The sequence below is a fragment of the Diceros bicornis genome, chromosome 3 (genome assembly GCF_020826845.1).
Source record: "Diceros bicornis minor isolate mBicDic1 chromosome 3, mDicBic1.mat.cur, whole genome shotgun sequence".
NCBI lineage: Eukaryota > Metazoa > Chordata > Mammalia > Perissodactyla > Rhinocerotidae > Diceros > Diceros bicornis.
In genome coordinates this window covers 50,264,917-50,337,005 of record NC_080742.1, presented here as the reverse complement: position 1 = coordinate 50,337,005, position 72,089 = coordinate 50,264,917, and the positions used below count along the sequence as shown (strand labels likewise).

The 72,089-nt window shown below is 39.7% G+C and overlaps 2 protein-coding genes across 2 annotated transcripts; both read left to right on the top strand.

Moving 5' to 3' along the window:
- The first annotated feature begins 12,752 nt into the window (after nt 1-12,752).
- On the top strand, nt 12,753-16,356 carry NPVF (neuropeptide VF precursor). The gene is made up of 3 exons (XM_058527353.1): nt 12,753-12,890; nt 14,367-14,770; nt 16,305-16,356. Exons 1-3 carry the CDS (start codon nt 12,753-12,755, stop codon nt 16,354-16,356), a joined length of 594 nt encoding a protein of 197 aa, XP_058383336.1.
- An 11,960-nt stretch (nt 16,357-28,316) lies between these two features.
- SPMIP4 (sperm microtubule inner protein 4) lies at nt 28,317-71,742 on the top strand. Its single transcript, XM_058527342.1, has 10 exons — nt 28,317-28,733; nt 29,376-29,533; nt 39,319-39,495; nt 47,857-47,928; nt 50,206-50,235; nt 54,658-54,839; nt 58,193-58,281; nt 66,661-66,835; nt 67,129-67,220; nt 70,692-71,742. The coding sequence occupies exons 2-10, from the start codon at nt 29,400-29,402 to the stop codon at nt 71,511-71,513; spliced, it is 1,773 nt and encodes a 590-aa protein (XP_058383325.1). The 5' UTR covers nt 28,317-28,733; nt 29,376-29,399; the 3' UTR covers nt 71,514-71,742.
- The last annotated feature ends 347 nt before the right edge of the window (nt 71,743-72,089 follow it).

Genomic DNA, 72,089 nt, shown 5'->3' with positions numbered 1-72,089 from the left:
AAGGTAAAAAGGTCTATAAATTCCATTTTTTTCCCTTAGCAGTTAAAAAAAGAAAAATTCTGAGTTATGGACTGATTGTGAGTACAGATAAGAAAAATGTCTCTGTTGTGACTGGGTGCTAGAATTTTTCATATATACTGCTCATGTCTATACAAGGGGGACAAGAGACTGAATAACTGTCAATCTTGTGTTTTTGGCAGACGAAATGATTAACCATTTCACATCAGAGTCAATCTTAATACAATCAACTGTATGGAAATTAGTCACTATAATGGAAAAAGTACTTAACTCAAAAGGGTTCATTCATTAATCACATATCAACACACCAGAAAGATAATTTTTCTGCTTAAGTTCCCAGGCTCTCCTTATTCATTCATTCCTTCAGCAGATATTTGTGGAACTCTTACCATGAGCCAGGCACTCTGCAGCGCACTGGGAATAAAAACACACTCCTTAAAATAAGAGAGATTGTAGATTAGAAGGGGGAAAAGTAAAAAATAAATTAGCTCATGATCTAAACATTAAGAGAAGTTTGCCACACACACACAAAATGTTATGGAGGAAGGGGACAAAAGGGAACAATTACATATCTATTCTAGGGTGAGAAGAGAAATCTTCACAGAGGAAGTGACACCTGAGCCAGGACTTAAGGGATGAACTGGAGTTCATTGCAAAGTTTCCAATGAAAATCAGAGCGTGAAAATAGAAGAGGCCAAGTTTATGAATACCTCCCCTAGGTCAGCATTTCTGAGTCTGTTTATAGATCTTATTTGAAAAAAAAGGATTCCATCATCAAAAGAAATTTTACGAAATGCTGGATTCTACAACATTAAACACTTTTCTTTACAACAGGACTTCTCAGAACCTTTACACTTCCAAAATTTTATGCCAACCAAATACACGAAATGATACACCCAAGTGTTAACAGTGGTTACTCCATGGGCGTAGAACTGGAGAGGAGTGAAGCTGATGTGCATTATTAATCTAGAAGAGAGGCATAGTATGCAGTGATTCTCAAGCTTAAGGAAAGCCCCCTTTTCTTTATAGAACTTGAGGGTCTACTTGTCTGTGTACATACTTTATGTCTGCATTCATGATCTGTACTCATGGATTTATTTTCATGTGTGTTTTTAGACTAAGACAAGAAAAGGTGATTATATGGTCCACTAATGAATGTTTGAATTCTTGTTGGAAAAAGCAGCAAAGTCTTAACATTTAATATTACTGCTATCAACACTGCAATCATTCTCATTCCAAAAAGGCTGTCATCGTCTTAGAGGATCCTGAAGAGGCTATGCTACCATTTTGTTTGGTGTCAGTGTTACAAGAAGACTAGAAAACTTAGAGTAAGATGACTGAACAATACACATGCATATGGCTGGTAATTGTGTACTAGAGAACTAAACCAAATAGCAACCTAGAAATCACCTTTCTTTGCATAATGATCTGCAAACAGATTAATAATCAGATCTTCCCTTTACATTCACTGCATGTATATGAAATAGTGTGTGTTAAATTATGCTTTTTCTATTTGTAAAAAAAAAAAAGTACAATTTAAGTATATTTTAAGGAGCACTAAATATTAATAAAAAGGGGGGAAATGCAGATGGTCTAGATAACATAGTGAAAGATGAATGACTCAGTGGGTCACTATTCCTGTGAACAGAACTTGAGAAGCTGCAGATAAAGAAAGACTTCAGGTCTCTGATACAACACTATTTAAAGCCTGTACTACCTATATAATAGGCTGGAAAAGGACTGATTCAATTGATGAAGGGAGATTTAGATCTATGACTTACATTATCATGATGAATCATATATTAATATCAAAGTTCTATCCATCATATTGGAAATTTCCCCGGAAAGTTTTTAACATTTCCCTGGTGGCTGCCTTAATATGTAAATCACTGCCATCCTGAGATGCCAGTGCAGAATCTCTGCTTATAACTTTTTCTACATTACATTTTCTTTCCATTTTCTTTCTGTGCAAATTGAGTCCTTTCTAGTTTTAGAAAAAAGAAAGTCGCCCGCTCTTTGGATTACTTGAGTTTATTTCGCTCTCACAGACGCCCTCGTTCAGCTGTTCTGTATTGTTTCCTAGTCCCCTTTTGTTCGCTGATAGTAAAATTAGCAGCAGTAAGGGGTCTGCTCTGCAGGCTTAGGAAACTTGGCTCAAGCTGTTACTACAAGCAATTAAATGCTGGCCAGCTTAAATTCTGTAGCCTGTAAAATGTTGGATACTGTAGCTCGGATTCTTTGGTCGGTGGCCACAGTCTGCAAATGTCACATTTCACCAAAATCACTTCAGCAACTGTTGTTCAAAGGCCCGTCCAAAGAGAGGGGGTGATGCAATCCAATCATGTGGGGGAGGAGTTAGAGTCTCTCCGTACCAATTTACCATGTATTAAGAACAATGCTGCCCCAGGTTTTCAGGAGTGACAAAAATCTGGTGATCTCCTTGACCCTAATTACAAGATGCCCCAAATTCAACTACTTTTGAGATTTGGGGTAGAGGTGAGAGAAAAGAATAACAGGCCAAGAATCTAGGTTCACTAGGCCTGGTTCTCTCTTCTGTGCCAGAAAGAAAACCTAGAAGACAAAAGTTCATCTTCTACCAGCCTTCCAATTATGTATGCTCTCCTCCCTCCCAGCCTGCATCCCACTTCCTCTTCCTCCCACCCCATAATTACCTCTGGAAGAGAGTAAGAATAGAAGCAGCAGCAGCAGCAACCAGTAATGGACATTCTGGAGGGACTTTCTGGGCTGATGACTCAGCCAGCCCTGCCAAGCAATTGCTCAACTTTTTCTCCAAATGAACTGTTCAAAACCTTTGACTGGGCCACTGAACAGAGAGCACATGGACACTGAGTGGCTGTCCTTCACCCTGTGGCTTAAATTTTTTCCAGAATGTGGCCAACCTACATCACCCTCCCCCTCTCGAACTCTTTTCACAATTTACCCCTCAGAAGGCTTCCTGGAGCGGGGCATGTGTCCTCTGCTCAGGCTCTATCCTGAGGGAGAGGGGTCAGAATAACCTAGAGCATCCTGAACTCCCTTCACTAGTGTGTAGTTAGAGGAGAGGAGTGTGGAACCAAATGGCCCAGCCTCTTAGACGGAGAGCACCTACTGCTAGCAGTGGAAGGGAGAAATTACCTGGCAGATTTTTCATTTAAAAAACTTTATAAATTTTTAAATCTTGCTCTTTCAAAATGAGCCATAAATGGGTCAAATGATACAGAATAGTAAAATGGATGTGATATGAATTCTTTATAATTATGGAAATGGCAGCCTCCTTATTGGTTGCATGAGTCACGTAACATCTAATTCTCTGTCTTGGGTTATTAATAATGGATACACAGTTATCAAATTGTTTTAATGAACACTTCTAAAATACTTTCTGTCACTGAAAGCAAATATTTTATTGTAGACAGATATGCTTGCAGGACTGAACTAGGATATCCCATTATTACCAACTCCAATTTAGTGTAAATACTGTCAAAAAATTGACAGAGAACGATGAAGCTAATTACCAAAAGAATAGAAGCTTATATGTGGAATTATACACAAGAGTCTTATTTTTACTATCTCTAAAATAAATACTCCTCACTGATCTCTACACAGTTCATTATATAAGGAAACAGAATTTTGGAGTGTTTCCAAGGAAGACTACCCAAGTGTCAGGCAGAGAATGGCAAATCTGCCAACTTAATGGAAAAATAAACTTTCTTGCTCAAAAAACCATGAACCACTCTACTCCGGGTCATAGAACTCACTCGACCTTGGTAAACTCAGTGGGAAGAAATGAGGCAAGTCAGTATCACCACAACAAAATAAAGGGCGTGAAACATTTAGGAAAGAGGCCCAAGTTAAAGAGAGTTTAGGACCATTTAGGGACCAAACCACCTGGTCTTAAAATTCTCAGGACAGTGCTTCATATCTGGCGCTGAGCATAACGTTGGAAAAAGGAGCGCCTCCAAATGCCAAAGAGAAACACCTGAGCCAGGGCTCTCACCTGCCAGGGGAGAAAGGGAATCTTACAGGCTCTTGAAGTTGGCACTGCTTTTGATGGATATATGGAGAAATAGCTAGGAATTGTGCCCTCAGCTGCCCCTGGGGAAGGAAGATCTAGAATTTTTGTTTTGTTTTGTTTTGTTTTTACCATCAAAGCCCCACATGAGCCACAAAAAATATCTCACAAGAACACCTGCTTTCAAAAACAAAGACCCAGATGGCAGAGATGAAAGCATTGTCTACTGGAATCACCGGAGTAGGATCAAGACCTCCTCAGCACCTTTAGAGAGAAACAGAGAAAAGCCCACACCAACACAGAATGCTTGTCACCCTCTGACTGCAACTCAGAACTTAGTTTTTCAGCAGCTTGGGAAGTAGTTTTTCTCTGCACAGGGAACTGGATTCAGGGAGAGAAGAGTTCGGGTTCTCCCTTACACTCTATCCATCCAGCTGTATTGGACACCTTTTTTATTGTCGTCCCAGTAGCGCCACCCATCCCCAATTCTTCCACAGGTTTGCAATAGGATCCTCTATGTTATGCAATGTGACCCATCCTTGACCAAAGAGGATTCGCTCCCGATGGGGCACCTTATCTAGACTGGGCCAATCAGAATCCTTCCCTGGTATTTTGAATCTGGAACTGAGATAAGGCAGTTTCTCATGGGGTGGCTGAAACTGAGGATATGTTAACTCAGAAGGTATTAATAAGTGGATTGAGAAGCAGAAAGATCAAAACAGCAGTAAGAGGGGATAATGAAACCAATGCACTAAGAGAAGAAATGAGAATCCAGGAGAAAGTTCCGATGGTGATTTGAGCCCTAGGCTCCAGATGTTCTATAGGCCCCAATCTCATTTATAAGACATCCCAGTTTCCTCATAATAAATTCTCCATTTTGCTTAAACACATTAGAAATTTCAGTAATGGCAACCAAGGAGATCTGAATAATACATCAGGTAAAGGAGAACCAGTTTGCTGCTGTGCCATTATGAAAGCGTCAACTACAAAACATTTACAAGAATAGGAAACTGCTCTAGAGGCAGGGAGGTCCAAAGTGAGCCCACAGTGATTTCTCTTCTATTCCACCTCTCACCATGTTCTGCTTAGCCCATGTATCAGGAGCTGCTCAGGATTCTGGAACAACTTCTCCCTGGATATTTTTATCCAAGTTATATCAGGTTAAGATATACATTAAGGGAAGTTTTGAAGTGGTAAATTTAAACAAATAAATCAGCCTAAAGAATATGGAAACATAGGAAAGGCTATTCCACTGCTCTTGACCTAGAGTTTGGAGGATAGGGCATGGACAGAGGTGGTGTTCACTGGAAGATCCACATTAATATCCTAGTTGGATGCTTCTAGATCATGGATCATTGGTTACTCCTATCAATTAATCAGAGAGGGCTCTACCAGAGCCCATCAGCCAAAGCCCACCATTATAAAACTCCTCTGGGTCATTCAAGCCCTTGTTTATAATAGGCTATTGTCCCTAGAGATGGTATGCCTACTTGTCTGTCTAAATAGCTGTTCTAAAACCTTTACCAGCTTTGTCTATTTTCTTTATTATAGGTTCTCAAAGGTGAAATATCTGATTTCTTAAACTTACCTGGTACAAAACCCAGTATCAAGTTAAATCCATTATGTATTTAAAGGGTTACATTAACATTTATTTAGTTCATTTAACCTCAATAAGTACAGAATTTTCTGTCTAGATCTCATCTTTTAGAATCAAGAGATTGCCAAAAATCTTCTCCTTTAATTAAATTTACACCCAAAGTCACTGTAGGTTTAAAAGTATGTTTTTACGTTCTCCTCCAAAAACAACTATTTGACTGAGCGTTTTTTTGTTTGCTTGCTTGGAATTGGTTGAGTTTTATTCGTCAAGGAATTGGTTGAGTTTAACCAGCAGAACTGTCGTGCTGTAATTCCTGGCTGTCATGGACACACCCCTTTGGGGATCCAAGAAAACCAGTATCAAAGGGAAATGTAAACCCCTCCTCAGTGATGAAGTCCAGCCACTGTGATCCAAATGATCCAGGGGCCCACCAGTATGAGGTACCCAAATGAGTTCAGACCTAGAGCGGAGAGGCAGGTGGTATGGCCAAAGCCAAAGGACTGGTAACAGAAAAGAATAAAGTCCAAGTGCCAGCGTGTTAATGCAAGGGTGGGGAGAGCTAGGCCAGCCTCTGCTCAGAATCACGGGAACTGCATGGCTGCTGTGGACCTTTTCAGAAGCTCCTACCAAGAGCACTCAGGAGCACAGAAACCGCATGACCCCCAATCAAAAAGAAAAAAACAAACAGCAACCCATTCATATGCATATTGCAATTAGCCCCTTATCATCTCTTTTCATCAGAGATGAAAGAGCCTCTAGGAAGATCCATATTAGTGATGATGCTAATTTTTTTTATTTTTATCATTTCTATAGTAAAAATATAAATATATGAATATTTTATTTTTTTATTTATATTTATTATTTTTATTTTTCATTTTTATTAGTTACCCATCTGCCCTTATTCCTGTTTGAGACCGGAAAACAGTTGTCCTTATAAACATCCTCCAAAACCCACATCAGTGTAGCTATAAGCAACAGAATTCCTCCCCAGCGACGATGTGGCCAGACTAGCGAAAAAAGCCGAAGAATTAAGCCACATCCATCCTAAGCTATTGAAATTCTCAAATTTTCTTTTTATTAAAGCAAATTATTATTTGAAGAGAACATTCCACATTTTAGAGCAGAATCCTTCAAAACAAAGGTAAAAATAAAAACAAGATATTAAACAAACATGCACTTTGTAAGAAACTAAATTATTCTGTTCAGGTTGGAATAAAAAGTGGCTGCTTGCTTATTTTAAAAATATCAAAAGCAAGACTGGCCCAAAAAAAGAGGAAAAAAAATCCCAGTAAAGGTCTTGATTTCCATTACCTATATTTGTATAAAAGCTATGTGTTGTTTTAACTAAACATCTGGTCTTTGTCCCTCATGTAGAGAATTTTGAGTTTTCTTAACACTTTGGCAAGAGGTACCACAACCCCCTGCCAGGCCAGTAAAAATCACACATTTTGCCTGCAAGGAAAAAAATGTTAATAAAATGAAACATTAAAAAGTGCAAAAGCTCGAACTGGAATGCTATGCTGTAGGGAGGCTGCTGCCTAATCAGCCTTGCACAATTGCTTTAAAAATTTTTTAAAACATTACCACTCCATATCATTTGAAAGATCTAATACTGATACTGAAAGTTTGTTCGATATGTTGTTCTAAAACACGTCCTTTAGACATAGGGACCTTGCCATTTAATCAATCTTCTAGAATAAATCATATGAATTAATTTTTATAAATATTTAATGTTTATTCTTGCATTGTACAAATTGATTCTTTAAGTTACTTCAACTAGAATTGAATTTCAACAGCTTTTACTACGTGGAGGAATAATCTTTGTCCTACGTTCACGCCGGCACCTTCCAAGGCTCTGGCATTATAATCTGTCACAATAAAAAGCAGAGAAGTAAATACAATCCTGCTATCAAAATATGACAAGCTCATTATAACAAATCACTCATAAATCTTGAAACAAAGGCACAACCACACATTTTCAAAAACAGTAATTTTATGCAATTTACATAGGATGATTTTATTTGGAACCAAAGCAGGTATTTCTTTCTCTTTGCACACATAATGCTGAAATGAATTATACAATCATACCACCACCCACCTCTAAAGAGGGCCTGAAATTAGTTAACAAACGGTTGCAAAATACTTTGCAAACATGAAATGCAAAATAAGACTACCGTGCACATAAATTCTTCTGCATAGCACAACAATTGGATTACGCTTACATGGAAAGAAAGAAAGAAACAGCGTAAAAAGGCAAATGTCCTGGAAGTAAACTGCTGGGCTGACGGTGAGAAGAAGGGTTCTATAATTAAGTTCCTCTGGATATTAAAATTCACCACCTCTTTGGTAGACCTCACCATTGCCTCATGGGGCATGGATCACTGTATGGAGTGAGCTGGCTCTTCTACATAAACATTTAAATAAAAACTTGCAGCCCATGGCACAAAAACAACCTCTTGTTTAAAATTATTTTACTAGAGGTGCAGATAAACCAGAGCCTTACAAAGTCCTAAACCCAACTCAAGTCAGCTCAGTTCCTGATTGCTGGAAATAATTTGTCACCCAGGCTAACTGCCTGCTAGAGGTTAGGGTGCATCTAGTGGGCATGGAAAAACAATAAGCAATCAGAGAACCCTTTTCTATCCTCAGCTAGCGGAGCCAGTAGGCCTATGAAGTCTGCCTGGTGGGAGACCCTGAAGCATCATCAGGGAGCCCTCTTCGGGGCTGTGTAGGCCCTTTTCACACCATTTTCACACCCATAAACATGACAAAATCCATCAGAACATATTCAACTTATCAAGCTGCATGTTGCACTATAACAGAATAAACCTAAACTCACATTTAACCTACTTATACCTGACTGTCCCTGTACGGGTCTAGGAAAGCCTTAGATGTGAATCCTCAACAAGAAAATGTTAAGATGTTATGATTTCAGGATAAGCCACAAACTTAAGCTCTAATAATGTATAAGTCTCAGTAAAGAGAACACTCTGGTCAACAGCCAAAACTGAGAAAAATAATGAAGCAACTTCAGTTTTAACTCCTATTCCCAATACTAATGAAAAATTTATTCATTCGTTTAGAAATAAAATTTCCTAAGCATGTGTGAGACACAAAATGGAAATACCACTATGATCTACACAAGCAAGGTCCTGTCCTCACAGAGTTTACAGAGCAGCCGCGGCGGAAACAAAGAAACGGGACAAGTCTGAAAAGAGCCGTGATTAGGCAAGAACAAAGAGCCGTTTACTGGAGCTAGATGTCAGGAGAGAATTTTCACATCACGTGATGCCTCAGCTGAGACCCAAACAGTGAATATATGTAAGAAGGAGAGAGAGGAGCAGATAAATATTCCATGCATGGGAAAATCACTGGCAGAGGCCTGGAGGCAAGAGAAAGCTCATCCATTTGGAAGAACAGAAAGAAGTTCCTCATAAAGCAGAGAGTTGGTGGGGAGTGGCTGGAGATAACTCTGGAGAAGTAAGCAGGGAACAGTGGAGCCACTCTCCTGAAGAGTGGGTTATCTAAGTGATTCCAAGGGAAACGGGTAAGGAAGAAATCATACATATATTGTATTTTATAAAAATTCTTCTGATGGCACTGTGGAGGGAGAATTGGAGAAGATTAAGAAAAAAATCTAGGCAAGAGAAGATGGTGAACTGAGTAACAGCAATGGAGATGGAGAGAAGTGAACAGATGTAAGAGCTATTTAGAAGTTAGGAGAGACCAGACTCAATTGGGCAGACTAGCATAGTAAGTGTTCAGACTGCTTGCACTCAAATCCTGGCTCTGGCACCTATGGGGAAAGTTACTAATCTTTCTGCACCTTAGTTTCCCTTTCTGTAGAGTGGGAACAATAATAGTACCTGCTCATTGGATTATGATGAAAGAAAACAAGTAAATTCACAAAGTATAGAACAGTTCCTGGCATATGATAAGTGGTCAAAAAATATTGGTTATTAATATTGGTGCAATAACTCAAAACTAGAAACAACACAATTGTTCATTAACTGTGGAATGGGATGTGGAAGAAAGGAGGAAGAAAGGATCTCAAGGATCTCACAAAGGATTTTGGCTTGGATACATGGGTGGATGATAGTAACTGCGCCACTTACCTATTTATTGCCTCTCAGCCCCAAATCCACCCTTCATTGCATGCTCTGAGATAATGGAGATGGACCCAGTAAGCATTTCTCCTTTGCAGCTGGCACAGTTTTAAGCTTTGTCAGTAGAAGGCACTGGAGGGATCCTACAGGAGGAAGGGACTTCTCTTCCTGGTTCAAGTGTGCTTCCATTTGCTTCTTTGTGCTTCTATGCATGGCTGCCAGCGGTACACGTGAAGGTCGTCCCAGTAGTGCTCACCACCATCAAATTTTAGTGGCAGATTCCCAGTGAGTCTCAGAGATACCCTAGAAGTTGCCTTCCAAGCATTGGCCCATCTGCACCACAAAAGAGTGTCTCCCCCTCGTGATTATGGACAGGCTCTGGCTGGGGTAACTCAGCAAGCTCTCTGCCATCCATACCTTCTCCAATACACCCTGAATTCCAGTCAGTTTGTCCTTTCCTTGGATACTTTCCCTTGGCTCTAGTGTATTCTTTACGCTTTTATAGTTAATCTCCTGTTATAATTAATAATTCTTTATATTAATCATTTCTTATTCAAATTACTGTGTTTTCTGTCTTCTGTTTGGACCCTGTCCTATTCATTGAAGTGGGAAACAGAGGAAGAGAGACAGGTATTGAATAGATAAATTCCATTTTGGACATACTGAACTTGAGATGCTTGTGGGACATCCCAACAGTACTGTCTGGTAGGAAGCTGAGTATCTGGGAGGTCGAAAGCTCAAGAGAAATGTCCAGGCTGGAGAGATAAGCTTAGAAGGGAGTAGCCTTAAGATCTCTAAAATCTTAGTAAACGAAGCGCGTGTGAATGCCCACAAGTTAGGGAGATAGATTTTGTGTGTGTGCGCTCATATGTCTCATCAAGAATCCCTAAGAGGGGATCTTAGGGATTAATGACAATTTTAGTACAGAGTGTAAGGTTCATTAACAATTTTCAATTGACTCAGAAGTGCACAGTTGTAATAAATAGTTGCAGAAGTAAGATCTGGATACATTTCAGCTGGACATTTGAATTGTCTTCAACTACCAACAAAAAAAAACGTGCAGCACATTTCATCAAACGATTTATGGTGATTTCATACTGCGTATGTTAGGTAATGTTGTTTTATATCTGGTAACATTTTCAAAGCTAACTGAAGATATGGTTGAAAAGAGCCAACCCCTATATTAATAAGATTAGAACACCAAGTACACTCCAAACTGGGAAGTTTAAACTTGGAGGCAAGGGAGTAATTAGTCATATCTGCTACTCTGGTTGCTGACTACAATCCGAAAAACTCTAATCAATGTGCCAAAACCCCAAGTAGCAGCACTGAAAACTGGTGAACTCCTGAAGTTTGAAACAACTAGATACAAGCATATTTCAAAACAGACCCAGGCTGATCCCTTCCACTTTTTCCAGGGTGTGAACTTGGCCAACATAACTTACTCCTTGCTTCACTCATTCAAAAGTTTGGATCTACTAACCACAAAAAAAGGAAGTTCCCTCAGCAGTTTGCAAAGGAACAATTTGGAAGAGAAATGTATTAAATCCTCAGGGAAATTAAACCCAAATAATCCAATAACAGCATTACAAAATTACCACTGGACTATAAATTGAATTAATTACCTTCTACTTTGGGGATTCTTGGCTACCACAGGCCAAAACAAATGAGACCAATGATGTCAACTGCCTCAAGGGAGGCCACGGGCAAGTGTGCTCTTGGGGTACCCAAAAACAATTGTTTTTCAACCTTCAGATTTCTTCTGGAGATCTTTAACATGGAGAAAAGTCTTCACTTCTGCCCATCTCATACCTCAAATTATGGCAGGTTGGTGAGAGAGCTACAGGTAGTATAATTCTTGACACAAAAGTGCCATTTTATGACTTGCTCTATTGTAAATTCACCTCTAAGTGTATGTGTCTAGAAGCAGCTAGTGTTGGAAGTCAATCAACATAAAGTCCTCTTCTCCTGAGAGAGTTGAATGGACAGGTAGGAACAAGTAATTATTTCTCTAGAACCTAGGCAGTCTAGCGATAAGGCACTTTAAGAACACCAGTCAGCTGCTCCAAAAGACTCGCTTTGGCATTTCAGTAAATAAGCATTTATTTTTGTAAATTCTTTTCTTATGCCATGATGTCAGTATGCCTGTAGCAATTCACGATTACCTAAATAATATGGGCCAAGGGAGCAACAAAATTAGCATGTGTGTGATTTACCAATCCTCTGCTAGGGTTCTTAAGGGCTTTCAGGAGGAAGGTAGGATGCCGCATCGTCATAGAAATAAAATCCCGGTGATTTATACAGTTTTGCCAGATAAGGCCCACAGGGCAAATACAAAAGGCCTTGAACTGCCTCCAGCTTCTCCTGAGACAGCCAGTTTATCAAAACACCTATCACACGGTCTTATGCACACCCTTCACATTACAGCTGACATTTACTCCTGAAGCTTTTTAATAATCAAACAACATTTTACAAAAAGTTAATTAATGGCATTTTACTTGGGTATTGTATGATTTAGAATTCTTTTCACACTTAATTTTGTTTGACATTTTGAAAATACTATGCTCAACTCTTTTGTGTGGATAAAAAAAATTTTTTTTCACATAGCTAGCAGTATTGAATACTTTTTTTTCCTTCTTCCAAGAATTGATGCAAACACCAGAAACAAAAGACTTTCTATTTGAGCTCAGAGAAATGAAGCATTCTGTTTGTTTGGCATCTTAATTATGATGGCCTCAAACTTACCTAATTAGAAGCTCCTTCATAATGAGGAAAATTATTTTCAAAGTTAATGAATTTGCAAGCAGAAACCTTGCTGTCATCCTAGAATGAATTACTCACATTCCTTACATACATATTTTAGTTAATCACTCTAATTAATATTAGTACTTAAACCATGTGGGATTGATTTCACTGTTAAAGCAAACTTTCCTTTGTTTTTAGACAGTATAAAAAGACCATGATTTCCCTTGTTGTAGACATCAGGCTGCACATACAAGCTTAATTCTAGATTTTGGGCAAAATGGAAGTTATTTCATCAAAACGACTCATTTTATTGATTTTAGCCACTTCAAGCTTGTTAACATCAAACATCTTTTGTGCAGATGAGTTAACAATGTCCAATCTTCACAGCAAAGAAAATTATGACAAATATTCTAAGGTAAGTTTTTAAATTCTATCTAATATGACTAGCATTAACTATGTAATATGTGTCCTGAATCTAACGCATTTGTAAAGAGTAAGGAACAAGTTAGTTTGTGCTTATTTTTTGTCAAACTTCAGCCTTCCCATGACAGTGTATTGATGTAACTTGTATTGTGTAGCACAACAGCAAGCACCCTGGCCTCTAATAACAATTTTAGTACAGAGCGTAAGGTGCATTAATAATTTTCAGTTGACTCAGAAGTACACAGTTGTAATAAATAGTTGCAGAAATAAGATCTGGATACATTTCAGCTGGACATTTGAATTGTCTTCAACTACAAACAAAACAAATACGGCACATATATTTTCTATTTAGCAATTACAAACTGGTAAGTTTGTGGTAAATCTACATCTAAGTAAAATGTTTATCCCTAGTTGGTGAAATTGCAAGTTATTTTTATTTTCTTCTTTATACATTTATATATTTTCCAAATTTGCTGAAATGAGGATGTATTACTTTTTACAATCAGAAAACAATCATTTAAAAATCTTCATATGAACAAACTTTCATGATAAAACTAAATCTAATTAAATATTTGCTATATTTTTTTTTATAATTTTTATTTATTTTTTCCCCCCAAGCCCAGTAGATAGTTGTATGTCATAGCTGCACATCCTTCTAGTTGCTGTATGTGGGACATGGCCTCAGCATGGCCAGAGAAGCGGTGCATCGGTGCGCGCCCAGGATCCAAACCTGGGCCACCACACCAGAGGGCACGCACTTAACCTCTAAGCCACGGGCCCGGCCCTATTTGCTATATTTTAAATGGTTCCTTTCAAGTTGGTATATTAGTGGTGCAGTAACCCATAAACTATTTGGTGCTTTACTAAAAATGTAATTTATATACTAATAAAAATACAATCAGTTTCCTGAGAAATGCTTTTAGAGTGAAACTCTGAATATGAGTGGGTAAGGAAGAAATTCAATGGAGCCTCCTCCAACTCTACCCCAAAACCTGGCTAGCATCTCTGTTTCCATGAATCCAGCACTTTGGCCTTTAAAGAGCGGGGAAAACATGAGACATGAAGAGGCAGTGAGAGATTTCTCTAAAATCAAAATATAAAAATATATAGAATATTTCGTAAACAACATGAATCAAAAACTGCAATAAACTAACTGCAGTAAAATGACTTTTGCCTCATTTCGGTACTTCATTGTGTATTGCTCCCGCTGCTCGAACACATTGCTGTATTCACTATATATATTTTATTAATATTTTATAGTCGTCTTACAATAGTCCAGGGACAAACTAGATTGCTTTAAGAAGCTTAATACAAATGATTTATTAAAAAATTCTGCACATGAAAACTCAAACTTTGTTTATAGCTTTAACAATTCTACAGATTAATGTCTGGATTTAAGTTAATTTGGGGTTCAAATCTATTGCTTGTAACAATAATAAATTATTTTAATGGTCATTTCTGATTATAGCCTAGAGGAGACCCTAAAGGGGAAAAGGAAAGAAGTCTCAATTTTGAAGAATTAAAAGACTGGGGTCCAAAAAACGCCATTAAGATTACACCGTCAGTCAACAAAATGCCACACTCTGCAGCCAACTTGCCATTGAGATTTGGGAGGACCACAGAAGAGGAAAGAAGCACTGGAACAATGGCCAACCTGCCTCTGAGATTTGGAAGAAATACAGAGGAAAGCATCTCAAGACGTGTTCCTAATCTGCCCCAAAGGTTTGGGAGAACAACAACAGCCAAAAGTGTCACCAAGACACTGAGTGATTTCCTCGAACAATCCATTCATTCACCATCTGCCAATGAATTACCTTACTCTATGTCCTGCCAGCCCCAAGAAATCCAGATTCCTGATCGAAAACACCCAAGGTAAATATCTGAAAACCAGTTAAAATGCATGGGCAGTTATATAGAGCTGGTCCAGAAACTTTGAAAAGAATTACATCTTTTCAAAAGAAATTTCTAAGAAAGTTAAGTTTCTTAGAAGGAAAAAGACAAAGACACAAAGAAATAAATATTTGTAAACTGACAACTATCAAAGGCCAGGTAGAATCATGACTATAGGTATAAAGTAATGAGATGGCTTCTCCTAAGCCACATCTGGTCATCCATCTCATTACTCTTTAGCCACACACTACGTAGGAACATGTGATGACAGGATTGGGAATTTAAGCCTGTGGCATATTCTCCAACATTTGACCTCTCTAATATAAAAGGTCCTGTCTGAGGGAGTTGTCTGCGAGTACAAAGGATGCCATCTCAATAAGCCAGGTCTCAAATTCAGAAGGTTTTCTTCCTCAACTTTCAATCAAAATTTTTTCTTTTTTTCTGGATCTCGTTTTATAAATAAGTTCTGTTATAATCACTCTTTGTATTAGTAAGTATTTACTAAGTATCTATTACATACAAATCAGAGTGCAAGGTACTATAGAAAGTTCAAAAATTAATAAGTTACCTACCTATTCTTTTCTAGTAAAGAGTAAATGTAAAAAAAAAAAATTGTTATAAAGTAGAACATGACACTTGAATTAAGACCTGTGGGAAGTAAGGTGGCAGGCTGTGACACTTATCAGTGAGACCTTTTCAGAACACTCCTGGTTTATTTTTTACCATGGTACTTATCACCATCTGACATATTATATATTTAGAGTCCATCCCCTTGACTAGAATTTCAGTTCTATACCTCTAGTGTCCTTTGCCACATCCCCAGTGCCTAGAACTGTGTCTGGCACGTGGTAAGCCCTCAATATTTGATAGAATGAATGAAATCATATGAGAAATACTAATAAGGTCCTACAGAGGGTCAAAAAAAAAGACAGTGTTTCTACATGTGGGAATCTGGGGATGTTTCATGAGTTGGACTTTGAAAGGTAGCTCTGTTTTGAACATTCAGAGACATGTGGGAGGAGAGAGGATATTTTCAGGCAAAGAGAGAAGTGTGAGCAAAAATACTAAAGCAAGGTGAGCCAACAGCTGGGGTTCAGTTTGACAAGAGCAAAGGGTATGCGAAGAGGAGAGGAGAGAAGGTGAGAGGGATGGGGTCAGAGCAGAGAGTGCCGACCTTCAGGGCCAGGTAAAGGACTTTGGACATTATTCATCAGGAAAAGGAGAACCACTGATGTTTCTGCTGAGGTCCTGAGACATTATACAGAGGTAGAATGTGGCAACTAATCAGATGTTGGGAGTGGGGCAGTGATGAGGGAAAGAGATGAGTCAACAGTAAGTTTGTGAGTCTGAGTGCTTATTACAGATTCAGGATCCCATCAATACCTCACTCATTTCAAGTGCAACACAATTCAACTCCAGTATAATTAGGCAATTAGGATCATGGCCTGTATTTTTATATGCTCTCACATGCTTTTGTTCTGATGGATGAGAATATTTTGTACTGCTTACGTTTCAGGAGACTGGGATTCAAGAAAATAGGCGATGCAGAATTGAAACAAGAAAAATAAGAAATCCGGAGCCTGTCCCTAAAGACGATATAAAGCTGTGGCCTGTGATCTGCAAATCGCTCTCAAGCGAAGACAACAATGAGTGAAGAGTCCCAGCACTCTTTTAATGGGTTATAGTTGAGAGCAATTTTTCCTTGTCCTTACGGCTAGTATCTTGAAAGTTATATAAAACAATTTAAAGAATATTGTAATGTAAAGATGAAATAATTTTTGTCTAAATAAAAAGAGCATTGCAAATACTTCAGAAGCCTCTAGTAATGGGGAGAGGGAGAGAGAAAAGCCACATGACTATCCAATGTAAAAGTCATGAACATAGTTACACATAAGTAAAAAATTAAATAGAAGAGTAGCCTGAGAAATTCTATGATAAAAATTAAATAATTTAACAGAATAACGTGGTTGAAAAATAAATGAACATTAGTAACAAATTACTTAGACATGTTTTTATATACCCATTTTTCCATTTCATCAACTGTTAGTGAATCTACAATAGATTGAAATTATTTTTAAAAGAGAGATCAAAGAAAAAAGTAATTATTAGATACTTCTCTACCTATATCTGGAAATTTGCCTTCTGTTGTGTCTCTTTTCTCTGAATTTAATATTTCAAGGTTTTGATTTGCAGAAAAAAATCTGGTCACTTTTAACCTAACAATTGAGAAATACAATGCACCACAGCACAAATGCACAGTGATTCAACTTTAGTCATAAGTCATGAAGTCCTTAGTCAGATGTAACTAGTTTATTGAGCAGTCTCAACTCTGCAAGCCAGAAGCGGTGTTATTTTCCTCCCATCCTGCCCCCAGCTGGGCCGTGTTGAATCTCGTTTTCCTACTGGGCAGAGATCCCTTAATGATACCCTGGACAGACCCTATAACTTCCTCGGTCACTTTTTGATATTAAAAAACTCAGTCAAGTCCAGCTGAAAATGCCAACCTTGTCCCCAAAGCAAAGTTCCCCTCCCCAATTGCTGGCTGGGCTGGTGGCTGGAAGGACCTGAAACGGGAAAGGAGCAAAGTCGGCTCCTTCTCTCTTCCTCCCCTCTCTCACCTCAGAGGTAGGGTGGTGGGAGGGAAAATGGTAGGCCTCTGGAAAACAGTCTTCTCTCCTGTTTTCTCCAGGGTGTTGGGGTAGGCAAGGGAGGGATTGTCTCATCCTCTCTATATAACATTGCTGCTTCTATAAGTGAGTTCTTCAGGAAGCACTACAGGGGCCTTCACACTGCCCAGGTCACTGACCTAAGAGACCTGGATGCTCCTTGATCTCTTCCAACTGCCCTCATTTTATCTGTACTCCCCATAGCCTCTTACTGCCAGAAAGAAAGGCTCAAGCCAGTTACCTTCTCAGTGTCTGCTTGATCCACAGAGAATGCAGACATCCTTGCCATGCCAACGGCAGGACTGCAGGCTGCCCCACCACTGCCCCCCTTCGCCTCCAACCGTCTTTGCGCTGCTTAGGAGGGGCAGGGGCAGATCAGCAAGTCTACTGCCTAAACAAACCACCAGTCAGAAATGAACTGCCAGTGCCCCCTTCATGACCCCACTCTCTGCGAGTGATTTTCTAGGAACCTCTCTTGCGTGGCTTTGGGGTGGGGGCAGCTGCTGCAGGTCCCCTCCAGGCCAACTTCTCATACACAGCTGGGAGGGGCACGGACCGAGGCAGGGGCTGGTGTGGCTCTGCCACCTCTTCATAAACCCTGAACGGGTGTCTGGCCCCCGCCATCCATGGTTTTCATTATAATGTCAGGCATTGAGCACTTCTGTACCTACAGATTTGGTCCCCAGTCACCCATTCTGAGCAACAGAGAAAGTATCATGCAACATCCTGCTACATAAGAGAGAAAGAAAGAAAAGACCACTTGGTCCCTTAATACTATATGACATAAGGAAATTTCTTGTCATAGAACCTTCTTTACCTAAACCCTTGAAATGTATGGAAAATGTTAGGTGACTAACCAGATGTCAGCAGTCGCCTCACCTACTAACCAGATGTCAGCAGTCGCCTCACCTACTTGTTGTAGCCCGTCACCAGCTTCCGTAAGAAATCTATTCACATGAGCAAGCTGGCGATTTCTCTGAGGATTGGGATCTTGAGGAGGAGATCACATTGCACGGCATTTCACTGAAAAACTCTCAATTAGACAAGCCTCTTCTCTCAAGTTTCTCTTTAACAGGGTCCCTCTTCTTCTGACCTCTGTTGCTCACCCCAGGGTGGCTTTACGGGCATGCAACCCACGCAGTTGAACAGGGCCCGGCACTTGATGAAATGCGCTGTTGTCGCTGCCTTGAAATTCTTAATAATTTTGAATGAGTCTCACATTTTTATTTGCACTGGCCCGACAAATTACATGGCCTGTCCTGTTCCCCCTAAATTCGGCCCTGCTGGCTCCTCTGCCCACACTGCCAGCATGCAATTCCTCCCCATGTTTATTAATCAGAGTAGCTTCCATTTTCCACATGAAACCCAGGGGCCAGCCTGTCATGCAGGCCTGGGAGGTCTGCTTACACCCTACAGTGGGTATCAAATATAACTGCACAACTCATGAAATGCAAATTTATTTTTGTGTCCCACTACCCCCTTTAAAATGTAAGGGATGGGGAAGGGGGTGTGCAGAAATCCTCCCTGGTCCTGGATGGGAACTTGGCCAGACGTCATGAACTTCACTGCTGCTCTTAAGTGATGTCAGACCTTTGTCCTCTCTAAGTCAAAAACACAGTCTCCTTCCATTATAATCAACATCTCAATCTGCATTCAGCCATTCATTCATTCATTCATTCATTCATTCCCCACTGTTCCCATGTGAGGCCTGAGTTCAGGGACAGGTGTATGGTCAACTTCTGCTTCTCTTCCAGTCTTGCCTGCTTCCTCACTCTCTGGCTGCTTTGCTGGACTCCGCTGGGATAGAAGAGAATTTGAGATGAGAAGCAAGGGGGAGGACAGCTCTTACCAGGCTGCACAGATTAAGTCTCAGGACCCAGAGGATGGTACCGCCCACCATTGCTGGGCCCTCTCCCTGCAACGCTTCTGTCCCCCATGATACCTTTCAATCCCCAGGCTGGCCTCAGCCCTCACCCTGGGACATGGGCACCCACATTCCCATTTCTTTCCCAGGTATCCTCTTGGGCAGGACTCAAAATAGCTTCCACAAATCTCTCTCTCCCACAGCCTATATCTGGTCAGCCACAGCTCACTCTCTACAGCGGGTGTGATTCCAACACTCCTCCTTTGTTTTGCTGCCCCCGGACTCTCTAGCTTTTCGGCCTGGAGTTGAGCACCAGTCCTTTCTTTCTCTCAACCACATGGAACACATTTCCTTATATATAGGCCCCTCGCTGGTGAAGAGTAAGGGACGCAGTAATCCCCAATCCCTGGGCATGGGTAGGAGGCATTCACAGCAAGGTAACAACACTCCCCCAAGAAATCCCTTCATAAACCCAAATCCTATCCTTTTATAGTCTCCAGGTGAGTGAGGGAATTGAGGACAAGTGGAACAACTTTCCAACCACTTCCTTCAAGAAGTCTGGAGGTGATGATATGGCTTTGGAATTTTACCATCTATAAGATTTTGGTGTTAAAACTTCACTTTTGACGTCATTTGCAACAAAGATGAATCTCTCCTTATAAGGAATGCTTGCAGCTGCTAAAAATGACATTTTCTCTGAATCAATATGCATATATGTGCATTTTTCTGAAGAAAGAGTTTGGGGTTTTGGGGTAAATTCTCAGTAGGTTTGTGATCTCATAAAATTTAAGAATCACTGCAATAGAAGATTTCTATTTTTAGAATTAAATTAATATCTAATTCAATTTATAAATGAATATTGTTATCCGATTGGCCACTTCAGTGCTGAAAACACAACACCAAAACAATCAGAATCACTCAAGTGGTTAGCCTGATGTTCCTCCAAATACTGGCTTTTTACAGTAGCATAAAATAGAAGCGAGGAGGTAATTATGCTCTTCTCCTCAGTGTGGTCTTTCAGGCATATGCCCCCAAATATCCCATTCTTTACTGATCCTCTTCTCTTCCAACATTTCCCTTCTGCAAGGAAATTCCATTTGGGTTGGTTCTAACCTAAACCTCAGCCAGCCTGTACAGGTGAGAGGAGTGCGGGGGCTTCGGGGGAAAGCTGGGGATGACACATATTATACGTCAATGATTTTCATGAAAGGTGACGTCCATGTGATCTCAGGTTCACATTTCATACATCATACCATGACAATGACCTTGAGAAATACAAAAAGGAAAAACAATGTACTGACTCTGGGGCCAATTTCTCAGTGAGAAAAATGAAAGGTCAGTGTTCACCTAGGTGTGACCGACAAAATGAAATAGTCAAGAAAGGTGAGAGCGCTGGCCTCCACTTAGTTCATGTGTGCTTTTTCTTTTTTTTTTCTTTTTTTTTTCTTTTTTCCTAAAGATCTTCCGGCAAACATTATGTGACACTTTTCCTTTGGAACTTATCATATTATTTAATGAACATACCAAACTACATGCTATTCCCTAGAAACAGACACCGTCACATTTCTGTGCCCTTGTTTGTGCTAATTCCTTCAGCTCAAAGGCCACTTTTCTACCTATCAAAATCCTTCAAGACCCGGGTCAAATTTGGATGCAGCTGCATGTTACACAAAACCCAAATAACATTGTTTTAACCAAGAGAGACTTTTTTCCTCACACAAAAGTGTCTGGAAGAAAGCAGTTCTGGGCTGGTGTGGGAATTCCAGCCATCAAGGATCCAGACTCCTGCCATCTTTCTGCTCCACTGTCCTAAGCACATGGCACCCACCAGGCCATCATGTCCCTGCCAGGCAGCAAAAACAAAGGGGCAAGGCAAAGGGGCACTCTTTTTCCAAAGGACTCCTTCACAGATCACCATCCAACAACTTCCTCTTTCACGTCCTTGGCCATCTCAATCTGCAAGTGAAGCTGAGAAATGTGGTTTCTCCATTGGGCACATTGCCCCCGCCACTATCACTATGGAAAAAAGAGCACGGATATTGGATGGACAATGAGATGGGTCTGCCCAGCCTCTACAAGCCAACTTCCTTGTTATACAAAATATATGACATATTTTAATATTTTTCCTTCACTAGACTTGGGTTCCTTTTTTTTAAATTGACATATAACACTGTATCAGTTTTAGGCATACCACATAATGATTTGATATATGCATATACGGTCATGTATCACTTAACAGGATTACTTCTGAGAAATGTGCTGTTAAGCGATTTCATTTTTGTGCAAACTTCCTAGAGTATACTTACACAAACCTGGATGGTATAGCCTGCTACGCAGCTGGGCTATATGGTACTAATCTTACAGGAGCACCGTTGTACATGCGGTCCCACGTTGACCGAAACATCGTTATGCGGTGCATGACTATACTGCGAAATGATCACCACAATAAGTTTAGTTAACATCCATCACCACACATAATTACAAATTTTTTTGTGTGATGAAGACTTTTAAGACTTATTCTCTTAGCATCTTTCAAATATACATACAGTATTGTTAACTACAGTCATGCTGTACATCACATCCCCAGGACTTATTTATCTCATAACTAGAAGTTTGTAGCTTTTGACCGTCTTCATCCATTTCTCCCACCACTCACCCTCGGCCTCCAACAACCGCCAATCTGTTCTCTATAGCTACGAGTTCAATTTTTTTTTAGATTCTACATATAAGTGGAAATTAAAAATAGAACTACCATATGATATATTAAGTCCACTTCTGAGTATTTATCCAAAGAAAATGAAATCAGTATCTCAAAAAGATATCTGCATCCCCATTACTTACAACAGCCAAGACATGGAAACAACGTAAGTGTCCGCTGATGGATGAATGGATAAAGAAAATGTGATACATACATATATATATAAAACTTACCATTTTAACCATCTTTAAGTATACAATTCAGTGGTATTAAGTGCATTTCAGTTGCATTTTTATATAGTCTGGCACTATTCTCTAATTATACTCACAGTATTAGTACCTAAATAACCACACTCAAAGCTTTAGTGTTATTTTGCTTACCGAAAAAGTTCCTATGACAACAGGTTTGATGCTTTTTAGAGATGCCCTGACTCTTACAGACTAATATTACCAAGGAATGTCACATTTTCATCATAACATTAAATTTTTCCTATATTCCCTTTAAGCTTTTTTTGAAAGGGGGTAATTGTTGCTAATCTTTTTTTCTCCTAAACCATCTTATCATCACATCAGCTCCTAATATACTGGATTCACCTGGGGCCAGAGCTAGTGCTTCTTTGGAAATACATGGGACAGCAAAGATTTCTGTTGGCAGTCAGATGTGAGGAGACATTTATTTCAGACCGTAGCAAAAATGAAGAGTTTGGTTAGTTTAACTTTCTGAAAAATGAAGAATGGTCAACAATCATTCTTATGTTTCTTTAGAGCACTTTTCTTTGAACTTCAGGGTCTATCACATTCTTTCTAATAGCCCTTTTTTGTTTTTCATAATCATGAAGTTTTTCCTCTCATAATATAACGCTAATGTAATATATATTACCCTATGTGTAACTTAGGAAATGGGAAATATTATCATCCATTATTCTCTTCCTAAATATAGGAACTAAGGTATAAATGGAGTCAAACAGGAAACTCATTATTAGAATCAGGAGTGGAATTAAATTATAATGAGATTTATGTTGAATTAATACTCTCTTTGTAGAGGTAGAGAAATATTATTTTAATTCTGAAGAAAAATTATCTCAATTTTTTTTTTACTTCTTGCCAGATTTCCAGGCATTGGCACATTGTGGTTAAGAAAACACAAAACTGTTGTTTCTCTTTCTCAAAATATGCAGCAATAGGGGCCAGCCCGGTGGTGCAAGCGGTTAAGTCCACGCGCTCCACTGCGGTGGCCCGGGGTTTGCCAGTTCAGATCCCAGGTGCTCACTGACGCACCGCTTGGCAAGCCGTGCTGTGGCAGCATCCCATATAAATAGAGGAACATGGGCATGGATGTTAGCCCAGGGCCAGTCTTTCTCAGCAAAAAGAGGAGGATTGGCAGATGTTAGCTCAGGGCCAATCTTCCTCACAAAAAAAAAATACGCAGCAATAATAATTAGCTACAGCAATGCACCTACATAATTTTCAAATCCTTTTACAATATCAAGTAATTTTCCCTTGTAATTGAAAGCACTGGAGTAACCAATATTGCAAAATTACTTTTAACCACTAGAGGGCAGAAAACGCTCCACATTTGCTCTTTAATTTTATATTCTTAGACCAAAACAATAACCACCACCACTACCACGACCACAACAAAAAGTCTTTACGATCCTCTTGTTTTATACTGTACAATATGCTGTACCCCAAGGCTCAATTAACAAATTTAAAATTTTAAACTAGCCTACAATCACCTCAATTCAACAGTTTATAGGAGGGAAAAGTAAACAATTTTTTCAGCTGGAGTCTAGCTATGAGTTAAGGATTATTAGCACGGAGGAATCAGTACATCCTTAAGGAAAGGCAGAGTCCTTAAACAAAACAAAATAAATAGCACCCATTGAGAATCAGCCAGATTCTTTTTACATTAAAATATCTGCAATGGAATGCAAAAGCTGTATTATTAGAAAATTGAAACAGTCTCTGAAGTCAAAAATCAGTCAAATGCTAAAATATTTACATTTGACTCTTTAATTTCTACATGTACTTTCTTTTACCACAAACCAACTGTAGATCTAATTGTGACAAAGATGTTTTTAGTTTCCTCTTAATATGTCTTTCTGACCTAATTAACTTTTTTCCCTCCCAATTAAGCCATTTGCATTTCAGTAACTAAAGCATTACTTTCTTTAATTAGAAACCACAACCTCTTCACTTTTTTACTCTCATTAATTAAAATGCATCATGATAAATTAAGCCATTTGGATTTCAGTCTGGGTGGGTGACATTTTAACAATTGCCCCTTCAACCTTCTCTCCCTGTCAATCTTGGCCGTGTCCTACATCATAGGACAGCAGGAGGGCAATGGTGGCAGCCTGATAGAGGAATGGAGCAGGCGTGGAGCCAGGGGTTATACATCACCGAAGTCAGTGATTTCTCTGATGCATGAGCCTTTCACCTGCCAGTCAAACCTGATAAGGCTTTTACCTTGTAGGGTTATGCATGACCTTACACAAGACACTAAATCATTTCTGAAGTCTTGTTTCTCACCCTAAGCAAACCTGCACTCCCCAGCTTTTAGGTCTGTGGGCACTATTCACTCTGATACTAATAAACACAGTGCAGTGGTATAGAAAAGCTTGGAGATGGAACAGGGTAGAGGTGTCATTTCTTTTGGACTAATGAAAGCAATGCACCTCTAAAACCAGGGCTAGTCATAGAAGAGAAAGGTTTCTGTACAGATCTTCCTCAACTTACGATGGAGTTACCTCCTGATAAACCCATCATAAGTTGAAAATATTAAGTCAAAAATGCATTTAATACACATACTACCAAACATCATAGCTTAGCCTAGCCTACCTTAAATGTACTCAGAACACTTACCCTAGCTTACGATTGGGCAAAATCACCTAACACAAAGCCTATTTTATAATAAAGTGTTGAATATCTCATGTAGTTGATTGAATACTGTACTGAAAGTGAAAAATAGAATGGTTGTCTGGGTACAGAATGGTTGTACCCTTGTGATCATGTGGCTGACCGGGAGCTGCGGCTCACCGCTGCTGCCCAGCATCACAAGAGAGTATCGCACACATATCGCTACTGAGTTCACTACTAAATGACTGCATGGTTCCTTAGCTATTCAAGGCAAAACCCTCAAGTTAATATTAAAGTCTCATTTAACTCATTTGTAGTTTAATTTTAAAGCCAGCAGAATATACATTTTTAATTGTCATCCTAGTAAGTAGATATACTGGAACCAATGAGGTGTTTTTTTGTTTTTGTTTTTTGTGAGGAAGATCAGCCCTGAGCTAACATCCATGCTAATCCTCCTCTTTTTGCTGAGGAAGACCGGCTCTGAGCTAACATCTATTGCCAATCCTCCTCCTTTTTTTTTTCCCCCTAAGCCCTAGTAGATAGTTGTATGTCATAGTTGCACATCCTTCTAGTTGTGGGACACGGCCTCAGCGTGGCCGGAGAAGCGGTGAGTCGGTGCACGCCCGGGATCCGAACCCGGGCTGCCAGCAGCGGAGCACGCGCACTTAACCACTAAGCCACGGGGCCAGCCCCCAATGAGGTTTTAAATTTTTAAATTTTTAAAAATGTATATTTTAAAGTCACTGAAAGAGGCTTCCCAACACATCTTCTAAGCAAGGAATAAGACTCAAAATTTTTTCTTTCAAAAAATATTCATGAAATCACTATGTGGAAAAGAGATCCACACCTCCACATTCACTGCAGCATTATTTACAGTAGCCAAGACATGGAAACAACCTAAATATCCATCAACAGATGAATGGATAAAAAAAAATGTGGTAAACATATACAGGGAAATACTGTTCAGCCATAAAAAGGAAAGAAATCCTGCCACTTGCAACAACAGGGATGGACATTATGCTAAGTGAAATAAGACAGAGAAAGACAAATACTGTATGATCTCTCTTACATGTAGAATCTAAAAAAACCCGAAGTCATAGAAAAAAGAGATCAGATTTGCAGTTGCCAGAGGCAGGGGGTGGGAGGTGAGGGAATTGACTAAAGGTGGTCAAAAAATACAAATTCTCAGTTATACCATAAATAAGTACCAAGGATGTCATGTACAACGGGATGACTATAGTTAACAATGCTGTATGGTATATTTGAAAGTTGCTAAGAAAGTAAATCCTAGAAGTTCTCATCACAAGGAAAAAAATTCTTTTTTGTAACTAAACAAGGTGCTGGCTGTTAATAGCTAAAATTATTGTGGTAATCACTTCATAATATATATGTGTATCAAGTCATTATGCTGTACAGCTTAAACTTATACAGTGTTATATGTCAATTATACAAATAAAACTGAGGAGAAAAAGATTGAAAAAAATACTCATATTTGCCAAAAACTACTAAGTCCCTTAACCTTATTTTATTCATTATCAAATACCACTTGGTTAAAGGTCTCTATAACAGATTTAAAAGAAAGATCATAGAGTATTATTCATGCTTTACATTACTATATACTTTCTGCATGTTCTTTTCCTGAAGGTTAAAGGTCTAACTTGAGTGGTTTGGAATTTTTGTCAAGCCAGACATAATATGCATACATTTTTTTCATTCCCAAATTTCATCTTCCCTGCTGGAAGGATTACTGGTGACACCAGGAATACATTAAGGTAAATGAGATGGTGAAAGAAATCAACATGCCAGGAGAAGTAGAAAGGGGATCTGAGGCTACTGCCCCCACTGGTGCCCATGAGAGACCTAAGTCACTCATTCTGAGCCCCCTGGGTGAGGGGCTACTTTGTGTTGTTGGGGTCACGGTATACATCACCTGACAGCTGAGGCAGTGTGAGTTACATCATAAAAGCTTAGAATAAGGAGTGTTGGTCAAACAAACAGACCCAATCCTGACATCCCTGAGAACCTTTGTGATGGGGAAGCATTTCCAAAGAGAACAATTGTTTTACAAAGATCTAACAACAAATATTTTCTTGTCTGTAAATTTTATTTGAAAATAAAGTTAAAAATAAGTAATTACACTTTCCTACCCTTTACACTTAGTTGACCTAAAATAAAATCTCGAACACTGGAACCTGGAGACTATCACCACATATCCTGGTGAATCAACCTGGAGTGGCCCCAACTTCCCTGGTATCACAACCATCCACATACCTACTTAAAGTGGCTGGTAATGCAGCTTCATCAGATAGCCCTGATTAAATCTATTGTGCTCATTTATTACCTCCCATGAAGAATCAAGCCATGAGGAAACGGGACAAAGGTCAAGCATGGGAAAAAGGTGGAGTAAGGAATGTACACTGGAAGGCTGGGTACATGAAATACGCTGAGCTGACAGGGAATTCAATGGGAGGGAATTTAATGGGGGGTCCTGAAAACACTGGAGCAGCAAAAAGGTTAGAGAGGACTTCTATGAGAAATTTTGGGGCAAAAAAATGTATAAAGGCAAACTTCACCTAATTCACAGTTCTGTCTCCAGCAGGATTTACTCGTCCAGGCTTAGTAGGTGATAACTACAGGAGTCAGCAAAGAGGAACAGGGACTAATAAATAGACCAAGAACACAAAATTACCATCTTCCCTACTCTAATGCACCTTTCCTTCCCTCACATCAGCTAACATTCACCTAGAAGCCACAGCACAAAAGGAAAACCCACTTGTGGGTTGATTAAAAAGTTGTACAATAGACAAAGAATGGCACTCTCACACCTCCCTTCTCAGAGGCGGTGGTCACTCTCGCCCCCACCTTCTGTGTTCCTGCAGGCCAGTTCTAGCCTCTCCCAAAACGCAGGCGTCCCACATCTCGGTCGTTCTTGGGGGCCCAGTTCTCAGCCATCACAGAAATTCACGGCCCTGTAGGTGCAGAAAGGTGGTTTACATTCTTTTCTTTGGGGGAGGGGAGAGATTAGTGGTAACCGTAGTAATCAAGGTGGGTCTAGGTCCTTGGGGACTGGGTAGGGCATGCGCCGGCCATCCTGCCCGTTTGCCAGGTCCGCACCCACCCAGGGGAGGAAAAGCCGACGCTCTCATTGGGCTCAATCCCGGGGCTGTGCTTGCAGAGTCCTGCGGAAGCCACCCTCGATCTGGCCGCACTGTCCCCAGTTCCAGCGAGGAGAGGCGGAGGAGGAGGATGGGTCGGACGCTCTTGCCCCACCATGCTCTCCTCTGCCCCTCCACCCTGGCCGAGCTCTTTTGCCCAGTCCACACGAGAGAAAGCCCCGAACGAGGAACACCCGCTACAACAGGTAGCCCTCAAAGGAATAAATGATACTACCGCCAGAGGACGCCTGGGAGTGAGGCGAGGCAGGGAGCGGGGGCGGGGCCTGGCCCGGGGGCGGGGGGCCAGGAGCAGCGGAAGAGCCTATTTCGCCTGCGGCCTGGGCGTCTCGTCCTCTCTGAGTTCCCGTCCCGCTTCCGGTTCTTACGGGTTCCGGAGCTCCTGGGCTGGCTTCCTGCGAAACCTCCAAGAGTCGACCGCTGCCCCCTACCTGCCTGCCCGAAGCCGGCTGCTTCGCAAGAATGCATTACCTAGTGCCACGGTCACGGTCGCCGTCACAGGCACCCTCAACCCCACCCCTGGCCAGCCCGCGGTCCCTCTCTCTCCCTCACCCGCACCTGCCCGCAAGCTCCGCGGGGCCGCAGGTGCGGACGACGGCGGAATTCCACGCCCCGCAGAGGCGCGTCAGCCCTGGGGAGGAGAAGGGGAGGCGCGGTCCGGTGCCGCTCCCAGGCTGATGTCCCAGGTGCGTCCGAACCCCCGAGGCACCGCTCGGCAGGGCGCTGATGGCCCGGGAGGATCGGCCTCAGCTCCCTGGACCCGCGGCCCAGCCACAGCGCCTCCTTGGCTTCCCGCTCCAAGTCCGAGCGAGGGGTCAGATTCTCACCCTTTGGGGTCCCTCTCAGGCTACACCACTGATTCTCCACCTCTCTGCAAAGGACTTCCTTCGTGGAGGATCCCCGAATCCTTTAGAAGCACAGCTCTTGATTCTGTAGGATAATGAGTCCCCCTGCTTTTTAGAAAGACCATGGGGGCGGGGGGTGGAATCAGCAGTTGCGGTTAAATTTGAGGCGAGAATTGAATTTAAGTCGATGTCCACAAAGTAGCGGCCCTGTATGGACCTACATGTCGTCCACGTAGTTTCCAGACTCTACTGAGGAACATCTTCCACTTTGTGGATTTCAGTTGAAATTCATTTCCATAGAACTTAAGTTGCTGTTTATTGCTGATGTGACATCTGTGAGGAAGAAAGCCCCTGATTTCTATGCAGTGTTGAGCAATTTAGCAGTACAAAGCATGTTTCCTGCCTGCCCTGAGGGAGGGTCAGTGTGATAATGACCGAGTCAGTAGACTCTCAAACCAAGTGTGCCCTCCTTTTCTTTTCCAGATTGTGCCCTTTTAGCCGGGAAGCATGGAGGTAATTCACGGCAGGCCCTACTGTTGCAGGGAGCTTGAAGGAGCTGACATACTGTCAGACACTTTTTACTCTAATGAATTGCACACTCCACTACGAACAGCTGCTCGCCCAACTGCCTCAGAGGACAGGTAAAATAAAAACTAGAGAAAGCAAACAATTGAAAAAAGTTTTAATATCTTAGTATATTTTTATGTGTGAGAAAAAGCATGGTTATGGGGCTCTTGTGTTTATCACATTGTCAACGCAAAATAGCCAATGACTACCTTCTATAGATAAGAGAAATAAGGTGAGTTTACTTGAGCCAGAATGAGGATTACAATCTGGGAAGGCTTTAGAAAGCGTTCTGGAGAAGCATGGTTTACAGTACAGTCTTATATCTTTTTAGAACAAAGAACATACATTAAACACACGGAGGATACATTTTCTTCAAAATTTCAAAGAGAGATTCAATTGCAAATTAATAGGTCAGTGTGACCATGATGTCAGGAAAGGGACTAATCCAGGTGTTACCAATAGGGCGTTACCAATAGGGTATAGGAGGGCAAGTATGCATTCTTATCTTAAGAGAGTGTATTCTTTACTTTAATGGTTAAGCAGATGTACAATGTAAGTTTGATAGGCCGTAAGTTAGGCTTTTTGGTTCAAGCCGAATCAGTTTTGAACCCGAATAGTTACCCCATATACCTCAATAAGTGAAAATCTGTTGTCAACATCATAGGGAAGGCGTAGCATGACAATTAACTAAACCTTAAAGTGTCCACATCTGTTACGAACTTGGTAAAAAGTAAGTTGGTGTGTACTTTTAAAAGGCAGATAGCAAATTCATTCACTACATTCTAGAACTCTAGAATGATCACTTCATTTGAAAATTAATGTTTTAATCAAACATTTTTTTATTTTATAAAGAGTAGTGTAGTGGTTCGCAATCATCCCCTAACGTCATCTGCTCAGAAATACTCCCAGAATCTGTTTTTCATAGGTGCTAAATTTTGGCTTTACCAAATTTCCTGTAACACATCAGATACAGATTATGATTAAAATTGCAACTAACATATATTGAGTGATTATATGTGTGGGTACTGTACCAAACGTTTGTATGTAGTGATTCTTTTAATCTTCACAATAACCTTATAAGTACTTATCCCTATTTTACATATGAAGTAACAGGTACAAAAAGTAATTTTCCAAGATTGTAGTGCCAGCTTTTCTGTATTATATTTACTTGAGTCATTTTGAGGAAAAAAAAAAATCTCAAGACACTTGGGTGGTGAAAAAGTAGCCTGTGTAGTTGTTTCTTGTTTGTTTTCTAATTTCACTGGGTCAAATCTCTCATTTAAGAATTCTTTAGCAAATCAGACAGGAAGTCACCTAGCCTCAGTTTAAACACTTCCAAAATGGGACATCACTACCACACAGGCAGTCCATTCCAATTTTTAATGCTTCTGATTGTTAGATAATTTTCTTTCTAGTGAGAGCATTTTTCCTCCTCGTAATTTCTTATGAGGTTCTGAACCTGGTTCTTCCCTCTGAAGCCATGCAAAATAAGAAGAATCTGTCATCTCCACGATTGCAGTCCTGCAGGAGTCAGAAGATTCTTTTGGCCCTCTACGAGTTCTCTTTCAAGGCTGATCACTAGTTCCCAACAGACTTTACTCTTCATTCTTCTTTCCACTAGGCTTTCACTGTGGTGATCAGACTTCCATGGACCTATTCCAGTTTGTAAATGTCGAGACGGGGGAAAATCCCACTTCTTCCCTTCTTGTGTTCTTGTGGCTGAACTAATAGTAAAATTGACACAAGACCAGACTAACAGGAGAAAAACCCAGTTTAATACATGTGGATTGGAGACCCTAAAGAAATGATGCTCGGAGAGTGAACAAAACAGGCAGTATATATACCTTTGACACAAGGAAACAATAAATTTGTGAAGAATTGGCAGGACAAAGAAACTTGGGTTTGGGTTTGCTTATTTGGGCTTCTTGGCCTTGAATCTCCTAGCTCTGGTGATAAGGATGCAGGGACAGCACCTTTCACGTGGGAGATTTCTTTCCTCCTTTCAGGGGCAACAGAGACACGAGGGTCAGAAAGCCCTTTTTGCTTTTTAAGTAACTTGAACTCAAAATAGTCCATATGCCGTTGTGGAACATCTTGAGGTGACCTGTCCTGTGCCCCAACATAAGCTGCTCTTTACATGAAAAAAAGATAAAGAAAACTTTTTTCCCAGTTATAAAACTAAGAGATGTTCCTTATAAATAGTTTAGAAATCATGGAAATCCATAAAGAAGACAAATTTTCCATTTTTCCAACAGAAAGAAAAATTATTAAAGCACATAGAAGAAAAACCTCTGCACTTTCTTTATTCGGAAATAATAACCACTGTTAACATCTCAATATGTGTCCTGGTGCTTTTTTTAACTTAAAGATCATATTCAACAAATTTTTTATAAACTGCTATTAATGAAAGGGAATATTTTCTTATTTGTGGGAAAGAGGACTCAGCTCACTTCTACTGAGTCAATCCTCACTGCATCTGCTCTTCTACTGTTACATGATTCCCAAAAGTGTCAGCCCTAATTTCCTACTCAGCTCCAGGGCCATCAGATTAGGCAGGGCTTCCCTTGAGTCAGAGGAAACCCTTAGCAGATGGTGTGTGGTCTGGTGATGGGCAGTTGTCCCTGGCTCCAAAGCAGCAATGTGAGGTTTTATATTTGGCCGAAAGGGATCTGAGTGGGAATTTAGGGCTGCTATATCTGATTGAATTCACTGTGCCCTGAAAAGCACTTGTCTAGGCTTTTTTTTCACTGAAATTTTGATCCCTTCTACCTAAATGGTCATATGGTTGGTTAGTAACTGACTTCAAAACTAACTGGCATGAAATTTAAGAGAAGCAAAAATATTGCTTTTCATTAACTGACTATAAAATTAAATACAACATAATGTTCGGTTACCTATAAACTACAAGAAGACATTATTTGAAGCAATATCTACGTACAACCATGTTCCTGGCTCATAATAACTAAAGCTTGCTTTCCCTTTTATTTCATGTGAATTCTCTCTTTTCCTAGTCCCCAAATGGAAAAGCCAGGATGATCGTGTATTCTCAGAACCCCTCCTTTTAACTCCCTCTTCAAAAGCAGTGGGGCAGCTTACAGAAATAGAAGTTCTCCTTTCTCTCAATGTTATTCTTCTGAACTGCTCTGGAAAACGTCATCAGGATAACATTGGTACATCTGCTCTATCAATGCTGAGGCTTACTTCTTAAGACCAGCTTCAGGATCTGTGGCTCCCAACTCAAACCTCAAGGTACCTCAAAAGCAAAACAAAACAAAAAGCTCCTGGCTTGTAGGGATTACCCTTCATAATAGTGAGGATGAACATGAGTCCTAGCCTAAGTTAGCTCTCAGCAGCTTCGTTTTCTAGACATGAATTTACTTAAGGGGATGCCTTTTTTAAATATCATAATGTATTTTGAACTAACTCAGCAATTTGAACAGCAATACAAAATGATTTCCTCACATCAGCCTACTTTTTTTTCTTTCCGGAATAGGCAGCGCAGTCTAGCTCCATTGTTACCCAGCATTGGTATGCAGGCAGGGTACATCAGAATCACCTGAGATGCTTTCTAAAAATACAGATTCTCAGGCCCTGTCTGTAGATATTCTGGCTCACTAGGTCCAGGGTGGTTCTAGGGAATCTGCATTTTTAGAGGCTTTTCAAAGCTTATTTTGAGAACCATCGGGCTAGCAGAAAGCACTGAAAACAGTAAGAAAACCAGGATTATGATTCTGGCTTACCCATTGTCCAAGGGCAAGTTAATCTTTGTATTTCAGATACTTTCTTCACTGGTATATTTTGGAGCAATTACAGTAGTCACTATTATATATACTCTGACTTGATCTCCTTTAAAAATACTAATAAACACATTAGGTATTCTTTTGTATTTCTTCCATTGAAAATTTAAGAATGGCAGGTACAGCTATTAAAAATCATCGTGGATGCCTATCTCCTTATTCCATTCAGTTGACATCTCCTTTCCTCTAGCAAATTCTCTAGCTCATTAGGCAAACAAACATCAGTTAAGGAAGTACCTTGAGAATTGCTTAACAGTTCATTACACATTCCCATTTTGCTTCTGGATTCATTCCATTGCTTTCTGATTCCTGAATTTCTTTTTTTTTAGTCTTAGCTCTCTGCTAACTAAAAATGAGAGTATGTTTGTTCTGAGCTTTCCTTTAATCGTGCCTTCCAATAATTACTGGCTAAATTCAGCCCCCTGAGTTTGAAATGTAATGCTGAAAATTCTGTAAAGTGACTCCGACGTGAGATATTGGTTCATCCATAGGGAACATATCTTTCTCAAAAACAAGTAACGTTTAATTTTATGTGGCTACAGATTGCAGCACTAATAACTTATTTTCTTTGTTATTAAATAAATAATTTTGTTATAGTGACATATATTATTTAAGCTTTAAAATTATTTAATCCTAAAACTTCAATATTTATTTTAATTAGTTCCTTCTATAAAATACTGTTAGTATTAAAGCTGAGGGGGGAAATGTGAGACCCTAAAATAAAAGAGAAAATTGACTTATTTTTTGCTTTGCCTTTTATTTTAAATGGTTTCCTGCAACTTACTGGCTTTAGATGGATGCCAACCCAAATGATTGATTAACATTTTCTACTGGCTTGTCTTCCTGGGACAATGTAATATATGGGGGTCAGATGTTGAGAAATTGACTCATCTAATTTAAATGTAGCTTTTAAAAACTTTGATGTTAAAGCTTAAGTTATCATTAATCAAATGTGTTTAAATATTTTTCACTTGTCATGCCCCCCAAACTGTGTCTGTTGATCATAGTCATAGAGCTGGTGAAGGCCTCATAGGTCTGAGAGCTGAATGCCACCATCCCTTCTAAGGCGCCCCAAATCAATGGTCACCCAGATTCTCCTTGACTAGCTACTGCAGAGGTTGGCAAACTTCTTCTATAAAGGACCAGGTAGTAAATATTTTAGGTTTTCCAGTCTCTGTCAAACTACTCAACTCTGCTATTGTAGGGCAAATACAGCCATAGACAATAAACAATGTATAATGGTCATGGCTGCATTCCAATAAAATTTGACTTACAAAAACAGGCAGTAGGTTGGATTTGGCCTATGGGCCATAGTTTGCAAACCCCTATCTAATGACTTTATGAAATAAAGCATTCCATTTATAAGGCAGTCTGAGTGTTAGATCTTCATTCCATTTGGCAAATATCTAGTGAGGGATTACATTAAGCCAGGCACTGTACTGGTACAAAGAAGAAAGTAACTCCACTGTCCATACCTCCCTCTCTGAGCTCCTCTCCCATGTGTCTAACTGGCCCCCCAGTGCTCAGACAGCATATTCCAAAGGGCCTATAAGGCCCCGCAGCATATTGTTCTAGTTTTCCTCTCTTGCTTCACCTCTCACCACAGCTCTTCTCTCCTGTGCCTCAAATTCCTGAATTCTATGTGAGCTTTACTGATTTGGCCCGAAATTCAATTCTATTTCCTCAGCCCTTAAGGTCTAGATAAATTCCACTCAAATCTTTATTCCATACCTTCTGGAAGTCTAAGGCCTTGCGTAAAATTTATCCAAATTCCCAGGATGGGGTAGGAGGTGGTCATTACTGACTTTGGGCTCCTGGTTCCACATAACGCTGCTTGTGTTCAACAACATTTTGACCCAGATGCGAAACTCAGTCATTCTTCAGTTTCCTCCAAAGACTTCACCCACACAGAGCGTTTGTGAGCCTGGTAAACTTCACTGATCAGTTAGGGGTCAAGAGGAAGAATCACATCACACCATATATCACATAACTTAAAGCTCCTATTAGCCATAACTTCCATATTCTCAAAAGTCCTTTAGCCCAGCTGTCAGCAGGGTTCTTTCACTGGCTTGTCACCTAGTGCAGTCCCCAGCCTCTTACCATCCTGCTGGCTTCTCTCTTCTTCCTCTCCCTTTACTCCCATTTCTTCTCTCTTCCTCTTGAAAGAGCAAAACCAAATCCCTCCCATTGCAGAGCAACTTATTCAATCTTAGGTTGCTTGATCTCTTACCAACAGGCATACTTGTAGAGTATCTGTCTCTACACCAAGTGGCCTAATAAAATATTTTATCAAACAAAGCAGATCCTTCCCTAAGAAGGATTCTGGAGCCAACGTTGTCAGGAATTTTCAATTCCATAACCTTTCTAACCTCTAGGCCTTTTTACATGTTATTCCCCCAGCCTAGAATATTTCCTCTCTTCCATTCAGATGTCGTACTCATCCTTTAGAAGTCATCTTAGACAGTGAGTACCCCAAGAATCCTTCCTCCAGAAAGGAATCCTGTCTTTCCTGTAAGGTGCAAGGTGCCTGGGGGTATTCTTCCTCTCCTGGACCACTTAAATCCAAAGTCAAGTCGTGGGCAAATGCCAATTTGGGCAGAAGACAGTGAGAAAGCTGGCTTACTTCTGACTCACCTTTAACATGAGAGGGTAGCCTTTTAGAGTCCCAGCTTATTGTGGAGATAATCTCTTTAGATTCCTTACCTGGCTGATTTCTGTACCCCTCACCCTGCAAAGTCCTTAAAACAAAAATGAAATTTGCCAGAATTGGCACAAGCCTAAGGGCAAAAGTAGCTTCTGTGCTTGTTTACCTCTCTGGATTCCTATTTTCCCTCTTACGGCGCCCCGCTATCTCTTTCTGTCTTGTTAACAACTAGTTGCTTTTAAGAAGATTTTTTTCTTTTTTTTCTTTTCAGCATTTTTTTGTTTTATTTTGTCTTCTCCAGGCAAATCAATGAGGTCAAATAGAAGTAGAATTAAACTTCTCCAAGAAAATTTAACCCAAAGTACAATTGGTTCCCTTTTTCAAGATTTCTGTGTCATTGTCTGCTCTCAAGGAAGACCTAGTCAATAAATAGTTGTTGAACATCATATATTTGCAAGACACTATGCTGTATCCTGGGGATTCTGTGATTAGTGTGGCAGAGTCCTTGTCTACAATGACTTGTTCTCTTTTTGCTGTGCTGTGGAAACCGTGATGGATTGACGTTCTTTGTTCTCTAGAACATTATACTGTTCATCTCTTGGTGATAGATGACTGGTTTATTATAAAAGGATATAGCTCAGGAACAGCCAGATGGAAGAGACGCATAGGGCAGGGTGTGTGGGAAGGGGCACGGAGCTTCCATGCTTTCTGAACGCACTACTCTCGCCGCATCTCCATGTGTTTACCAACCTAGAAGCTCCCTTTCCAGCATTTTTAGTTGTTTTCGGTGGGAAGGTTAGTCCAAATCATCTAGACTGCCATTACTGGAAACTGGTAGTCATTAAATCCTTCCTAATTAGGAATCAGATCTTTTGCCAGATATTAAGTGTTTTGTGAGACCTTCTCCCTAGCCTGCAGCTTTCATTCCTGTGTCACAGGCTACAGTCCAGGAAACAAATCCATCTCTTTAGCCTTGCTCTTTCACTCACGTATGCATTCATTCAACAGACATCCATTGAGTACTTCCTATAAACCATGGTTACAACAGTTAACAAGATACAGTCCCTGCCCCTTCACTCCCTTGTTAAGAAAGACTAGAAAAAGTCATCAGAACGACCAGTCTTCAAGATCAGACTAAGCCTTACCAGCCAATTTAGGAAACTTCCATGTCTCTGGCCTACTGAATGGTACAGTTGTAAGGAGTGGGACTATTGGAGACCTGATTTCTATGAAAGGTAACTGTTGAATAGAGCAATGCTTCTAAAACTTTAGCATGCATAACAATCATCTAGAGGGCTTGTTAAAACAGATTACTGGACCCCATAACCAGAAATTCTGATTCTTAAGTCTGAAGTGGAGCCTGAGAATTTGTATTTCTAACAAGCTTTTAGGAGATGATGATGATGCTGGTCCATGGTCCACACTTTGAGAACCACTATTAAAGGAGCTCTAGATAGAGACTAGAAGCAAGTGCTTCTGCTCCTTTACAGTACTCTCCATTTTTAAAAATCAAAAGATAATCTGTAGCCAAGACCATTCAATGGGTAAAGGATAGTCTTTTTCAACAAATGGTGCTGGGACAACTGGATACCCATATGCAAAAGAATGAAGTTGTACCCCTACCTCACACCACATATAAAAACTAACTGCACATGGAACAGAGACCTAAATGTAAGAGCTAAAACTATAAAAGCTCTTAGAAGAAAACATAGGGGTAAATCTTCATGATTTTGGATTTGGCAATGTATTCTTAGATAGGGCACTAAAAGCACAAGCAACAAAAGAAAAAAATAGATAAATTGGACTTCATCAAATTTTAAAACTTTTTTGCTTCAAAGGACGCTACCAGGAAAGTGAAAAGACAACATATAGAATAGGAGAAAATATTTGCAAATCATATATCTGATAAGGGATTTGTATCTAGAATATATAAAGAACTCTTATACCTCAGTAATAAAAAGTAATAAAAAAAATACCTCTTATACCCCAATTTGAAAATGACAAAGGATCTGAATAGACATTTCTCCAAAGAACATATACCAATGGTCAATAAACACATGAGAAGATGCTCAACATCATTAGTCATTAGGGAAATGCAAATCAAAACCACAAAGAGATACCACTTCACATGCACTAGGATGGCTATAATTAAAAAAAAGAAAGAAAAGTAAGTGTTGGCAGTGATGTGGAGAAATTTGATCCCTTGTACATTGCTGGTGGGAATGTAAATTGGTGCAGCCGCTGTGGAAAACAGTTTGACAATTCCTCAAAAAATTAAATGTAGAATTGCTATATAACCCAGCACTCCACTACTAGGTATATACCCAAAAGAACTGAAAACAGGTATTCAAACAAAAATTTGTACATGAATGTTTATAGCAGCACTATTCATAATAGCCAAAAAGTAGAAACAACCCAAATATCCATCAACTGATGAATGAATAAAGAAAATATGTATATCCATACAGTGGAATATTATTCAACCATAAAAAGGAATGAGCTTCTGATATGTGATACAGTCACAAAAGACCACATACATGATTTCATTTATGTGAAATGTCCAGAATAGGCAAATGTATAGAGCCAGAAAGTAGATTAGTAGCTGCTTAGGGCTGGGGTGGGGAGGAGAAAGTGGGGGGATGATGGCTAAAGGTACAAGGTGATGCGGTGATGAAAATGTTCTAAAATTATTGTGGTGATGGTTGTACATATTTGTGAATATACTAAAAACCATTTAATTGCACACTTTAAATGGATGAATTGTATGGCATGTGACTTATATCTCAATAAAGATGTTTAAAATAAAGATGTTTAAAATAAATAAGCACACAAACTACAACTGTAAAAAAAAAAAAGAGATAATCTGTAGGCCCTCAGGAATTTAACGTCATTCCTTCAGCAATCCGATGATGCCTAAATAACCAATATCTGTCATAATCTACCCAGCACTGAGAATTCTGTGTTCTGAAAATGTAATCTAAAAATAATTTTGAAGCTATATGAATTTTAGTTGTCTTAATCCACTCAAGCTACTGTAACAAAATACCACAGACTGTGTAGCTTATAAACAATAAACATTTATCTCTCACACTTCTGGAGGCTGGAAGTCTAAGATCACAGTGCCAGGCATGGTCACACTCTGGTGAGAGCCATCTTCCTGGTTCATAGTTGGCTCCTTCTCGCTGTGTCCTCACATGGTGGAAGGAGCTAGCAAGCTCTCTTGGGTCTCTTCTTCTATAAGAGCATTAGTCCCATTCATGAGGGCAAGGCCTTCATGACCTACTCACCTCCTAAATGCCCACCTTCTTATACCATCAAATTGGGCATTAGGATTTCAACATATGACTTTTGGGGGACACAGACATTCAGACCATAGCATTACATGCTGAAGCTATTTCAAGTCTCTGTTTTTTCACAGGTATCAGGAATTAAGGGAGTCACTCCAACAATGTAGGCTGCCATGGGGCGCTGAAAGGGAATATGGCGGGATAATACCCATTTCACTCCCTGAGGAACACAGGCCAAAATGTGAACCTCCTTGTGTCATGGGCAAAGGACATCAGCATTATGGATTTGGTGGAGAAACCTGGCCAAGGTAAATCAACTTTCTGCCCTTCACATAGAGGGCAATGAATTCTTTATTATTCATTTTTCTTTATTGTGAGTCCATTGTTAAATGTACCTCCAAACTTATTTCTTTTACTATTTATGAAAAGACACAGATGGAAAAACTAATTATATAATTTCTAATTGTGAAGTCAGTAAAAAATCTGTTTATAGATGTCTTTGCTATCCTTAGAGATGTTTAAGTTTTGTGATTGGAAATTTTGATTAATTTAATTCACTTGCTAATCACATTGTATCTAAAACTGAATGGGAATCTTCCTGAGAGAGATTCAATTAAAAATGTTTTTGCTTGAGCAAATAGCCAGCCTAATCTGTACAGATGTTCTTGATTTCTGGAACTTTTGATTTCTAATTTGTTCATCAATCTATAATTATTAGAATCTATTGGGCATTGTTTTCAAGTATTAAAATACTTCAGTTATCATTTATAAATCTTAAAGTCACTCTTTCGGCAACTTTATTCAAAACACAGGTTAAAACTGAAGAGAAAGCCAAAAAAATCTGAGCAGCAAATTAAATGTTACATTATCTACCAAAAATTATGAAATTTACTCAAAACAAAATCCATCAAACCTTCACACAGAGTCTACTTACTCCTGCTTTATCTAGCAATCCTGGTTACTTAGTTTACTAACAATCTAGCTAACTAGTTTTTTGTTCTAAAGCAGTTAAAAGAAAGAAGTTAGGAAAGACAAGCCGTGGCTAGCGGGGGGACGGTAACAACAGGGACATGTAGCAGCGATGACCTTATCAAAGTTCAGTAAAGCAATAAAAAGCAGACAAATGAAAAGTCCTGTCAGTCCAATTGGAAAGATGCAAACATCAACACATTTATAACATCTTTGTGAAGTGGCTATTGTTATCCTGGTTTTACAATAGACAGACACCCAAGAGATTCAGTACGTTCCCTCAGGTCAGACATTATGAAGTTGTGGAATAGGGATCTGAGACCAGGTTTACTTGACGCCAAAGCCCAAGTTCCTTTCATTCGTTCTTTCATTTACTCCAGCTCTTCATTTTTCTATTCAGTAATTTGAGTATAGAAAGCACTGTTCTAGAGACTAAGGGTATAGCTCTTTATGGAGTCTATAGCTATTGTCCCCAAAACTTGTACCTTAAAAAATGCCAATACTCTAAAAGACTAGAATTATACTCACAGAATTCCAGTGTGTAAAAAGAAAGCCAAGGACTGGTTTCTTAAGGGAAAGCCATCTTGAAATGGGAGGTTTGTGTTTGGTGCCTCATTGAATGCAGCCCTAGGACACTGAGAGAGGAGATTTGTTCCACTTAGAATGCCAGTCATCCCTGACTCACAAATGCAAGTTAATGTATTCTGTTCTCTTTATACCCTTTTTTTTTTAATTTTTATTTATTTATTTTTTCCCCCCAAAGCCCCAGCAGATAGTTGTAGGTCATAGCTGCACATCCTTCTAGTTGCTGTATGTGGGACGCAGCCTCAGCATGGCCGGAGAAGCACTGCGTCAGTGCGCGCCCGGGATCGAACCCGGGCCGCCAGCAGTGGAGCGCGTGCACTTAACCGCTAAGCCACGGGGCCAGCCCTCTTTATACCCTTTTATGTTAAATGTTATCATTTTGGAAAATTTATCTCTTGAAAATATATTTACAACAAAGTCCTACCTTCTGATACAATGCAAATCACTTGGCAAGTGCTCTGTGAAGTAAAGTTTTATCTTGTTTCCTAACGGAATAACTTCTATGACAATATTTTTCTTTTTCCCCAAAAAGAGCCTTTTACACAAAATAACACAATGTTTTCCAGCTTTCTGAAGGGTCAGTCCTCATCTGGTCCATATAAAAGCGTGTTCTCGGACCGGCCCCGTGGCTTAGCGGCTAAGTGTGCACACTCCGCTACTGGCGGCCCGGGTTCGGATCCCTAGCATGCACTGACGCACCACTTCTCCAGCCATGCTGAGGCCGCGTCCCACATACAGCAACTAGCAGGATGTGCAGCTATGACATACAACTATCTACTGGGGCTTTGGGGGTAAAAAAAAAAAAAAGGAGGAGAATTGGCAATAAATGTTAGCTTGGAGCGGGTCTTCCTCAGCAAAAAGAGGAGGATTAGCATGGATGTTAGCTCAGGGCTGATCTTCCTCACAAAAAAAAAAAAAAAAAGCGTGTTCTCACAACCCTGCCCCCTTCTCTGGAGGGGATTTTCAGTGGGGTGTCGTAGTGCCACACATTCACTCCACTCCTCCTGGAGAACAGGACCACTCCCCCGCTTCACCAACCCTCCAGTCACATGACGTGAAAATTAAAAGTAACTATTTCTTAGGAGAATGTCTAGGTGAGACATCCTACAGTATATCATCTGAGGTTAAGAAGTTAAAATAGCATAGTTTACTAAAGGAAATATAACTATATATATTTATATATGCATTTTCCAATGTGATGTCCATGTGGGACTTCACTGTTCCTTCTGACACTTCTTTGTGTGTGTGTGTGTGTGTGTGTGTGTGTGTGTGAGGAAGATTGGCCCTGAGCTACCATCTGCCAATCCTCCTCTTTTTGCTGAGGAAGACTGGCCCTGGGCTAACATCCATGCCCATCTTCCTCCACTCTATATGGGACGCCACCACAGTATGGCTTGACAAGCGGTGCGTCGGTGCGCACCCGGGATCCAAACCAGCGAACCCCGGGCCACCGCAGCAGAGTGCGCGCACTTAACCACTTGCACCACCCGACCAGCCCCTCTTCTGACACTTCTTGACATAACTATATCAAGTAAAACTCTTTTCAAGTAACTTTAACAGTATCTACTTAACCATAATGTACAAGTTTCCGAAATCCTGAGTAAAGTCAGTCATCACCCAATTCAGCATCCATTCACTAGAAGAATGAAGTCACAAAGTAATGAAAATTTATAGCTTTGTTTTCACTTCCATAAATGCTTCTTTTTATAAGTTTGGTGAAGTAGCATAATTTTTACTTTGGGAAAAAGGAAATGGATTCTTCCTCTAACGTACTGTCAAATGTTAAAAAGCTATTAAATAGACATATAGTGCTCTGTGAAGTAAAGAATACTTTGGAATTCCTGGTAACTAGTACTCTTTAATAATGATAGTAGTAGTAGTAGTAGTAGTAAAAATAATAATAATACTTGAAGGTTAATATGACCATATGAAGCAAAAATCACAGAATATACCTAAAAAATGAAACAAATACAAAATCTACTACCAGCTCCCAAAAAATAAAAGGAGAACAACCCAGCCCAGGGTTCACAGGTTCAGATCCCAGGCATGGACCTACATACCGCTCATCAAGCCATGCTGTGACAGCCTCCCATATATAAAATAGAGGAAGATGGATGCAGATGTTAGCTCATATCCAATCTCCTTCACCAAAAAAAAAAAAAAAGAACAACTTTATGCCATTAATTTTAATGTGCCAAGGAGAGAAAATTCTATGTAGTTTATTCCAGCTTCTAACTAAATGTTTCTCAAGAGGGTATTTGGGGTAGATATTTGTCCTACATATTGTAAGATATTTAGCATCTCTGGGCTGGCCCTATGGCTTAGCAGTTAAGTGTGCGCGCTCTGCTACTGGCGGCCCAGGTTCGGTTCCTGGGCGCACACCGACGCACTGCTTCTCCTGCCGTGCTGAGGCCACGTCCCACATACAGCAACTAGAATGGTGTGCAGCTATGACATACAACTATCTACTGGGGCTTTGGGGGAAAAATAAATAAATAAAAATTAAAAAAAAAAAAAAAGACTTAAAAAAAAAAAAAAGATATTTAGCATCTCTGGTCCTTTACCTATAAATACTAGTAGCATCCTGCTTTCATTGTGACAACCAAAATAAAACCACCCACTCTCCCTGGAAGTGTTGGAGGGACAGGGGGAAGCCACAATGTTGGTTGAGGGGCATTATACCTAACCCCATCCCTACATTCCAAATGCATATTGAGGCAAGGTAAGTCTACAAAATCCTGATTCTTCAGTTGAAGAGACGATTAAAAGATTGAGTAGGTAATCATATTAGAAAATAAAGAAAGCTTCAGGGCCGGCCCCATGGCTTAGCGGTTAAGTGTGCGCGCTCCGCTGCTGGCGGCCCGGGTTCAGAACCCCGGGCGCGCACCGACACACTGCTTCTCCGGCCATGCTGAGGCCGCGTCCCACATACAGCAACTAGAAGGATGTGCAGCTGTGACATACAACTATCTACTGGGGCTTTGGGGGAATAAATAAATAAATTTAAAAAAAAAAAAAAAGAAAGCTTCAAGTAGAAGCCCCTATTTTAAAACAGCAAGATCTCAAGAGACATGAAGTTCTGCAGAATGTGTGCTCTTCCAGAACCCTGTGTTGACTTGAGGGAATGAGCAGAAGCCCATGGAGATGAGTACTTCCCTAACTGTAAGGAGTAGGCCCTGCAGAGGACATTTAATAGGATCTTACACAGTGGTACCCAAGACGCCCAGGCTCTCTCTGACACCATCTCAGCACTCCTCTCTGCCACCTCTAGCCCATCAGGCTAAAGAAAATTGCAGAGAATAATATTTGGTTGTCAAGCCTGTCACACAGACAGAAAGGCAAACTCATTTCAGGTGACAGAATCAAAAAGAATTCACCCACACTACATCATCACAAATAGCTGAGTTTAGACAGAGCTGCCCAATTAAACACATGTAATATGAGAACAAGTGGCGAGGCACCTTTGTACACGGGGAAGAGAAGAGAAGAAATATGACATGTGAAAAAAACACATGAAACCAGGTGGGAAAACACATAGCCCAGGAAACAAAAGTAGATTCCCTATAAAAGGACTAAATAAGTATTTGAATCTAATAAAAGACAAGATAATTAGACAACAGAATATTATAAAAGAGGAAATCACGAGGCTAAGATAAAAAAGGAGAAAAACAACAACACAAAACCACTCTTACAAATCTAGTAAAAGAAGAAGTAGCAAGAATTAGAATAGGGCCAGCCCCAGTGGCCTAGTGGTTAAGTTCGGCACATTCCGCTTCAGTGGCCCAGGTTTGGTTCCCGGGCACGGACCTAAACAGTGGTCTGTCAGTGACCATGCTATGGCGGCAGCTCACATACAAAAAGAGGAAGATTGGCAAGGGATGTTAGCTCAGGGTGAATCTTCCTCAGCAAAAAAAAAAAAAAAAAACAGAATAGATGTGACTGAAAATTGACATAATGATATAAAGACAATAAATCCCAGAGAAGGCAGAGGGAAAAGGTAAGGATATTAAAGCAATTAAAAAGAGAAAATTATAGCTATGAAGAACAAACATAATTGTTTATCTTAAGGAAAACTGATGTCCCAAATGTAGAGAATCTAACAAGTAGAATCAAAAAAGACACTCAGAGATACACAAGAAAATTCCCATGAAATACAGGAAGAATTGAATCTGAGCATCAGAAGGACATACCACAGAATGGGAAAAACTGGAGGAGAACTATTGACATTGAGATATAACCTGGTGACATTATTGAATTCATAAAGAAAGAGTTCTTGAGACATTCAAGCAGGAAAAGCAAGACACCGACAAGGAGGAAAAATGAGGCCGGCCTCAAGCCTCCACAGCAGTGTTCAAGGACAGAAGACATATCTTCAAAGTTTTGAGGAGAAGAAATCATCACCCAAAGAGATTGCTGCACAATTGTCAATCAAACATAAAGGCTACGGCAGGCATCTCATGCATGAGAGAATTTAGCGTATATAGCACCCAATGAGTCCTTCTAAAATAAATACCTTGAAAATGAAATTTAACAAACAAATAATGAATCAAAATAACTCAACAGAAGCTGTGGTAAAAGGTCTGATTCAACTATGAAATGGCTGAGCATTAACTGGTGAGCACTGAAGCCATTTGTTATGAGAGGTTCCGGGGATTCGATCGGAGACGTAAAAGAAACATTCCACTCCAAACAAATGGACTGAAGGTACATTTTGTTATATAGAGGATAGTAAAGGTGATAGTCTGCAAACAGATCCGATAGGTCAAATAATAAGAGGGAAAAACACCAGCTCGATCGGAAAGGGAAACACCAGATCGGCTGAGATAGCAGCAGATTCAAATAGGTCATATAATAAGAGAGAAAAAACATCAGATCAATCGGAAAGGGAAACACCAGATGGACTGAAGGGAAATGACACAAATCAACTGGAAAGAGAAACACCAGGTTCACCGAAAAGAGAACATATCAGATAGGTTACTCACAACATCCACACCCCACTGCCAGGAGAGTCTCGTCAATTGACACGGCTGGGCGGGAATCACACGTCCTGGGCAAGGCGTCCCTTCCACAGGTGGAACTCTCACCAGGGCCTCGATTTCCAGCAGTTTATATAAGCAGTTACAGAGTTTACAGAGCAAGCATCCAGTGTTCCCATGCACAAATGGTTATCAGTGGCATACATGCACTGAGCCCCCTGGCTATCGTCCCAGCCCGTCAGTTGTGTACGTGCATTGTTTACCCTGGTTATCGTGCCAGCCTGGCACAGATGGTCAGTCTGTCCCAGGCTGTGGCGCCCAAAAGGCCTTGAAATTTTTACACATTGCAACTATCTTCATGGGAGAAGGGCCAGTTCCCACCACGCAGAAAGCAGCTTTTATATTTCTTTTTGTGCTGGTGGCTGTAGGTCAATGGAGCAGCCAGACATGGCTGTACTCATGTCAAGACACCATTCACGTGATTGGGAAAGTTATTATTGTAGAACCAGGTAAATGTTATAAATCCTGGCAAAGTGCAGATTATATGAACAGCCAAAATGGACAGAGCAGGGAGAGGAAACGGAAGCAAGTGAAATAGTGCTTATCATCTTATCTTTCATTCCTGAGAGTCAATATTATCTAAAAAATAATAATGACTCCAACATCCTAAATGTCTCAAAAACTTCTTGATTTTACACAGATCTTTTAGAAATTTGTGTCTGTATAGTGAAAAGATATTTATCAATAGTTCAGGAATTCCTTCAGTTCTACTTTTTCATCTGTTAAATGCTAATAAATTTTTAAAATTTTAATTTTCTTTTAGAAATTGTATGAACTTTGATCCTTTTCATGAAACTTTAGTTCTCGCTAGAGCTGTCCGTCTCTCCATTCTTACTTCCTCACATCTATTTTTTAGAGAGAGAGATCTAGAATCATGTTTTACATGGTGGTATTTGTGTATGCTTTTTTGTAATTACTTAAACTTCTAGGATGAGGATATGCCATTTCCATAAGAATAAGAAAAACAATCTCTTTTGAACAACAGCATTAATCAAGTACTTCTGTATCCACACATTGTGCTAAGTGCTTTATAGACATTATCTCATTTAAATTACATTTGCTTTTTTTTGGTAGTATCTAAAAGTATCCATTTCCCCATACTCTTGCCCAACTGTACTATATTATCAAACTGTATAATTTTTGCCCATCCAATGAGGATAAAGGTTATCTTGGTTATCAAGATGCATTTCTCTGGTTAGACTGAGTACTTTTTTCTTATGTTTATGTGTTCTTATGTATGGCCATTTACATTTCCTTTTCTGTTCTTATTCTTTGCCCATTTTTATTGTTTGTCTTTTAGCTATAGGTTCTTATTACTTTATGTTCTGGATATTAATCCTTTATGTCTCTCTATTGCAAATATTTCTTCCAATCTTTTTTTTTTTTTTTTTTTGTGAGGAGATCAGCCCTGTGCTAACATCTGCCAATCCTCTTTTTTTTTTTTTTTTTTGCGGAGGAAGACTGGCTCTGGGCTAACATCTGTGCCCATCTTCCTCTACTTTATATGGGACACTGCCACAGCATGGCCTGACAAGCAGTGCGTCGGTGCGCGCCCAGATCTGAACCGGCGAACCCCAGGCAGCCGCAGCAGAGCACGTGCACTTAACCACTTGCGCCAGTAGGCCAGCCCCTCTCCACTCTTTTTTTTTTATTTGAGCTTGTTTATGCTGTCCTGTCTTCAAAAATTTTTCATTTGATGTTATCAAATTTCCTTTTGGTTGTTGACTTTTAAAAAAAAATCTTATTTAAAATGTTTTCCCTACCACCAAGCAAGAGATATAGTCTTGTATATTTTCTTTTAATATTTTATACATTTTCCCAATTCTTTAGATTTTTAATCTATCTGAAATTATCTTTGTGAACAGTGTGAAATAGAGATCTATTTTTTCCAAATGGCTAGTGAATTTTTCCTGCATTGTTTATTGAAAAGTAAATCCCTTTCCACTGATTTAAAATGCCACCTTTTATATACTGAATTTCCATATATACATGGTTGTATTCGTCTATTTGTCTTTTACTATCTCACCATTACACTGTGTTAAATTGAGAAGTTCAATTTAATCTTTTCTTTCTTTTCAGAAAGCTTCCTATTGAACAATTCTATTATTTGACGCAGAACAAAAAAAGTGACATCTATGGAAATGATTCTTTGTAAGTTTGCAGTTTCTTTTCCTTATATGAGATCAAATAACATTTTTAAGTGGAAATGAGTTATATGAAATTAAAAAGCCCCAAAATGGGCACTTTTAGAAAAACAAAAGGATTCCTTTTTTTTTTTCAGTAGAGATCATTAATAATAGAAACCAAGATCAAACAACACCAAAAAAAAAAACAATAAACCAAAAACACACTAATAATTTGTGGCATTTAAACAAGTGGATAAAAAGAGGAAATATGGAATAGTAATGTTTAAAGGGATTCATACAGGTCATCTTGGTCCATTTCCCTGCCTTTAACCTAGTTACTCAATCTAACAAGAATCTATTTCGTTTCTTACGAGGCTCCTAGGAAATGCCCTAGCGCCCTCAACAAAATGTTTAATCAGAATTTTATGAAGAGAGAGGTTCATTATGACAATCTACAAATAAGTCTTAATAAAATTACTCCCTAAGTCTCTTTTAATAAAATTACTCCTTAAGTCTCTTTTGGTTAAGGAATACTTGTTAATTTATCCTTTGCTTAGAGGAATTATTTTCCAGTATATTAAATTATTTTTTGCTCTTTGAAATAGTTTTGTGTATATATTACAAAAGCATACTTTTTAATTTTCAAATAAAAATAAAACACTGACGGCATTGAAGTAACAATGAAAATATCATTTCATCTATTAGAATTTTGTTTTTTCATAGGTGAGATGTTACTATAGAGTTAAGCCACAAGAGGGAGCCAAAAAGACATGAAATTTATGGTTGCAAAGCCCTATTTGTCCCTTTGGAGTTAGTAAACTTGGGAAAGTAGACATAGAGAGTGACAGTAAAATAATGGACTGGCTCAGGTCACGGAATTGGTGTCTCTGAGCATTTTTTATTTTCATTTTATCCTTTCAAACTTTGAATTTTTTTAAAAACTTTCCTTTTTTTTTAATTTTTTTCCATTTTGAATCAAATCAATTTTAGGCATATAGTTGTTAATATTATAGCAAAATTCATCACATGAGAAAAACTTTAGATGCTGATTTAATATTTCATGTATAATAGCCAATCTAGTAACTCTGTATTCCTTGAATTATTATATTCATTGCCCCCTATTCCCTAGCTCGACCAGAAATATAACTGGAAGACAAGACGTGCTTTCTTTTAGTTCCAAGCCTACAAACACCGAGTTCAAACAAAGAAAGATGTAACCCTTTTATGGTTCATGTGAATTCTGTGTTAATAATACATTATAAACTAATAAAATTATATACCATTTTGTAAATAGAGAAACATTAAAAAATTAAAGAGTATACTCAATTTTATTGATCTTTACTATCAACTGATAATGTTCTATTCATTTTTCATGCCTGAAATATTTCAGAAATATTTGCAAAGGCTGAAACTAATTGTTGAAATCCAGTGAAAGAGGATGACAATCCTTATCTAGTGTGGACTTTGTTCCTGGGCTATAGTATTATTTCTTGGCATGCAGGGCTCAGAGTGGTTAGTAAATACATAACCCTTGAATGAACTGACTCAGAAGCAGCATGCCTCCAGGAACTTGTTCAGTTTTCTTCTAACCTCTCTGTTGACTGGGCAACATTTACTGTCACGAGAGATGAGCAATCCTGGACAAAGGGACAAAGCACACACAATGCATATATATCTTCAACAAGGCCACACTCAGGTCACTTTAGGTCATGTAGTTGTACCACATGCATGGTGTCAGCCTGCCTCAGAGCACTCTGGCTACTGCCTAACTATCAGGGTTAAATGTTAGCAAGAATCAGAGCTCTATTATCGTTAGAAGTAGTCAGTCCTGGGCCAGCCCCGTGGCTTAGTGGTTAATTAAGTTCAGCACGCTGCACTTCAGCGGCCCATGTTCAGTTCCCAGGCACAGACCTACACCACTTGTCGGCCATGCTGTGGTGGTGACCCACATACAAAATAGAGGAAGATTGGCACAGATGTTAGCTCAGGAAAAAAAAAAAAAAAGTAATCAGTCCTGTACCTGCATTGCAAATAAGAAACGCAAAATGGGTGGGGAGTAGGACTGAAGTTAGAATAAGCAGAATGGAAAAAATTGATCAATAGACAACTGAGATATGATGATCTCATATCTCTCTATCTGTCAATATTCAGTGTTCCAGAAAGTCAATCGAGAATATTATCTTGAAGACACTGTAGTTTGAAAATGGGATGTATCTTTTTTCTTAAGCAAGTTTCTAATAGGAATGTAAGCTTTAAAAAGTCCTTAATATAAATTAATATTTGTTTCCTCTTTTTATTCCAGGATGCCCAAACCACCTAATTCAACAGTAGGGTAGGTATACAACTTATATTTTCCTTCCCTGTTACAATCAAGGAACAAATACTGGCATTCCATATGTTTTAGTGTGAGGACAAATGAGACTTTTCATGAAAGATTTTTTTTAACAAGGGGGAGGAGAGGCTGGTACAAGTCCAAGATAACAGTACTACTAACTTTCTCCAATTATATCCCCTGCTAATCTTTTTTTAAATAAACTTTTTCATTTAGTACAGTTTTAGATTTACAGAATTATTGGAAAAATAGTACAGAGAGTTCCCATATACCTCATACCCAGTTTCCCCTATTATTAACATCTTACATTAGTGTGGTACTTTTGTCACAGTTAAGGACCCAGCATTGATGTATTACTAGTAACTAAAGTCCATACTTTATTTAGATTTCCTCATTTTTTCCCTAATGTCCTTTTTCTGTTCCAGGATCCCACATTATATTTAGTGGTCCTGTCTCCTTGGGTTCCTTTTAGTCGTGACAGTTTCTCCGAGTTTCCTTTTTTTTTTTTTAATGACCTGGACAGTTTTGAGGATTACTGGTCAGATATTTTGTGGAATGTCCCCCAGTCGGGATTTGTCTGGTGTTTTTCTCTTGATTAGACTGGGGTTATGGGTTTTGGGGAGGAAGACCACAGAGGTGAATGCCATTCTCATCACATCCTATCAAGAGTCCATGCTGTCAGCGTAACTCACACTGTTGACGTTAACCTTGATAACCTAGCTGAGGTCGTGTTTCTCGGGTGCCCCCACTGTACAGTTCATCTTTTTCTCCCCTTTCGATCCTGTACTCTTCAGGAGAAAGTCACTGTGTGCAGCCCACACTTAACGCAGTCTGGAATTATGCTCCACCTCCTTGAGGACAGAGTACCTACATAAGTTATTTGGCATTCTTCGGCTTGGGAGATTTGTCTGTGCTCCTGCATTTGTTTATTTATTCAGTCACTTTTTTATATGATGAGGGACTCATGGACATTTATTTCGTACTTTGGTACTATAGTAGTAATCCTGTACTGTTTCATTTATTTTGTTATGCAGATTGGCCATTGGGAGCTCTTGCAATTGGCTCCTATATCCATACCCCTATCAATGTGGGGTTTGTGTGTATGTGTGTGTGGTTCTGTTTTTATTTTGTTTTGTTTTGAGTACTTCATCACTTATCATTGTGGGGTTTTTTGGTTTTTATTTTAGTACTTCCTTCCTTTCTGGTGCTACCAGATGCTCCAGGATCATTTTGTGTATTTCCTGCCCCACTCCTAGAATCAGCTGCTTCTCCACAGAGCCCAGTTCCTTCTATTGGAGAATGGTATTAGAAACCAAGATCTGAGCACTAGATGTGCTTGGTGCTAGTGGAGTCCCTATTAATCTTCACTGAAAATATTAAGCTGACATTTAAAAACTGTGTTTCATTTAAAGCAAAGATCTGCTCAAAAGGCTGTTAAAATTAAAGTCTAGGTTGTTTTGGGTTTTGTTTTTTAAAAAAATATGCAAAAACCTTTGTTAAAAGTAAAGCCCTTTTTGTTGGGTTCTTTTTCTCAGATCTCTTTTCTGCTTGTAGCCTAATAAGTTCCAACGTCTCTTCCTCTGACCTGAACTCCTCAAATATCCCCCGCAAGAGCTGTGTAACATCTTGATAAACGTCTTGGTGAATCTTGCTCGACAGGGCAGATTGAGTCCAGAGATATCCCATGCTGTTTGGAGCAACCAAACTCCTTTATTTAAATGTGTATGTGGTTGAGTGAGTGTGTGATGTTCTCCCTTTTCCTTATTATTTCTTCTCTTTTTAGGGACTCAAGACACAAAATGGAAAGCAATCTTTATAAATCATTTAATATAACAGGAACATAATCATTTTCTACATAGTCTTCATTTGAAGGAATAAATATACATTCTGATCATTTAATTTTTTTTTTTTTTGTGAGGAAGATCAGCCCTGAGCTAACATCCATGCTAATCCTCCTCTTTTTGCTGAGGAAGACCGGCTCTGAGCTAACATCTATGCCAATCCTCTTCCTTTTTTCCCCCCCCCAAAGCCCCAGTAGATGGCTGTATGTCACAGTTGCACATCCTTCTAGCTGCTGTATGTGGGACGCAGCCTCAGCATGGCCAGAGAAGCGGTGCATTGGTGCGCGCCCAGGATCCGAACCCGGGCCACCAGTAGCGGAGCGCGCGCACTTAACCGCCAAGCCACAGGGCCAGCCTTCTGATCATTTAATACAGTTGTACTCAAAACTCAAATGGGATACAAATTGAAAAATTAGTTGAAGGTATAATTTTGAATTTTTTTTAACAAATAAAAATAACCTTTGCAATATACACAAGGTATTGAATGAAATCTCATAATAAACATAAACTCAAGATACATGGAGTCTGTAGCTTTCAGGTCTTAGAGTAAAATATGTTTTCCTAAATCCTTACTAGATATACCTTAACACTATTTGCTAGGAAATACACATTTCTAGAATCTGAGGGGGAAAAAATTTCAGAAACTATGTGGCAAAACCAACCAAAAATACTTGGGATTGAAAAATATCATATGATGGAAAAGCAATGAAATATTTTAAATGTTTCTTATAGAAATTATTCTCATTATTTCAGAGTCATACCATCCACAGTGACTTGCAGAAGCTACTATGTAAATTCTGCTGATACCTAGGTAGAAAATAGTGAAAGGAAAAATTCTGTAATAAGACTCTATCACTAGGGGGCCAGCCCGGTGGCATAGTGGTTAGGCTCGCGTGTTCCACTTCAGTGACCTGGAGTTCACAGGTTCGAATCCCAGGTGCAGACTGACACACCGATGGTCAAACGATCCTGTGGCGGCATCTGACACACACAGTAGAGGAAGAGGGGCACAGATGTTAGCTCTGAGCCAATCCTCCTCCGCAAAAAGAGGAAGATTGGTGACAGAAGTTAGCTCAAGGCCAATCTTCCTCACCCCCAAAAAAAAAAAAAGACTATCACTGCCATTCATGGCATAACCTATACATTTATTTTGACCTGGTAAATATAGACATTAAACAGCTTTCCCACAGCTTCTGTGGGTTATAATTAGCATTATAAATGCAGTTAATCTTTTAAACTCTTTCTTAGCTATTCTCTTCTAAGAACCCAGAGCATCCATACTCCTGGCACACGTTTACTTCTCACTGCTTGCATGTGCTCTATTGGAGGTCTGAGTTCTCACTGGTTATATTTTCTGGAAAAAACAGAAATTGACTGTCTCACAGTACTGGAGGCTAGAAGTCCCAGATCAAGGTTTCAGCAGAGTTGGTTCCTTCTGAGAGCTCTGAGAGAATCTGTTTCATGCCTCTCTCCTGACTCCTGCGGTTTGCTGGCATCTTTGGTGTTCCTTAGCTTTACGTGCATCACCTGGATCTGCCTTCTCCTTCACATGGCCTTCTCCCTGTGTGCATGTCTGTGTCCAAATTTCCCTTTTTCATAAGGACACTGGTCATACTGGATTAAGAGCTCACTCTACTCCAGTATGAGCTCATCTTAAATAATTACATCTGCAATGACCCTGTTTCCAAATAGGGTCACACTCTGAGGTACTGGGAGTTAGAACTTCAACATACAAATTTTGGGGGGACACAGTTCAAGTACTAACACTGGTCTTACTTTTTTTTTACTTTATTTCCTAATTATATATAACATTTCTCTATTCCATGGGCTTCGTAACCTCGATTTTCTTCTAATTTAGACAGCTCTCAAACAGTTTTTTCTGAACCTCTGCTAGTTCTTTTTAAGAACTCTGCTAGTTCTTCAAATAATAGGAAAATTATATCCCTGTGGTCTTTTTAACTTGTTGGGTTTTTTTTTCCTTCAGTGTACTAGCTATTTTGGGGTTTTTGATTTCTCAACAGTACCGGGTACGTAAACAGGCAGAATATTTTGTTGATTGACTGCTTAAAGAAACAGATGGCCTGAGTTGAAAGTTTGATCCACGATGGTTAGAGATCACTTTGCATACTGAAGCTGAAAGCCTAAAACGATTCCATAAAATAAGCACTGGGATCCTCTTAAAACAAGAGGCAGGAACTAAAAGCAACTAGCAATTCTTCCCGTAGCATTCTAAAAACTACAAAATTCATCTGTCTTCTGCTTCATATTTTTATGTCAGTTATGAAAGTTATTCACTGATAAAGAATTCAGTATGATTTATTTTAAAAATTAAATTTATTTTTTATTTGTCTAAATTTATTTGTTTTTATTTGTATAAAATTTTTTAAATTTCTTATGTTTCATGGTATATATTCCACAAGAATGCTAACTCCATAAGTGTAGGGACTTTGGCTCACTGTCATATTCCCAGGGATTAGAACAGTACCTGCCACAAAGAAGGGTCCCAATAAATATTTGATGATTAATTCTTTTCAATTGCACTTCTTTTCTATAATGCTTTATTTGTGCAACTAAATCTCAGAGAAATCTGCTCCCCGTATCCGGTTGAACACCCCTACCACACACACATCTCCCGCGGTGCCGTGTTCCCGACCTTCACATCACCTAAGGATCTCTACACTGGCATTAAAGCCCGAAGCCAACAGCCATTTCCTCCCACCGTGCCAACGAAGCCTTATGATACAACGATTTTGAAGACAAGAGGTAATATGTGACTTGAAATCGAAACAGTATTAATTCTTCTTATATTTGGAGTTTATTCAATAATAAAATTAAAGTAGGGCAAAGGACTTGAGTCACAAAAGTGTGACCCAGCAGGTTAGGAAAGTTGTTCTCAACTGTGGCTGCACTTTAGAATCTGCTGGGACCTCACCCCAGACCAATTAAATTAGACTCTCTGCAGATGCTCTTAACTTTTCTTCCTTATAGAGAGCCTCCCATGGTAGAATCAGAAACCAAACTCTGTAGAATTGGTTGTTTTTTATTCTACTTGTATTTTCTATTTTTATTTCCTTCCTGCTCTCTCTTATGGTTTAGCTTTTAAAAATTCCATCCTAGGGCCGGCCCCGTGGCATAGCAGTTAAGTGCGTGCACTCCGCTTCTGCGGCCCGGGTTCAGATCCCGGGTGCGCACCAACGCACCACTTGTCAGGCCATGCTGTGGCGGCTTCCCACATGAAGTGGAGGAAGATGAGCACGGAAGTTAGCTCAGGGCCAGTCTTCCTCGGCAAAAAGAGGAGGATTGGCATGGATGTTAGCTCAGGGCTGATCTTACTCACAAAAAAAAAAAAATTTCCATCCTAGGGGCCGGCCCCATGGCACAGCGGTTAAGTGCGCACGCTCCACTGCTGGCAACCTGGGTTTAGATCCCAGGCGCGCACCAATGCACCACTTGTCAGGCCATGCTGTGGTGGCATCCCATATAAAGTGAAGGAAGATGGGCACGGATGTTAGCCCAGGGCCAGTCTTCCTCAGCAAAAAAAAAAAGAGAAGGATTGGCAGATGTTAGCTCAGAGCTGATCTTCCTCACAAAAAAAAAAAATTCCATCCTAGCTCAGGTGATCAGCACAAGGGACAATGTTTGGTTCAGAGTATCAGAGTCCAGACATGGGTGTAGCAGTTTGATGAAACTGAAAGATCGTTATTGAGGTAAGATTCAGAGAGTAACAAGAGCAGTGTGTTCAGTTCTTCTTAACACCCTGGAGCTTCTTCTCACTCACGCAAACCTTGAGGTCTTCCCAGATGTGTTCTGTTAGAGAGGACAGTGAACCCATACGTTAGTCATCAAGTTTCTCCCACACTAGACACCTCAAGACAGAAGACACCTATGGAGAAAGATTGAGGGTGACAGAGAGAAGGTAACTGAAGGTGACAGAAAAGGTACATGGTAGGCAGACATAAATATTTGTTGAATGAATTTAGGCTGTGAGGTAGGTAAAACCCAAGAACTGTCTATAATGCAGTTCCTCTGTGTATGAACATTTGGTCCCAAATGTAAGAACAGAATACTGCCATCATCAATATCAACCTCAATACCTTATTAGGAGACAGTAACATTTTGAGAGATATAGTGGAGTGCTTAAGAGCCTGGACTATGGAGTCAGATTGCATGGGTAGAATTCTAGCTCTGCCACTTACTCACCATAGACCATGAGAAAGTTTCTTAACTTCTCAGCCTCCACTTCCCAATCTGTGAAATGGGAATATTAGTACCTACTTCACAGATAACAGAGATGAGTGTTAGCAGTTCCTATTTTTATTACTCTGCTACCATATAAGGATTCCAGTATGTGTGCAGCATGCTGAACTTTTCCATTACCTCTCAAGTCCAGTCAGCATTGATAAAAGATAGTGAAAGCTGCATCAAACACGTATATATAGATACATACATATGTATACACTCAACACTACACAATACATACATATACATGTTCGCATACTTGTATATATTTGTATGTATGTATTGTGTAGTGTTGGGTGCTATGCCTAGTTATATTGGGGAAGTGTAGGGGGAGGAGGCTGTGCAAAAGAACTATAAGATGGGATAGCTAAACAATTGGAATTTTTATGATCTTATTAGGTAAATTGTCAAAGCAAATTTATTTATTTCAATTCCGAATTAGATAATCTCTGAAATTACATGAAGTGCATACAGTTGGCGAGAAATCACAGAAAATGTGTATTGAATTTATAAAAACACTTTTCAGTGCAGTGTAGATCAGGGACTGAGGAAATAAGTTCCCAGCTTGATTCTCTGCTCTTCCAGGCATCTCTCTGTCCGCAACCAGTCACTCAGTCTCAGGGGATTTTAAAAAGATGAGTATATTCTAACAACCCTTATAAAAGACCTTTCCAGAAACTAGTACTGCATTAGGTTTTCTCCTCTTCCACTTATTTTAACTCTTCTTTATTGGAAATAAGTAGCACATAGGTTAAGAATGCAGGCTCTAGAACCAGATTTCCTGAATTTGAATTATTCTACTTACTATCTGTGTGATCTTGGGCAAATTGCTTATTCTCTTTGTGCCTCAGTTTCCTCATTCATTAAAGTAGAAATAACAGTACATTCCTCACGGTAATGTTATGAAAAATTCATGTGATGATATATATAAAACACTTAGTACAGTCCTGGCACACAGTAAATGCTCAATAAATGCCAGCCTTTGTTCTTACTGTATATGGAGATGGGTGTTCAGAGCATTCTTTAACATGGAACTTAGCACAGGACAAGAGGAAGCCGTGCTGTGTTCGGTAAAGCTTATCAAACTACCACCTCTACCTAAGAAGCTGTATTCTTTAATACTACTCAGCCATAAAAAAAAGACAAAATCGTCCCATTTGCAACAACATGGATGGACCTGGAGGGTATTATGTTAAGCAAAATAAGCCAGAGAGAGAAACACTGCATGATTTCACTCATGTGGAAGATAAACTAACACAGGGACAGAGAGAACTGTTTGGTGGTTACCAGGGGCAAGGGGGTTGGGGAGTGGGCACAAGGGGTGAAGGGAGGCATTTATAAGGTGACTGACAAACAATAATGTACAACTAAAATTTTACAATGTTATAAACAAGTAAGACTATCAATTAAAAAAAGGAAACGTGTAGAGGCAAGAAAGGAAAAAGAGCTGTATTCTTTAAAATGTTCTCCCTCAGTACCTTGTTGTTAAGCAAGTACTAACTCCATTTATTGATATTTAGGCAGGAAAGAGCCAAAAATATAGTATAGAAATATATTTGCTGAGCCTTCAGAGACTGGAAAGAGGATCCCAGAAGATTTATGATTTACCTGAGTCCCTCTGAGCAACCAGAAAGTGTAATGCCTCCTGCCTTGTCCTGCTGACAGCACTAGGGTTCGAGACTCACTCCGTGTGGCCCTCACGTTGCTCAGTAGGGGGCAAGGATTCAAACCAAGCTGTAACTGCAAAGCTAAACGTGCCCCTGCATTCCTCTCTACCTCCTAGTATCTTGTTTTTATTTATTTCACCCATAAATCCCAATAATTAGAAGGCTGTTCTTGTGCATTCAGGATAACAGTGCTTTTCCTAAAATTTTCAGGCAACCCTTACAGATACGAACTGCTTGATTTTCCCATGGATTCAAAGAAGAAAGCCTTGACTTGGCCAGGCCAGGGTGTATATTATGACGTAAGTATCTTTTAAAATATGTGTTTAAAACAAAGTAAAAAATGTTGTTACTCTATACGTTTATAAAAATCCAAAAGATGGATTGTTTTTATTTTCTATCTGGGTGAAAAACTTGCGATTTTGACCATGATTCACTTTTTTTTTTTTCCTCAGCTGATTTTATATACTTTGGGCAGTGAGGCAACATTTCCACAGTTACCAAAGAAGGTTCCCCCAAAAGAAAGTGGAGGAGGACTGTGTTTCACTCACCATGTGTCCCCCAATTCTAGTCTTATGATTCGTAATACACAAGTAACTCCAAATACGCATAGAGTTAATGGGAGAATTCAGAAAGATTTGCAGTTTATTGTCCCAACCATTGTATTTGTGTAGAATCAAAAATAAAATAAAACAGCCACTGTTTATTGAGAAATTGCTTCACACTAACCACTTTAGTTATAGTATGTCATTTAACTCCTACAATAGCCTCAAAAGGTTAGTATCATCATTCCCATTTTACAGATGAGGAAACTGAGGCTCAGAGAGTTTGTGGCTATCTGATGATCATAGAACTCAGGCTTGTGAATCTCCAGTTCCTGCTCTTAACCTCTGTACCATAAGTCCACATGGGTAAAAAGAGAAAATTTTAAATCATAAAGGAAAATATCTAGACATTTGAAAATAATAGTTAACATTCATTGGCCAGTTAGTTTGTGAGAGACAGTGCCAAGTCGTTTCTATATATTATCTCCTTGCATCTAACAGTCTATGAGGTAGGCAAGAAATAATTATGGAAGGCTGGAAACATTTGAATTTTACTTGGGAAGACCATTGTGGCAGGCCAGAGTGTGGTCACTGCAATGTCACACGGTCGTCTATGACGTAAGCAGTTTCCTGTTTGTTTTTTGTCAAGTTATACATCAAGAAAAATCCTTAAGGAAGAATCTGTTTTACTGGCTCTCTTTCATTCTTTCAGGCAAAATCTGTATCTAAGCAACTCAGAAATATGAGAAGTTGTTCTAGAGCCCATTCCATCATTACTTGTTCTTACAGCCAAAGTCTCCAGCTCTGTAATTCCGTTTCTTCTTTCAGTCTCTCTCATTTCTGCCTGCCCATTAAAATGCTGCTGTTGGGCCGGCCCCGTGGCTTAGCGGTTAAGTGCGCACGCTCCGCTGCTGGTGGCCGGGGTTCGGATCCCGGGCGCGCACCTACGCACCGCTTGTCTGGCCATGCTGAGGCCGCGTCCCACATACAGCAACTAGAAGGACGTGCAACTATGACATACAACTATCTACTGGGGCTTTGGGGAAAAAAAAGGAGGAGGATTGGCAACAGATGTAAGCTCAGGGCTGTTCTTCCTCAGCAAAAAGAGGAGGATTGACATGGATGTTAGCTCAGGGCTGATCTTCCTCACAAAAATAAAATAAAATAAAATGCTGCTGTCTTCATGTCACACCTCTTTGCAACAATCTTGACTAGCTCCCGTTTACCTAAGTGTAGATTCCAGTGCTTGAACTGAGCTACGAGGACCCTTCAGGATCTGGCCTTCCTTCCTTCCTACAGCCTGGCTCCACTCGCTAGTCCTACAACAGTTTCCTATTCAATGGAATGCTCTCCTCTCAGAGCCTCTCTGCCTATCTAAAATTTGCTCATTCCTCAAGGCTCAGCTCAACTCTCATTATTTCTGTTGCATAGTAGAAAGAGACCCAAATCAGGAGACCTATGTTCTAGTGAGTCCTGTATCTGTAATTGCTCTCTAAGTGATATTAGGCATATTGTGTCTCTTTTCTGAGCCTTAATTAATAAAATGTAATTTTTATTAATTTAATAATTTAATTTTAAATTAGAGTTTAATTTCAGTAAAATCTGTCCTACAAACTTCACAGGATATGAGGGTCATATGAAAGATATGAAAGCACTTTGAAAAACAGAAAGTGCTGTAATTTATAAAGCATTATTGCTCCAACAGAAGTGATTTCTCCTTCTTCTGACTTCCCACAACACTTATTACAACCAATAACTTTTCAAATGTATTTTATATCTCATAAAATAAATTGCAAGCTCTTTGAAAACGGAACATTGTATCATGTGTATATTCCCCACAGCACTTTGTACAAAAAATTTTTGACTGATTTGACTCCTCTTCTAATGAGTAAACCCACTTTCTTAACCTCTTCTAACTGATCTTCAGTCATTCTTCTGGCTCATCCCGAATCCTAATCAAGTTTTGCACTTCCCTGGATGAAGAAGTAAAAATAAAGTTGATACTGAGCTTGGTGGGTGTACCTGATAACCCATCTTCTTTTCTTTAGGATGACACCCTGCGCTTGTCTTCTCCTGCCTTTCACCACTTGACTGGGGGAGGTGGGCCAAGAGTCTTCACCTTTATCTGCTCTGTTCTGGTTTTGTTAAAGGAGGATATTTTTATAGTGTTTATCTTTCCTATTGCAGTGGTTCTCAACCTCAGCTGCACATTAGAATCACCTGAGTGCTTTTAGAAATCCCAGGCCCCAGGCTGTACCCCACCCACATCATAACTGATTACATAGTTGTAATCATCATTCTCTGAGGGTGGAACCCATAGCAAGAATGCCTTGTTCAAGAACTTGTAACTCGTATTTATGGGCTAACTTTTTTCTCTCTCCTCCTACTCCACCGTGTGCCCAATCGGAGGAAAAGGCGGGACAGCAATAACTTGATAAGAGTTCCAAAAATGTGTCTCCTAGCTGTAAAAGAGAAAACGCCAGGGGCCAGCTCTGTGGCTTAGCGATTAAGTGCGCGCGCTCCACTACTGGCGGCCCAGGTTCGGATCTCGGGTGCGCACCGACGCACCGCTTCTCCGGCCATGCTGAGGCCACGTCCCACGTACAGCAACTAGAAGGACGTGCAACTATGACATACAACTATCTACTAGGGCTTTGGGGAGAAAGGGGGAAAAAAGGGAGGAGGATTGGCAATAGATGTTAGCTCAGGGCTAATCTTCCTCACAAAAAAAAAAAAAGAGAAAGAGAAAACTCCAGCCATATTTTCCATCCAAGCCAATAAGAAAATACGTATAACATACTGGTAAAGAGTGTGAATTTTAAAGTGGCTCAGCTCCTGGCTCTAAAACTTACCAGCTGTATTACCCTGGATAATATACTTAACCCTTCAATACTTCAGTTGCCTCATAGATAAAATAGGAACAATAATAAAATCTACCTGATAGAGTTGTCTTGAGAATGAAATGCATGTAAAAGCACTCAGCACCATATTAGCAGATAGTGAGTTCATAATAAATGTCAGCTGCTGTCGGTATTATTATTCCAATGATTATAACACTTTGTTGACCCAGCAACATTAACAAATGGGTAGTCTTGGAAAGGAGAATATTCTAAATAAAAGGGTGTATTTTTAACCTTTTAAAAATTAAGTGCTAGGGCTTAATTTTTAACAGAGTATTTTAAATGTCATTTTGCCCTCATCCTTTTACTTTACATGTATGTGAAGCCTGTGTCTTCTGGAATTACAGAAATCTAGGTACCTCTTTCCCACCCAGACCCCAGAGCTGCCCTACCTTTTTGTCTCCTTGGCCTGGCCCAGTTTTCCCCACCAGAATTATTACTGACCACAGCACTCTAGCCACGCCTCCCCTGCCACCACTCTTCCCTCTGTGATCTCACTGACCATTTCCATCCATCACCAAGCCAATCAGAACATTCCTTTTCCTTTTATAATTGGCAAACAAATAGGTTATAATTTTTGAATTTTCCGGGCTGTTTTTGTTGTTATTTGCTCATGTGGCCAAAGACTTTTGTCCTTTTTTTTTTTTTTCAAGATTTTATTTATTTATTTTCTTTCCCCCCAAAGCCCCAGTAGATAGTTGTATGTCATAGCTGCACATCCTTCTAGCCGCTGCATGTGGGACGCTGCCCCAGCATGGCCGGAGAAGCGGTGCGTCGGTGCGTGCCCGGGATCCAAACCCGGGCCGCCGGCAGCGGAGCGCGCGCACTTAACCGCTAAGCCACGGGGCCGGCCCAACTTTTGTCCTTTCTATTTCTCAAAAACTCAAGACTAACTAAACTAACTAAAACTAAACTAATCATAGCTTTTGCAATACAAAAATATTCTTTAGGATGAAATCTACCTTGTAATCACTTTTGAGTAAGATGAGATATAAGCACAGACGTCAAGTGCCATAAACCTCCCTAACCTTGGACTATTTGAAATATTGTAACAAACGATTTTCAAAACCAGAGCCTCCTACCCAGTCTTCCTTAATTCTAAATATTTGGGAAGACCTTTGGCTTCCCTTGGAAAGAGCACTCACTCATATCACCCTTACAAAGGAGTGCGGTTTTCCTTCTTCAACCATCTGCCATCTTTCCAATCTAAGATGCCCATCCTCCTAAAGATACATCCCTCATTCTTAGGACAGTTCTGTCTCTCCACAAAAGCACCCATAATCCACATTCATCCTCAAATAACCATAATGAATTTGGCGAGCACGCAGGCATCTCCTTCAGAAAAGAGTCATCTCATCAAGTAACTGGTTGCCCACAGTGCACCTCTCCATTGCTGCCATCACCACCCTGAACCCCACCCTCCCACCTGCCCATCCCCAGCAACAACCAGGGTATCCAGAATGGAAACAAACTGGCACACTCTCTCTTCCCTACCACCCATGCTCCCCATTTACTACCTTCTACCCTCCACGTTCCTCCATTCTGTCCCAGGGAGCCCTTTTCTTCCATTGTGCCTCCTCTTCTCCCTTCAACTCTCTCTCCTCCAAAGTCCTAACTACATACCAAAAAAATAAAATTTCTGCCAGCTCTCTTATCTGCGCTCACTCTCTCTCTCCATTTCATATGTAAATGAGCCTAGTTCCTAATCATAACTTTTTTGTGTGTGTGTGAGGAAGATCAGCCCTGAGCTAACATCCGTGCTAATCCTCCTCTTTTTGCTGAGGAAGACCAGCTCTGAGCTAACATCTATTGCCAATCCTCCTCCTTTTTTTCCCCAAAGCCCCAGTAGATAGTTGTATGTCATAGTTGCACATCCTTCTAGTTGCTGTATGTGGGATGCGGCCTCAGCATGGTCGGAGAAGCGGTGCGTCGGTGCGCGCCCGGGATCCGAACTCGGGCCACCAGTAGCGGAGCGCGCGCACTTAACCGCTAAGCCACAGGGCTGGCCCGCTAATCATAACTTCTTAATGTAAAAATGGTGCTGAGACAAGAGAATTAAGTGAAATAATGATTTAATAAAGAACCAATGTCCCTAGTGCTAAAGTCTCTCCAAAGGGTAAAGTGATCTCCACAATAAACCTTTTCTTGTTCCTGTAAACGTCGTTAAGCCCATCATTCAAGACTAAAACAAAACAAAAAACTATATTTAATTTTTTTGCTTTATTTAATGTGTTACAACAATATTAATTTCTGTTATTTTATGGCAGTTTATGGAGGGACTTTACACCGATTTGCATATGATAGGTATTCAGTAAATGTTTATTAAATAAATTATGAGTTACATAGATTTTATGAGCTATGCTGGGAATGTAACTATAATTTATATAGCACTATTCCAGTGAGAATGTATTCCAAATTCAAAACAACATCACTTTTTTGTAGATTGGAGTATCTGCCTAGATACTGACCTCTCAGGAACTGGAATTCCTTCCTACCTTGTACTTACCTTCCATATCAGATACAAACTTTACCCTGTGAATAGGACATTTAACCAATGAATACCTACTGAGTGAATGATCACCAGCAGCCCCTCTCTCACTATCCTCTCAGAATAACATCACCCTAACGTAATGAAAATTGGCCAGCTCTCCACTCTCAAATGTTTCCTGACTCTAGACTCTTCCCAAGACACCACAGGCTACAGTAAAATTTCTCATTCCCTACTTTCTCTCTCTGTGCCCTTGATTACATTTCAGTAGGTAACTGCTGGTAGTTAAACCAGAGTAAGACACAAGATTAAGCCAGCCCCTCAGAATAATATTTGAAAAAAGTCCTTATTTCTAAGTAAGCTGGCTTTGTAAATCATGATAAAGACAAGGAGAACAAAGAGGGCTTTCTTTAGCCCTGAATAAACAAGCCACATATTTGTTAAAGATTGGTAGGGGTGGTTATCTAATACTTCTTGAGTCAGATTTCCAAGTGCCTTTTACCGTGACTCCTCTATATATGTAAATGGGGATCACTCCAACCTCACAGGGTTGCTGTGAGCAGCATCACCTCGGGCCCAGGAACTTTAGAGGACCCCATGCTTTAGAGGGCCCCGCTCTGGCCTTCCTCTGCCAGAAGGGGCAGGGAGTTCATGGGGGCAAGAGGATATGTCCATCTAGAGCCCATGCTCCCCCATCTTCCACACCAGATTGATGTTCGACCACAGAATTCCCTGACAAGGCTTTGAACCTAGTTCCAGGGCCTTCATGGGGTCTCTTCCTCAGGTCCATCCTCCCAGGGGTTGACAGTGCTGCCAAGCTAGGCCAAAGGGGTGGCCAAGATATGGCTGTTGGCCGGGCGCAGAGGTATTAGGTATGTGGAGCTTGAACTTGAGGGCTAGAGTACCCTCCTATCTTCAAGGCATTTCATAGCCTGGGATGGAACTAGAGGTAGAAAGAAAGCAGGAAAGAGTGCTAAGGCCAGGGGCCAGCAGCTGGCTGTTCCTAAACCACCGTGTCCCAATGCAGAATTTGGTATAATCTAAGAAGTCTAAATCTGGACCTGGTCTTCCAGGTTGTTATGAAGATATTTTGTCAAGGTAGGAGAATGGAACATTTTTTATTTATTTAACAGTTTATTTGCTTGATTTATAAGTTAAGCCATTTAGACTAATGGAATATGGGCTTCCATTTGTACTCTAGCCCCAGGACCTGCAAACATTAAGGGTGGGCCTGACTTTGAGGGCAACAAGTGCATAATGTTCAAGAAATGTTAATTCCAGGGGCTGGCCTGGTGGCGCAAGCGGTTAAGTGTGCGAGCTCTGCTTTGGTGGCCCAGGGTTCGCGAGTTCGGATCCCGGACGCACACCGATGCACCACTTGTCACATCATGCCGTGGCAGCGTCCCGTATAAAGTAGAGGACGATGGGCACAAATGTTAGCTCAGGGCCAGCCTTCCTCAGCAAAAAAAAAAAAAAAAAAAAGGAGGATTGGCATCGGATGTTAGCTCGGGGCTGATCTTCCTCACAAAAAAAAAAAAGAAAGAAAGAAATGTTAATTCCATACTTTCCACCACCATCCATACCTCTGCTCTTGCTGTTCACTTGGCCTCCCCATGTCTGCATGTCATTCAAGGCCTACTTTCTATGGTATGATATAACATGGCCGCTTGTCTCCTCCCTCTCTGTCCACTCCTAGCCCTATTTCCCTGTTCAGCTGGAATCAATCTTGCCCTCCTCTGAACTTCCAAATAATTTTGTCTTAACCTCTTTTATAACAAAGAGTTACTTTTCATCTTATAGTCATTTGTGTTCACGCCTTATCTCCCCTTCTAGCCAATACACTCCTGGATGGCAAGATTTGTTTCTGATCCATCCTTGTTTCCTGCCACTACCTTGCACATATAGGTGCTCAGTACATATTTATTGTGTGTCATCAAACTGAGAAAAAGTGAATTTCTGGGCTGGCCCCGTGGCTTAGCGGTTAAGTGCGCACGCTCCGCTGCTGGCAGCCCGGGTTCAGATCCCGGGCACGCACCAACGCACCGCTTTTCCGGCCATGCTGAGGCCGCGTCCCACATACAGCAACTAGAAGGATGTGCAGCTATGACATACAACTATCTACTGGGGCTTTGGGGGGAAAAAAATAAATAAATAAAAATCTTTAAAAAAAAAAAAAAAAGTAAATTTCTAAGTAACCAAAAAGACTGCAGTGAAACTCACTCATTCATTCACTTTTACATGCATACCTCCTTTTGAAAATAAAAAATAAAACTCCACAGTAAGCAGTTATGTCTACAGAATGAAAAATTTTATTTGAATTTGAGTGACTTAACCTTCATGAGAAATTCATAAAAGATATCAAATGGTGTCATTTCAGGTATGGAGGGAGAAGTGAGGGAGGCACACAACTTGAGCTAAACTTAGCCAAAGGAGCACCTCAGAGCCCTTTATATCTCAAATAAAATTTCACTGGGGGTAGAGTATTTCCAAGGACTGTTCTTCAGTGTACATTATGAGTCCCTGCTAAAGCAAAAGATTTTTAGGAAAGACGTTAGCATTCCTTTGACAAAATACTGTGTTTAACTCTAAATATGGTTACAGTTGTAGAAAATTAGTAATTAATGAAGAAAAAAATATAACTGACTTCAGCCTGGGATTTTGTTTGCCCCCTTCCTGCTGAGATAGCGCATCAGCCCTTACTCTACTGGATGACTTTAACAGCAATAATCTTTTATGTTCATATTCTAGTTTCCTAAATGTGTTGAGAAAAACAAGCCAGTATTCTACCCAAAACCTCCTAAAACCTTCGCTCCTAACACTTCTTCAAATTTGTGGGACCCTATTAACTCTCTAAAAGAAGCGAACATACAAAGAAATCTTGAGAGGTCCCACTGGATCACTTCGTACACTCATGACTTTACAGGTATGAGTTCATTTTAATACAAGTAAAAAGAACAAAATTGGAATATTTGATAAATGCTGTTACAAGCTTTTATCTTCTAATAGTTTTCCCTGTTTCCTAATCTAAGTACTAACAGAAATTAAGGTGGGTGGTAAGTTTCTCTTAGTGGGTAACTGGGAGGTACAGTTGGTTTTCATTTTATTAGTTCTAGTTATATTACAAAGGGGAATGGGTAAGTTTTTCTCTAAAAGGTCATTTAAGTGTCATTCTTCATTTACTGTAACAAAATAATAAGATGTGATGTTTCCATTAAGGTCTGGGGCCCATGAACCCCCTTGAACTGGATGATTACCATGAAAAGGAGGTAGCAGAGTTAACTGGACAGATAGGATTTGACCCAGAGCCTGTAAGTAATTGCAGTCAACTCTCAGTTATTTAGGGGGAAAGCATCCAGGTGTTGGGCTCCTTCTTGCTTTGCCCACTTTTTATTTGCTTCATGAGTACTGGTGACCAAGCTAGCAAAGGGAAAATTGAACTCATTTTAGAAGTTAATTCTGAATTGATTTGAACTGATTTGAATATCCTTGTCTACTATTTTGAAGAATAAGCAAGGTTTCTTTTCCTCTTCGTGGTACTGTTTTTTGTACAGATTTTCTACTATGCTGCTGTTCCTAAAATTTACAAAGGAATTGGTTGCAAACACTTACCTAGTAATTTAATGAGATTCTTAATAAATTCTGTGAATCTTTGCTTATTTGTATATCTGGTACATTATCACTGCTTTTGAAGAGATAAAGGCTTCTTCCTGGTACCTATAATAATTGAGAGTTCGCTGAATTACAAAGCCAATAAATTCTCTGCAAATATCAATAGAGATTTCTTAATTGATTACGTGAAATGGCCTGAAAGAAATGATCAAGCCCTTTAGTGATAGAAGTTATAATCTGTTGGCTTAATTATGTAAATGAAATAAAATTACCTAAAAGTATACCTTTATGTTGTTTATTTGGGGCCTAAATTTTATCCTCTAAAACTACAAAGTTTTTAAAACAAGATTAATATTTTCAGAGATGTAAATCGTGGAAAGACATATAAAAAACAAGTGTAAGATATTTCAATATGAACTCTTTTTCGACTGAACTGAACACATTTATTTTATATTAGCTTCAGTATTTCCCAAGGCAATATAAAATCATAACATCGGAAGTCGTTCCATAGACTGTGCTTTATCATTCACTGAAGCGTTTTTAATTTTCTTTATTTTTCACTTACAATGAGCATTCTCTAAGGCTAGAAAAGACTATACGTATACTCTGACATTGTCAGGTGTGTTCAGCAGCTATCTAGATTTCCACAGATGGGACCCTGTAGGGTCCAGCCCCTCAGGAAGCAGCTTTATCATCTTTACAAAGAAATACATACACACTTGTACAAAGGATGCTTGTCAAGTATATTAGATGAAAAATTATTGTGCAAGTGAATCAACACCTAAATTTTTATTAATAACAAGACGAAATATGCTGAAAATAGTTGGCAGTTTAAAAGAAAGTTTTAGTGAATCTTGCTGTTTTCTAACTAAAACATAACATACTCTCAGAAGGCATGTTATAGGGGTAATAAATATGTGTATGAAATATTTTGTTGTTTGTTGTTAGTGACATGGAGTCAATTCCTACTCCTAGTCAATTCCAACCCTCTGTACAGCAGAGCAGAACCCTGCCCAGTCTCTTTGCACCATGCTGTCACCTCCCGACGCTATATCAGACAATCCTCCGCTGCTATTCATAGAGTTTTCATGGCCAGTTTTTTCAGAAATGGGTGGCCAGGTCCTTCTTCATAGTCTATCTTAGGCTGGAAGCTCCACTGAAACCTTTCCACTATGGGTGACCCTGTTGGTATCTGAAATACCGGTGGCATAGCTTTCAGCATCACAGCAACATGCAGCTGCCACATTATGACAACTGACAGATGGGTGGTGTGGTTCTCCGACAGGGCAATGAACCCGGGCTACGAGGTGAGAGCACCGAGTCTTAACCACTAGACCACCAGGGCTGGCCATTTTGTTGTAGTAGAATAAAATTAAGGTACTAAAAACTGCTTCTTGCATAAAGGGATACTGTCAAAGTAGGATATGATACACCCTATACTTTTTTGTTTATGGCAAATTTAACAAAGCATTTCAAAGGGCTGGGGTTTTTTTTTTCTTTTTTTCATAGTATCTACTCAAACCTGATTAGCTAAAGGTTATAACAGATTTGTTAGTAACAACATGGAAATTCCAACTATGAACAAATTAGGTTCCAAAAGGATGCTCCTAAGTCCATTATGTTTTCTAGTTCCAAACTACAGTTATTATTTTCTCACCATTCTCATTTTTATTATTTCTGCCATCAATTCCATCATTGTCATATATCCATTCTTTTTTAGTTTTTTTCTTCAACATATAAAAATTTTGAAACATACAGAAAAGTTGAAATAGCTTTACAGTAACACCCATATCCCCATCACCTAGATTCTACCATTAGAATTTTATTATATTTATTTTACCACATAATCTATCCATCTTTCCATCCCTTCAAGCATCCATCAATATACTTTATTATTTTTTATGTATTTCAGAGTAAATTGCAGACATTAGTATACTTCACTCCTAAACATTCAGCATGCATATCATTAACGAGAGTTCAATTTGTTTGCAGTTCTTTCTTTTAAGGTAAAATATACATTCAATGAAATAGCACAAATCTTAAGTGTACATTCAATGAGTTTTCACAAACACATACATCGTTTTTTCTTTTCTTTTTTTTTTTTGTGAGGAAGATCAGCCCTGAGCCAACATCCATGCCAAACCTCCTCTTTTTGCTGAGGAAGACTGGCCCTGGGCTAACATCTGTGCCTATCTTCCTCCACTTTATATGGGACGCTACCACAGCACGGCCTGACAAGCAGTACATTGGTGCGTGCCCGGGATCCGAACCCCGGGCCGCCAGCAGCGGAGCACACGCACTTAACCGCTACACCACGGCGCTGGCCCCCCACGTACATCTTTGTAACCCAAACCCCTATCAATATATTGAACATTACCATCATCCCAGAAAGCTCCCTCATGCCCCTTCCAAGTCAACTCCTCCACTCTTCCTCCTGCCCCCCCTAAACATATATATCTATTAATAACCCTCTGAATACACTCACTTCTTTTGCAGTTACCAGACATGATTGAGTTCACAATATTTATTGAACATCTCAAAAAGAAGCACAGATATAACACCTCCCCTCAGACCAGTGTTTCCCGAAGCATAGCACATCACTGGCCTCATCATCACCCAAGATGCTTGTTAAAAAAGCAGATTCCTGAGCCCCACTGCAAACCTTCTGAATCACAATCTCAGAGGATCAAGCTTAGAAACCTCATTTTCTGCCAGCTCCAAAGCTGGTTCTGATTCACTAAGGTTTAAGAACCCTTGCCTTGGCCTAATAAAGAAGGCTTTGGCTGAGATTTAAATAACTGCACATAACTGTTGACATCATCTGTTGGTGATGGGCAGAAGTTTTGTTCCACTGATTCTTTTATATCTTTGAAAGTTTGAAAGCAAAGAGTTCCAACATAGAGGAATCTCTCTATAGCCAAGTAAAAATATGCTCTTTCCATATTAGCAAAAACCAATAGAAGAGAAAACGTGTTTATTAGGACCCAAATTTCAATGTCTTTAAATAAATAAATATCAAAGAACATTGCAATGTGCATTCCTACACCTATCCTGTGTTTACTTAGACAATGAAAATGGATATGACTTTTGACCTGCCATTTGTGGCAATATCTTTATAGTACCAAATTTATTAATTAATTGATTTTCTCCATTTTGTCCCACCAATACAGCAAGAAAAATTCCATCCTGTCTTAAAACCTCCCAGACCCTTGGAAGGACGAATTGCCCGATTGATTCAGAACCGACGTCCTCTGGAGGCTATTGTCCAGCAAAAACCACCTTCCTGTCCAGATTGTACCCCTAGAGTTTTGTGTACTTTTCATACTTTTGTACCCAGTTCTGCAGAAATGATGGCACTTAGCAATAACACACCGGTGGGTGTGACCCATAAAAATCAGGCAATTGAAGACAAGATTAAGGAAGAACAAAGCTTGCTATCTACCTATGCACTCCCACCTTGTTACCCAACAAAAGATCTGACTAACATTTATGACATAAAACCATTTCCAAAAATCACAGATACTGAAAAGACAGAAGATTTGTACTGGAGACAGCTGTCATTAAAACCCCAACCTACATCTTACTGTAACCCCAACCATTACCTTCAGTATGAACATTTTAAATCTCCCATACATAACCAGTTTACTATGTGTCAAAACCCCGTTAGCCTTAGTAAGTCTAGTATTTTACAAAGTAAACCAGACTTGGAAGCTTTCGATTTAGAACATTTTTTAAGTAAGCCAGAAGAACAGTTGACCTTGAACATGGAAAGCGACGAAGAAACAAGACCTATTCTGGGTTGGATTCCTAGAGCTGGAGTGGCCAAGCCTCAGACCAACCTGCTGGAGCTTAAGAATTCTTTTTCAAAAAGTCGTGCACAAAAATGTTTCCATAAATCAATTCTAGAAGACTATAAAGACCTCAGGGATAAGGAGCATTCGGCGATGAAACACCAATTCTATGGCTATAATTCCTATTATTTCTATAATTGAGATATTCATCATTCCCTTCAAAACCTAGCCTCTTGCAAAAAAAATAATAATAATAACAATTTCTTCCCTGTTGCTAGATTCTGTTTCCTAGAAGAGCCATAATGACCTTGTTAATGAAGTTTATGTTTTCAGGAATTTAAGTTAGGATCTGGTCAGAGGAACCCAGAAAAAGTGATATTCTGACTTCTTGAAAAGTTTAACAATTTGGCAATAAAATATTAGAACCAGAAAAATTTATAGTCTTTAATCTTACTTTCAAATTATACTCCAAGGAGGGCCGGCCCAGTGGCTTAGCGGTTAAGTGCGTGCGCTCTGCTGCTGGCGGCCCGGATTCGGATCCCGGGCGCGCACCAACGCACCACTTCTCCGGCCATGCTGGGGCCGCGTCCCACATACAGCAACTAGAAGGATGTGCAGCTATGACATACAACTATCTACTGGGGCTTTGGGGGAAAAATAAATAAATAAAATCTTTAAAAAAAAAAAAAATTATACTCCAAGGAAATTTTTACAAAATCATGAACAACAGTGTTTATGACAAAGTTTATATCATCATTTTACAAAAAATGAATATTT

Coding starts and splice junctions, on each gene's coding strand:
- SPMIP4 (XM_058527342.1), top strand. CDS start 29,400: ATGGAGGTAATTCACGGCAGGCCCTACTGTTGCAGGGAGCTTGAAGGA. Junction 50,236..54,657: donor CCACCTAATTCAACAGTAGG/GTAGGTATACAA, acceptor ACTAAATCTCAG/AGAAATCTGCTCCCCGTATC. Junction 67,221..70,691: donor TAGGATTTGACCCAGAGCCT/GTAAGTAATTGC, acceptor CCACCAATACAG/CAAGAAAAATTCCATCCTGT.
- NPVF (XM_058527353.1), top strand. CDS start 12,753: ATGGAAGTTATTTCATCAAAACGACTCATTTTATTGATTTTAGCCACT. Junction 12,891..14,366: donor ATTATGACAAATATTCTAAG/GTAAGTTTTTAA, acceptor TTCTGATTATAG/CCTAGAGGAGACCCTAAAGG. Junction 14,771..16,304: donor CCTGATCGAAAACACCCAAG/GTAAATATCTGA, acceptor CTTACGTTTCAG/GAGACTGGGATTCAAGAAAA.